At 45.9% G+C, this 58,734-nt stretch overlaps 3 protein-coding genes and 2 pseudogenes across 3 annotated transcripts; 2 read left to right on the plus strand and 3 right to left on the minus strand.

The window, feature by feature from the left end:
- Positions 1-6,046: 6,046 nt before the first annotated feature.
- LOC123087159 (putative UDP-rhamnose:rhamnosyltransferase 1) lies at positions 6,047-7,815 on the plus strand. The gene is made up of 2 exons (XM_044509076.1): positions 6,047-6,511; positions 6,856-7,815. The coding sequence occupies exons 1-2, from the start codon at positions 6,077-6,079 to the stop codon at positions 7,813-7,815; spliced, it is 1,395 nt and encodes a 464-aa protein (XP_044365011.1). The 5' UTR covers positions 6,047-6,076.
- A 5,965-nt stretch (positions 7,816-13,780) lies between these two features.
- Positions 13,781-19,277, plus strand: LOC123087161 (pinin). The gene is made up of 10 exons (XM_044509077.1): positions 13,781-14,005; positions 14,110-14,217; positions 14,303-14,362; positions 14,466-14,606; positions 14,717-14,833; positions 16,364-16,435; positions 17,085-17,168; positions 17,278-17,378; positions 17,696-17,780; positions 18,726-19,277. Exons 1-10 carry the CDS (start codon positions 13,931-13,933, stop codon positions 19,104-19,106), a joined length of 1,224 nt encoding a protein of 407 aa, XP_044365012.1. The 5' UTR covers positions 13,781-13,930; the 3' UTR covers positions 19,107-19,277.
- A 3,470-nt stretch (positions 19,278-22,747) lies between these two features.
- On the minus strand, positions 22,748-23,849 carry LOC123082375 (senescence-specific cysteine protease SAG39-like; annotated as a pseudogene).
- Positions 23,850-29,309: 5,460 nt separating this feature from the next.
- LOC123082376 (senescence-specific cysteine protease SAG39-like) lies at positions 29,310-30,430 on the minus strand (annotated as a pseudogene).
- Positions 30,431-32,627: 2,197 nt separating this feature from the next.
- On the minus strand, positions 32,628-57,051 carry LOC123082377 (senescence-specific cysteine protease SAG39-like). Its single transcript, XM_044504719.1, has 3 exons — positions 56,619-57,051; positions 56,184-56,471; positions 32,628-32,941 (listed from the first exon to the last, which is right to left on the minus strand). Exons 1-3 carry the CDS (start codon positions 57,049-57,051, stop codon positions 32,628-32,630), a joined length of 1,035 nt encoding a protein of 344 aa, XP_044360654.1.
- Positions 57,052-58,734: the final 1,683 nt, after the last annotated feature.

Below are 58,734 nucleotides of genomic sequence, written 5' to 3' on the forward strand. Positions count from 1 at the left end.
TTTGCGAGACATCATCGACCACTTTCTTCTACTAAAACAGTTCTTTCCGACGCTCCTTCTCTCTCCTGCTCCATCTCTCTCTCGATTCCTAATGTGTTTCGTTTTTCTGGTGGATAAATCTGCAATAAATCCCACAATGTTTCTATCTCCCCCCCCCCAAAAGGTTATTTTAACGTTCATGGTACGTCACCTTCTTGAATAAAAAAATTCCTGTTGATTTGTCCTTTATCTATTTTGTAATTGCAGCACCAGAACATAGAGATTGGACTTTGTTGCCATTTAATGGGATGCCCTATTAAAAATTCTAAAGTGTCAATAAAAGATTATTTTGTATTATGCTTTTCTTTCCTTATTTTTTAGAAAAGGTGGATGACCCCCGGCCTCTGCATCTGGAAGATGCATACGGCCACTTTATTGATTATTCTCAAGGACCTTACAAAGTATTACAACAATGTGCCTGAATCCACCATCTTGGCAGCATATGCCACTATTCCTATTCAAAATGATGAAGGGGTGCTAGTTGGGCCACTACCCAAACCACTCACCTAAGCCTAACATCAAAAGCCGGAAGCCGAAACTCATTCGGAAGCCCCAGCCGAGCCACATGCCGGGTCTGGAACACAATCCGGGCAGAGGCACTCGTGTGTCGTCGCCGCCATCTTCCACAGGTCCGTCTTCAGATCATACTGAGGCTTCTACCTTGTCTGGCCACTCTGCCATCGACGTCACCATGACGCCGGACAGCAACCTCCTCCTGCGCGAGTCCATCTCCGTGCATCGGACGCCGAGCCTCCACAGCGCCATGCCGCCGATATCCGCCGCCATCAATGTGTGAGATGAAGCACCGCTCCACCATCCCCCTAGCCAGCACTTACTCCAAAACGATGCCCCCAGGAGGGAAAGCTATAAAACGCCATCATCGTCTGATCCGGAAGACCCAGATCTAGGGTTTCCCTCGGAGCATCCCGAACCTGATGACGCAGACTGCAATGACGATGCCTCGACAAGGGAACGACATAAGATGCCGCCATCGTCCGCCATGACCGTAGTCGGCGCGATTTTTATCGGCAATTGCTCCACCAGACGTGCGCCGCCGACGTCGCTGGTCCCTTCAACCGGAGTAAACTCCAAAACAATGCCCTAAAGAGGGACTACGACGCAAAAGCGCTGCCATCGTTCGATCCCAAAGAGATCTAGAGTTTCCCCCGGAGTTGCCCACGCTGTCAAGGACCAGACAAGGGTAGAATCCCGCGGATCTGCCCAGCTGCCGATGAGTCGCACCCACCACCGTGCCGACGGCAGACCAGCGATCAAGGCCCACGCATGGGCATAGATCCGGCCGCGCCGCCGCGAACCGATCCGGTCACTCCGCCGCCGTCCTTGGTGGCCGCGACGCACCAGATCGCGAGACCTCCTGCCGCGGGGAAGCGAGGTCGCCGATGCGCCGCCATCCACAGCCTACCGCGTGGCCGATCTGCCGCCGCCTCGAACCGCTGGCGTGCGCCGCGCTGTGGTGCCCCGTCGCCGCTGCACCACACCTCGAAGCAGCCACGTCCGCCCGCGAAGAACTGCTGCACGAGGAGGCAAAGGGGGCCCCGCCGCCGCCGCCGCCGGCCGGGCTTCGCCCGGTCGCGCCCTGTGGCGGCGGCGAGGGAAGGGACGGGAGACGGGAAGCCTGCCGGCGGGGATTTGGGGGCGCCTCCCGGTCCACGCTTTTCTTTCCTACGTACAATCGAGAGAAGAGTAATATTTTACCTATCCAATGCAAAATTTATCTCTTTTAGTGAGCATATTCTATGGATAAAGACAAAGCAAAACTTGATTTTGTATATATTCTATGTCTAGACAATTGATCCGATCAATATGGTGCATTGTATATCTTCTTCTAACATAAACTACTTAATTATATTTTGCTTCAAAGTTGACAAGACAATAATCTTATTAGAACAAACTTGGTGAGAAGACTTACCACCTAAATTCTCATTCATTCGATCAGGAGCACCTTATAAGTAAGAATTAAATGTTTATAACAAAAAGGTTTCATACTAAATGAGGTTCATTTTCATGGCTTTGTAAGAGAACGGTGTGTCAAAACATAAGATAGCGAAGTTGATCCATAATATAGATAGGAACAAAGAGTTACTATAATTTTGTCCAAACATTCCATAGAATATAACCAAATATAGATGAAGATATAGCATGTAAGGTGTCATTGCCACTCGACAATCCAAAGTGTGAAGCACCTAAACATTCTCTTCAGGGTCAACTGTTGAATAAGCCCTCTTAATAGTTTACGAAAAAATAAACCATTTCTTGCTTCTTTTGATAGAAATATACTAATAATAGATTAATTGCTGAAAAGGATGTACTACACGTTCAATCAGAAGAAACTACCCAAAGACCTGCACGAAACTATTCGTCGTAGAAAAGGTCACTCAACCAACCTCTTCGCTTCACTTCCTATTCCTTTTCTTTAACCAAACGAACAACAAAAATTCAAACGGGCTCTCTTACGGGCGCAGCGTGACGCTGCGCTTTTTTCGGCGCTAGTATAACCCTATGCACCATAAAATTATAGTAGTATTGTGAGCTTACACACACTATCCCCAAGTCTCTCTCGCGAATCAAGAGAGTGTGTGTGTTTTCTTCCCGCAGATGACAGATGGGCTGCTCTTAGAGTCTACAGAAAATCGACACACAACTCGCACTGACTCAGTTGCATGTCCACCCTTGCCATGCAAATTTTGTTATTTTTATTTTTATCTTCTTTTTCAAATTTTGCAAGCACATTAGTTGTTTGTGTGTATTCCCAGTGAGGGGAAATCAAATTCCGTGGGAGATCAAACCTTTTCTTTTCGTCTTTCGCAACCGCCCGCCGGAATTCTCGCAACTCACTTACGTCTTCATCTACAAACGAGACGCTGCAAGACGTCGTGGCGAGCATGGAGTGCAACGAGAGGTGCATCGACTTGTTTGTTCAGCACTTACGATCTTGTAGGAACTAGGCAGTTGGGTAGGAATTTTTTTGAGCTATCTATATCTATATTGGGACATGGTGGAGAAAAGATTTGTTTGTTTGGCGTAAGTTGAATTTTCCTTTTTGGTAGTACAAGAAGAATGAAGAGAGGCGAATCAACCTGTGGTTGAGTTGGTTAGGTGGACAGTGGTATCCCCAACCCATCAGGGTTCAAATACTGGTGCTCGCATTATTTCTGGATTTATTTCAGAATTTCCGGCGATGCGCTTTTAATGGGAGGAGACGTTCCCGTCGACGACGAGGCGCCTACGGTGACTTCGTAAATCTCAAGATGATATGCCGGCTCAGTCTCTCGGAGGTGCTAAATCTCAAGATGATATGCCGGCTCAGTCTCTCGGAGGTGCTAAATCTCAAGATGATATGCCGGCTCAGTCTCTCGGAGGTGCTCATAGGGGTAGGGTGTGCGTGTGTACGTTCATAGGAATGAGTGTATGCGCGTGTGTATGAGCGCTTGTGTCTATACTAATGCTCAAAAAAAATGAAGAGAGGAGCAGAACTTTGCCGCCGAGCATGTGTGTGCTCTCGCACCCAGAGTGTTCGATGGAATGTTCCTCGTACTATTTTAGCCTTTTAGGGTTCCATCGCCCGGTCCTTGGATCGAGAGGAGACGACGTGCAAGGTGTGCATGCAGTAGCGGAGCTAGGTTCAGCATACGTTCCCAGACAAGCAGTGTAACTACAGTAAGCTACAGTGACATTTTTGCCACAGTATGCTACAGTTATCAAAGAAAAAATCCACCACGCCTCAGGCCAAGGCCAAGGCCATGGCTGCCTGGGGCCTAGAACCCCGCCTCTGTGTGCATGCATGCACCTACGTCTAGGCACGTAGAGGGCATGCATCAAGGCCGTTTCCTCGCTTGTACTCATGCATCAAACCCTAACGCTCATTTCAAATCTCAGTGGCAAGTAAACACGAGAAGCGGTCCAAAGCATGGACGAATTGCGAATAGAGCGCCAAAGATCAGATCCAAGTTTTTTGCCTGGTAGCATACAAAATTACAAATTGATCTTGCTCCTGCATGCCTTGTCTTCTTCACACCTTCTTTTGCCCGCGGAACGTCGACACCACCTGCATCCAGCTTGATGCCTTGCCGCATGCCATAATGCATGCATGGAGGCTCGACGTATTTGATTCCATAAGTGAAATACGATGCAATGTGACATAATGTATGGAGGCTCGACACATTGCATCGACCATGGCAACAACAACAACAACAACCCAAGCTTGGGCTACCATGACAACTAACTACCCATGTCCTGCTCCTAGGTCCGCAACCAGGTGCTCGCGTTACGTGGCCTACGACTCCTTGCCTAATTGGCACGTAACAGCTTTAGGGCACGCCGAGCAGGGCCAAACGGAAGTCACTTTTCTCTGATGGCAGTGCGTTTTCTTGTTTTGGTTTGAAGTGAAAGAAGTAGAGTCACGCAGTGCGCACACGACACGACGAGCGCCTCTCTTCCATGAGCGGAAGACAAGCTCCTCTCTTTCTTCTTCTTGTACCAAAATCAACTTACACGAACAAAGTTTCAACCAACTTACAAAGGTCAGTCAGGGCCAAGATAAACATGTCCCATTATTTATAGATAATCTCAATTCTTCCTCTCCTCCATGATGAGCCGCGCGTTGGGGCCCTGGTCACCGGCGATCGGCAGACTGACCTAGGGGCGTCCGAACTTGAACCCTTCGAGGACCGATCCCCACCCACATTGCGCCAAGAACGCGCCCGCGGCGCCGTGCGCCAGAACGCTCGCCTGAGGAACGCACCGCGCCGCCACGAGCCGGTGCCCGCCCGTGCGCTCCACAAAGCCACGTGATGCTCGCGTCGTCCTCGGCGTTCTTGCTGGCGCTGCGGGCGCGGTCGGGCGGCGGTGGGAACAGGCTGCGCGGGACGGCCGGCTTGCCGTAGAGCCTCGTCAGGAGCGGGAACGCGTCGGGATCCAGCCCGGGGCTGCTCTGCAGAACGATGAGCTTGGATGTCTTCAAGGTCATGAAGAAGCGGCCCATGACGAACGCCCCCGACGCGTCTTCCCTGGCGAACGTTGCCTTGGTCAGCTCAGCCTCGAACCTCGGCGCCGCGTCCATGGACTCCGACGACGAGCCAGCCAAGGCCGCGACGCCAGCCGCGCACGGGAGAAGCATGGTGCACGGCACCTTGCGGTCCTGGGCGGAAGCGGCGATCCGATGGTGCACGAAGTCGGCAACGATCCAGTCGGGCCTCCTGCCGCTGGCGCAGGCGGCGTTGAGGAAGGCCGCGAAAGGCGCGGCAAGGCCGTCGAACGCCGCTCTGTGGAGGTCGGACTTGTCGGGCGGGAGGTCGCCGGTGGACTCGGCGCCGTCCGAGAGGCCGGCGAGGTTGCGCCGGACCGGCGGGAGGCTGGCGAGGTTGCGCGGGGTGAAGATGAAGGACACGCGGTGGCCCCGCGCGGCCAGGCGCTCGGCGAGCTCGAGGCAGGGCAGCAGGTGGCCCATGGCGAGCCACGGGAAGATGACGACGTGCAGAGACGAGGGCTCGAACTCGGAGGCGGCCATGGTGAACAACGGGAGAGGTCTACGGCCACGGCCGGGAGTAACGAGGAATCGGGGGCCGGGAGCAAGGTGCACCTTATATATCGCCCTCAAGGAGCAGAAAACAATGGGAATCCGGGGCGATATGCTCTGATCGATGGAGCGAATTGACAGTTTGACAGTTACCCAATCTTTTCCCTGAAGAATAATGGTAAACGAGATGTCGTCGTCTATGGTATCATCCAGTCTTTCCTTCTCTCAGTTCAGCCCAATTGGCGCCATTTGGCTCCCTAGGACATGTCAAGCTCCAGCTCCATACAAACTGTTGCGAGCCCGCCAGCTTTATGCAGTGATCCCATGGACAATGACAAAGTGTCATCCATGACGTACAATCTCGTACTATTGCGTTGAGGATGGACTCCCGCGATCGATCCAACTAGTGTATGTATATGTATATATACATATAAAGAGCAATACTCCATGGAGTACAAGAAAATCCGATCTGTTCGCGTGGGTTGTGCTTCTACTATCACAATGGACGACGACGGCCACGGCTCCTCCTCCTCCTCGCCGCTGCACGTGGTGATCTGCCCGTGGCTCGCCTTCGGCCACCTGCTGCCGTGCCTCGACATCGCCGAGCGCCTGGCGTCGCGCGGCCACCGCGTGTCCTTCGTCTCCACGCCGCGCAACATCGCGCGCCTCCCGCCGGTCCGGCCCGCCGTGGCGCCGCTCGTCGACTTTGTGGCGCTGCCGCTCCCGCACGTGGACGGCCTCCCCGAGGGCGCCGAGTCGACCAACGACGTCCCGCACGACCAGTTCGAGCTCCTCCGGGAGGCCTTCGACGGCCTCGCCGCGCCCTTCTCAGAGTTCCTGCGCGCCGCGTGCGTCGACGGAGCTGGCAGCAGGCCGGACTGGCTCATCGTTGACACCTTCCACCACTGGGCCGCCGCGTCCGCCGTCCAAAATAAGGTTCTCTTCTTCCCTCTGTTGCTTCAGTTCCATGTACGTACAAGTTCAGCTCGATCGATCCATGCCGCCGATGTCATATATGCCCAAGGTTTTTTATTTATTTCGGAAACAAAATAATTTCAGATCTTACCGTAATATGTAAATTATTTCGGATTTTGAGATTTCAAATTTCACTTAATTTTAACATGACTTAAACTTATTTTAAAATAAGTTTGAATCTGTCTCAAAAATTTGAGGTTAAAAATATTTTGGAACCCACTCAAATATGCGAATTTCAGAAATTTCACTGAAATTACGTTGAAATTTTTAACCCTGGTCATACCAACGTGTACTGTTTGCTATAGGTTCCATGTGTGATGCTTCTCCTGGGAGCCGCAACCGTGATCGCCGCCTGGGCCACAGGGGTGTCCGAGCACACCGCCGACGCCGTCGGAAAAGAGCGATCGGCAGCAGAAGCGCCGAGCTTCGAGACGGAGAGGAGAAAGCTAATGATCACCCAGAACGCGTCGGGGATGACAGTCGCCGAGCGCTACTTCCTGACGCTCACGAGGAGCAATCTCGTGGCCATCCGGAGCTGCGCCGAGTGGGAGCCCGAGAGCGTCGCCGCCCTCACCACGCTCGCGGGCAAGCCGGTTGTCACTCTCGGCCTCCTCCCACCGTCACCTGAGGGAGGGCGCGGTGTCAGCAAGGAGGACGCCGCCGTGCGCTGGCTCGACGCGCAACCGGCCAATAAGTCGGTGGTCTACGTCGCGCTCGGGAGCGAGGTGCCACTGCGCGCGGAGCAGGTGCACGAGCTGGCCCTCGGGCTGGAGCTCTCGGGGGCACGCTTCCTCTGGGCCTTGCGGAAGCCGTCCGGCGTGCCGGACGCCGACATCCTCCCTCCGGGGTTCAAGGAGCGCACGCGCGACCGCGGGCTCGTGTTGACCGGGTGGGTTCCTCAAATCAGCGTGCTGGCGCACGACGCCGTTGCCGCGTTCCTGACCCACTGTGGGTGGAACTCGACCATCGAAGGGCTCCTGTTCGGCCACCCGCTGATCATGCTACCCATCTCTAGCGACCAGGGGCCCAACGCGCGACTCATGGAGGGGAGGAAGGTTGGAATGCAGGTGCCGAGAAACGAGAGTGACGGATCGTTCACCCGGGAAGACGTCGCGGCGATGGTGCGGGCCGTCGCCGTGGAGGAAGACGGCAGGAGGGTCTTCACGGCCAACGCCAAGAAGATGCAGGAGATCGTAGCCGACGGCGCATGCCATGAGAGGTGCATCGACGGGCTTATTCAGCAGCTCAGATCTTACAAGGCCTGAAAGCAATTTTTTAGTTTTTCCCCATGAGACATTTATGAACTTTTCTAGCTCTGTATGGGGCTTTTGCACTAATAGGTTTCATCTGAAATTTGGTCTACCGTTAACTTTTTAGCTGACTAGTTCATGCCAGATAATGGACAACCTGAGGTCATTTTTTTTGGCAAATGATGGACAACCTAAGGTTACTATATCGTACTCCCTCCGTTCCAAAATAGATGACACAACTTTGTACTAACTTTATATAAAGTTGAGTCATCTATTTCAGAACGGAGAGAGTAATAAGCAGCCGTTTTTTCCAAAGCGGATTTTGGAACGTGGGGCTTTGGAGCACCTTTTTTTTACCACCCAAAACAAGTACTCCCTTCATTTCAAAATAAGTGTCTCAACTTTATATTAACTTTAGTACAAAGTTATACTAAGCTTAAGACATTTATTTTGGAATGGAGGGAGTACTTAAAAGCTTTGAATTTTTTTACATAAATACGCATGCATGTGGTCTAAGTACCTTTGGAATTTTGGTCAATTATATGTTGTATTGTACGCTGCACACAAAAAAAAATATTTTGGCCCAAAAGCAATTAAAAACAAGCCCCAATTTGCATCTATTTGTCCTTTTTAATCTCTCACATGCAAGCATGTATATTGGTGAAATTTTGGCCCGTTATACTGCACTTCTATACATGCATGTACACAAAAATTAAAAAAATTCAAGCCATAAAAATCCCTTTTTTGTAGCTTCCAAAACACATGCTCCAGTACACCCGTGCTCATATGTCACTTTTGCCGGTTTTCCCCTCTACTCGTCAGCTACTAACACATATAACCATAGATAGGATCACTTTCCCTAAAAGAAAGATATAGGATAACCTTTTTGAATTTTGAAATTTCACACGAAGTATATAGTACCTAATTCTTGTCTCATACATAATCTGGAATATCATTTTCCATGGATCAATATTCCCCATGAATCTAATATCATGCATATTTTATGTACATTGCATCAACCAAATATCCACATTGTGTACCATGAATAAATGTGTAAGAAAAATCACGGAAGAAATAATAGGTAGCAATAATAATTTACCATGGCTTCTCCAAATGGGAAAGATGCAACAGGAAAGAAAAAAATGATGCTAGACTCCCCACTGCCCATGGTGCCCCTTTCATCACCCTCTAAACATCTTGCTGAGCCTCAAAACCTTCTACAACATATTCTCACCACTTGATCAAAATGACAATCCTATCATGTCCTTCTAGGCTGACCTTCAGGCAAACTTATAGCCTGAATGTGGAGCATATTGCTAGAATTTTTAGATGCTCATCTTTTTCCTCCATACCATTGATTGCTAGATCAAAATTTTATTCTTTTGTTAGATTCAGGTATCATCAACTTGTTTCCTTCTATAAATCCAATCACATCCTTTACCTTTATAGATCGGAAGGCTCAAGACCGGTTTCATCTCCACACCTTAGTGCAAGGGAACCCTAAATTGTCACCAACAACCCCAAGGGAGGGTAGGAATGCTAAGGGCTCCCCTTAATCGCCTCGAATGCCCAACAACTTGCTCGGGAGATGAGAACAACCAAAAAAAGGAAACAAACCTCGAGCTAAACTCTATCTTCAAACTCCTTGCGTGCACCCTGCTCAATCCTACATAATTTGAGATGTCTCCCAAATCAGTGTTGGTCTTGCTCAATGCTATCTGGCTCACATGCCCGATTATTGACAGTTTTAGGTTGATCCAATGTCCGAACTTTTGATTTGAGAGTTGGCCTCAAAGCACAAAGGGGTCTAGATCATTCATTGTACACATGATGTGAATAAGGTCAAGGTGGTCCTTGCTTTTGCCCAGTGTGGGCTCTTACATGTGTGTAACCGATGTTATCTTTATCTAATATATAAGCCAAATAAAAGAAAACTTCTTTCTTACTACACTAGGTTCCGCAGTGTATTGCCACATCTTTCTCATTCATGCAGATGTAACCCTGTTTGAGTCAACTCAATCATCGAGGGGCTGCTGTTCGGGCATCCGCTGATCATGATGCCCATCTCTAGCGACCAGGGGCCCAACACGCGGCTCGTGGAGGGGAGGAAGGTCAGGTGCAGGTGCCGAGAAACGGAGGCGATGGATCATTCACCCGAGAAGACGTCGCGGCGATGGTGCGGGCCGTCGCCGTGGAGGAAGATGGCGGGAGGGCCTTCGTGGCCAACGCCAAGAAGATGCAGGAGATCGTGGTCGACGGCGCATGCCACGAGAGGTGCATCGACGGGTTTATTCAACAGCTCAGATCCTACAAGGCATGGAAGCATTTTTAGTTAGTTTTTTCCCACACGATTCATGTGATTTTATTCGTGTGAAATTTGGCCTAGTGGTAATTTTTCAGCTGACTGGTTCATGCGAGATCATGAATAACCTAAGGTCTTTTTTTTGCAAGCGATGGACAACCAAAGGTTACTGTATCATAATAAGCAGCCGGTTTTTCTAAAGCGAACTTTTGGAACATGGGGGCATTGGAGCACCTTTTTTGACCACCAAACAATTCCTTAAAAGTTTTGATTTTGTTTTGATTTTTTTTACATAAATATGCGTGCATGTGGTCTAAGTACCTTTGAAATTTCGGTCAATAATATGCTGTATTGTACGCTGCACACAAAAGAAAATAGTCGGCCAGATGCAGTTAAAAACAAGCCCCAAACTTGCATGTATTTGTCTTTTTTTAATCTCTCACATGCAAGCATGTATATTTGTCAAATTTTGGCCCATTATACTGCATTTCTATACGTGCATGTACACAAAAATTAGAAATTTCAAGCCATTAAAACCCCCTTTTTTGAGCTTCCCAAAAACGTGCTCCAGTACCCCCGTGCTCATATGACACATTTTGCCGGTTTTTCCCTCTACTAGTCAGCTGCTAACACATACAACCATAGATAGGACCACTTTCCCTGAAAGAAAGATATAGGATAACCTTTTGAAATTTAAATTTCACACGAAGTATATAGTACCTAATTCTTGTCTCATACATAATCTGAAATACGTTCTTCACGAATCAATATCCCCTTGAATCTAATATCACACATGTTTTATGTACAATGCATCAACCAAATATCCACATTATGTACCATGAATAAATAAGTGTAAGAAAAATCACGGAAGAAAGAACAGGGCGCAATAATAATTTACCATACCTTCTCCAAATGGGAAAGATGCAACAGGAAAGAAAAAAATGACGGTAGACTCCCCACTGCCCATGGCATCCCTTTCATCACCCTCTAAACATCTTGCTGGGCCTCAAAACCTTCTACAACATATTCTCACCACTTGATCAAAATGACAATCCTTTCACGTGCTTCTAGGCTGACCTTCACGCAAATTTATAGCCTGAATGTGGAGCATATTGCTAGAATTTTTAGATCCTCACCATTTTCCTCCATATCATCGATTGCTAGATCAAACATTTATTCTTTTGTTAGATTCAAGTATCATCAACTTGTTTCCTTCTATAAATCCTAACACAATCCTTTACCTTTATAGATTGAAGGCCCAAGACCGCTTTCACCTCCACACCTTAGTGCAAGGGAACCCTAAATTGTCACCAACAACACCAAGGGCAAGTAGGAACGCTAAGGGTTCCCCTTAATCACCTCGAATGCCCAGCAACTTGCTCGGGAGATGAAAACAACCAAAAAAAGAAACAAAGCCGGAGCTAAACTCTGTCTTCAAACTCCCCGCGTGCACCTTGCTCAATCCTACATAAATTGAGATGTCTCCTGAATCAGTGTTGGTCTTGCTTAATGCTATCGGGCTCACATGACCCAGTTCTCAATGGTTTTGGGTTGATCCAATGCCCAAACTTTTGATTTGAGAGTTGGCCTCAAAGCATGGAGGGGTCTAGATCATTCATTGTAAAACACGATGTGAATTCGAATAAGGTCAAGGTGGTCCTTGTTTTTGTAGTGTGGGCTCTTACATGTATGTACCTGGTGTTCTTTTTATCTAATATATAAGTCAGATAAAAGTTTTACTACATTAGGTTCTATAGTGTATTGCCACATCTTTCTCATTTATGCAGATGTAACCCTGTTTGAGTCAATAGAGATTTCGGTCATTCGTGAAGAAACTAATAAACAAATTGTACATCTCAGATAATTAGACTCAAAGTTCAAATAGTTGGTTGTATCGTTTAGAGGGGCATCACCCTAACGCTATGCGTGTTTCGCTAGAAATGGATTTTGTCGCTAATGGCGAGCCATAGAGTGATTTAGCACTAATTTAGCTTTGCTTTGTTATGGCCAAGATGCTTCAATGCTATGCCTTTGTTATAGCTGGATGCTTTGCTGCTATGTTTGGCTGGATGCCAGGCTTTGCTTTGTTGTGACTGTATGTCAAGTATCCATATATGATATTGATGCTTGATTGTATCTTTATTTTGTACGATTAGAAAAAGCTAAAAAATCGTTGCTTTGCCATAACTTTTCGTACCGTTTGACTGAGCCGCCGCACAAAAATAATTAAACACATCAGATGCGGACGTTTGGTCCATGGGTGTATGTACACCCTATATGAAAAGTAGTAATTAAATAAAAAGTATATATATATATATATATATATATATATATATATATATATATATAAAAGTAAACTTGACCTTTCATTGTACTTGTAAAAAGATCACGAAAAGAAAACCCCTCGTTGATTTCAGGGCAACAAAAATTTGTAGGCCAACATAGTGTGAAGAGTGTCTTGTGTATAGCAATATTTCTTTTGGCCCGAAGTCAACGATGGGCTATATTCGCGAAAATTTATATACTAGTGCGAAAGAAAATCAAGTTTATTCAAAAAGAATTTCAAAACTTTTTTGACTTTTTAAACTACTATAATATTTTTTCCATATCGGATTACACCCTGGAACCAAAGTACATTTTCCTTGAGTGTGCCTCGGGCTGGCTCCTTGCTGGCCTATGCTCGCGGCGGCAACCTGGATCTGCTGGGCATGGCGGCATGCAACGCGTCGGCACGCTAGGACGTGTGGACTTGGTCCAGCCGATGCGTGCGTCCTCCGGCGTCGCTTGGGCCAGGCCTTGCTAGATGGCGGTTCGATCTCCCGTCGTCTGTGCGCGGTATCTCGGGCGGTAACGGTGATCCAGATCTTGTTCGGCCTAGAGATGGTGGCTGCAAACTGTGATGGTGCAGCGACCTCTTGTGGCTCCACGGCGGCAGTGTACATCGAAAGATCTAGTTCATCTTTTCAGATCCGATAGTTCACTTCGGCGATGAGATGCAAACTATGGATGCCGGCTTGACGCAGAGGAATGGGTGTGCAGCGGCGCAGTAGGTGCTGGGGTGCTACCGGGGTCGTGGAAAAGTGGTGGCGACAACACATTTATGACGTCGATAGTGGTGATTCTTAAGTACCCGGTATCGAGCTCCGGGGTGAAAGCCCTGATTTGAATTCTGGCAATGGCGATGGTTATACATCGTTACCTTGTTGAAGGCATTGCTCGAATATGCTCGGACAATTTCTTCAGGGTGAAAACCTAGATTCCGCGTTGACTGCTGGATCCAGTGACGACAACGTTTCAGCGTTGCTCCCTTTCTGAAGGCGTTGCTGTTGAAGAATCACGATGTTCATATGGTGTCTTGAGACGGTTGCCGCGAATATGGTCTTTCCTATAGTTTTCTGTTCACAGAGCTGATCACTTTTTTTTTCCTCGCCGCCCATGCATAGCTTTGGTCTTATATGACTTTACTATTTGCTGGCGTGTTTTTTATGTGGATTGGTGTTGGCTGGATGTATGCTTATCATGTTTGTATTTTCTTAATGCTGCATTTTGAGCTAATAAAATCCATCATTTTTTGAAAATTTAGAAGTTTGGTCGCACTCGCACCCAGTGTATTGATCTGAGCCGACCGCAACAACCGACCCGGCGAGGCGACCACGGCCCAACCGCGACGGAGACGGCACGCCAAAGATCCAACGGCCGAGACCACTCGCATCCACGCACCGCATCCTAGGGCATCCAAGCCCCCCGAACGACAACGCATCCGCCCGCCCCATCCTCCCTCCCTCGCGCAGCAGCCAAACCCTCCCTCCCTCCCCTTCGCCGCCGCCGATGGCCGCCGCGGCGGAGAAGACGGCCGAGGAGATCCGCCGCGAGCTCCAAGAGCTGCAGCGCCAGCACCGCGAGGTCCCTCCCCCCCGCCCCTCCACCCTCTCACTTCCCCTCCGTGGCCATCGAGGCGTCTCCCCTGACCCGTTTGCTTGTCCCCGTGTTCTCCTCCCCTCCCGCAGATCAGCGAGCGCCTGCGCGACCCCCGAGGCCTCCGACGCGGCGCCCCCGCCACCGGCCCCGGCCCCGGCCCCGGAGGCCCCCGCCCGCTCCGCGGCTTCGCCAGACCCGTGCGCGCCTCTCGCTTCGCGTCTCCTTCTCGTCCCTGTCTCTGTTTCTGTGCGTGATTTTTCTCCCCGCGTGTTTCTGATGCAGGCCCCGGAGCCGGTGGACCAGCCCGAGCCCAAGCGCCGGCTTCTTTCTGCCGTGGTTAAAGTACGAGCCCTCGTTTTTATTTTTGTGTTCGTCAATCCTGTTGTGTTTTGTTGGTTTGTCAAATACCCTAACGTCTTCTCTGTGTTTGGCGTGATGCACGGAGGTGGATGGCCCTGGAACTAATGGGGATGATGCGGCGGCGGAGGGGCGTGAGGATGGACCAAATGCTGCTCAAGGTGGTGAGAGGAGGGGAGCCAGTAATGGTGGGTTCAGGAGGGATGGGAGCCAGTGGGTATCCAGGAGGGTGAGTAAGGGGAATGGGATTTTGGAGGAGATAGTGTGCGTGTGTGCTTGTGGATGGGTTCCACATGCTGTTTTCGGGAGATCGCTTATATTGGTATTATTTGGTTGCAGGAGCTTGATAATCAGCTGCCAGAGCCTCTCCCGAGGCCGGCTCCCAAGGAAGAGGATCAGAGCTTGGTGAGGAGGAACAAGAGAATGCTGGGGAAGCTTCTTGTTGGCACGCTAGAGGTAACAAGTTCATCTGACGTATAATGAGACGATCCACGTGCTTAGAAATTGTGATAATTCCTTCTTGTTTCAGTATTTCTTGATTGCTTTGGATTGGGTATTGTGTAATCGAACATGGTATATTAACCTGCCGTTCGGTAAGAATATACTAATTTAGTTGAAGTACAAACGGCAAGTGAATTTTTGAATCCTCAAGGTTTTATTTTGTCCTGCAACTTTTGGCATCAAGCAGAAAATATTTTGCCAATTTGGCTACAGAGGGGTTCTTGCTTCTTTCATCAACTTAGCAATTCTCTCAATCAGTTTGTGGTCTTCCAACATCAAATCCTCATTTCTATTACCCCATAACCATTGGCAATTTATTAACTGGTCTGGTAAATAGATCATTCCTTGTTTTGTTTACTAGGTTGGACATGGCTCTATTTGACTGCATAGTTTATAACCAATTTCCATACTCCTTTATATTCAAATCTCTTGGAGAACATTAAATTCCTCATTCCTCAGATAGGTGTTGTGTTACGGGTGGTGCAGTTATAACTAATTTCTGTTTGATTCATACAAAGTATTCAAGTTATTAGTACTGAACACCATTAAATCTTCAATACCCTTTTAATTGATTTCCCATACTTGCTTTGTCTGGTACTCTGGTTTATATTTCCAGAATGCTGAACTTCATTGCTCTAAAATATTTTGGAATTTCCAGTACTTACAATAACATTGCCTGCTTACAGCTTTTCCTTAAACATGTGAAATTTGTTCATTGTTTTTCAAAAGGAGTTACTCCAACATTTTTTCTTCATTGCTTTACCAGCACACTCTACAGCTTCAATTTCAATGAAACTGTATCGTAAGCTTGTCATTTTGTGTTTGTTGAAAATCGCCATATGCAATTTGCTCTGCAGGAACTTTTGTATTGCACCCCCAGTTTTCAACTTTACCACCAAGTTCGTTGCACCTACTCTCAGATACACAAAAATCACGAGTGACCTTACTGAATAAAGAAAAGAAATCTGCTGAATAAACTTCTAGATCACTTGTGGGTGAGGTTTCAGGGCAGTCATTGAGGATTTGATGTCTTACCTATAGGTGTAGTAAAGTTTTTTAGAGGCCCGATGTGAAGCTATGTTACCTGATTTCTGCAAACACAGTGTTAATGTCATGTCACTATTGCACTAATAATAGCAAATGCTTTGTTTGCAAGCTATATGGTCAATAAGCACTAGTTTGTCTGCTGGCTAAAGTTAACAAGCATAGCTATCATACATTTAATGGAAACACAATTTCATAATTAACTATTATGAATGAACTCTTCAAGTCAAATCAGACACCAAGAGAGGTCTAGACCGTGAGTAACTTGGTGCCGAGGGAGTTTGACTTGTATTATGCATGCCTCATTGTGTTGAATATGCTTCATTATGTGAATGTGATCAGTCCAATTTAGAGGAACACAACTGTTTTTTCACAATCCATTGTGTTCACCTTTGTGAATATTTCAGTTTATCTGATTCTTCCTCATGCTTGCCAATGCAGAAATTTCAGCAGGAGAACAAAAAACTTTCCAACTCAGAGGCTTTTATGCGTAGATCAGAGGCTCAGCAGAAGGTACTTATCTATATTTATACATTTTGTTAATCATTAGCCACTCAAATAATACACAGGGTGCTATGAGCTAAATAAATTGTTATTCTCTTATTTGGTTCTCATATTGAAAATTGCCTGGTGTGCCTATGGGCCAGGCCCTATATGGAAGCCTCTAGGCTGGTATTACAGTAATGGAAATTAACTCAGGTGGCTTGCAGTTGGTTTTTGAGGTCTTGACATTAACCCTTAGTCACTTCAAAGTTTTTTTTTACTTAAATGTTTATTGTTACTTGTCTTGTGTCCAGATGTTTTTTCCCCTGTGTACTGTTTGCTTATTTGGTTATCTTACATGTGTGGTTGCATCATTTATTTGTCAAACATGGGGAAGGACCTGTGGGTAGAAGATCCGAATAGATATAAAATATGTAGCATGGGTGTCAGTTGCCACTCTAGCAATTCTTGAACTATTCTTAACTGAACTTAAGAGCTGAGGGAGATCAATGATCTTTTCCAACTTTGAGGAGTTCAGTATTTCTTTTCTGAGGGAACATAATTTAGTGTTTTCTCTTGGAAGTTTACATGCCTCGCAGATGATCATATTGCATTTTTTTGTATTCTCAATATTAGCTCTAAGATGTCAAGAAATACTGAAATGATCGGTTGAATGTAGGCTGATCAAAAGGCTCGTGAGGACAGTGAAAGATTGCGGCAGCAAGAACGGGAGCAAGCAGCTGAGAAGCGTAGGCGTGATATGGTAATCTCCCGCTCACTTTTCTGTGACATGCATCTGTTTTTTAATTTCACTCATTTAACTTGGTTGTGTTTGTATGCCAAATGATTTAACCTGAGATGCTCTTATTTAGACGCTCCGTGCTCGAGTAGCTGCTAAGGCAGAAGAAAAGAGGTTGGAGCTATTGTACATTCAGTGGTCTGAGCATCACAAAAAGCTGTCCAGTTTCTTAAGGTAACTTCACTGCTTTATGTCATTTTCCATTTTTCACTTTGACTTTGATAAATGATCACTATCCCTTTTCCTTCCATTGTGCTGCTTGTTTGCATAGTTGGATTCTGCTTGCTTTTTGACGAGTCTGTTCTTATTTTGTGCATGCTGCAGGTTATTTTTATTCCTGGTCCAAAAGTATCCATATTGACAATTAAATTGAGGGAAGATGCGTTTCTGATTGTACGCAAATCTTGATGTTTGATGTCTATAGGGGTTTCCATATCCACTCATTATACTATATATGTTTGTTTCTTGTTTGATTCCATTTGTATTTGCAGGACAAAAGCTGAACCAGCTATTTATTACATGCCGGCTAAACCAATAGTTGATGATCCGGTTATTGTTGAGCAAAACAAGGAAAAGGTATTTTCTTATAAGTTAGTACTAAAAAACTTTATGATCCGAGGAATAAAAAATAAACAAACTGCATGATCTGCACATGTTTGAAGGATGATTTGCCTTTATAGTTGTCCCTTTATATCTATTCAACGTACTTGGAAGTTGAAACACCTCAGCTATGCACGGAATGAAAATGGCAGCAATAGATTCAACATCGTCTTTTGCTGCTGTGCTGTTCGTGTCTTTTAGACTATCTATCAGTCAACCACTAGAGTGCAGCCTCTGTATGCTTTGTGGTGAATACTAAGCAGATCAATGAGTTGCGAAAAATACTCTGTTATGAAATATTTATCAGAGGAGAGAAAAGTACGAACGCCTTTCTGAATTGGTGAGAGTTCCCTGTTCACTCAAGAACCTGGCAACTCGCGGTAACTATGATAACTTGCTTGTGGCTGGTCTTGATAGTACAGACACGATGTTGTGGTATTTACCTTTGTATTATATTTTCTTGATAATGTTAATTACATTGCACAAAAAGATTGAGTATGAAGTCACCCATAACGGCACTGCTGCAAAATTATGCTGTAGTTCATCATCATGCCATGAATTCGAAAATTTACTGGGGAACTTTCTGGCGTGTTTAAGCTTCAGTTCATCATTTGCACATGTGAGAATTCACTTTGTTCAGGAGCAGCTTTGTGATTTCTTTTGATGTCCGAGGTGAAGGAACATGGTGGCTCATGGTGACCTTACCTATTACTTGCAAGTATTTTTTTTTTTGCCAAATGCAAAAAATGGATTGAGAACATCACATAAATCATAACAGTCCTATTTTCCAGCATCTGTTTGCATGTTTTCCTGGGGCCACCTTCAATCTTACACGACAAAATTATTTATATTCTTTGAAATCGCCAGTTGTCTTCTGGATCGGTCAATCCAGACGAACCTAACTCCCATCAATCATTGCAGGTATTTGAAGAATGGAAATCTGTACGCAGAACGGAGCTGACCCAGTTCCAAAAGCAAGTTGAGGAGCAGTATCTGTCTAATGTTGAGAGGCAGCTGGAAAGGATTCAGAATGCCCGGAATGCTCGGAGGGGGAACGTGCCTGCTAACATGCAGGAAATGGACAAGGAGCTTGACACGCACAGGGCGGAGCATGGCCCAAAGGCTCGGCGGATCCCCGACGGTGGCAATGACGAGGATGATGATGTGGACGTGGACGACATGGCCGCGGAAGACGACCTGATGGATGAAGTGCTCGGCGTCAATGAGGCGATCAACGAGGACCCAGGCAAGCCGTCTGAGGAGGCCACTGATGTTGCGCCTGTACCCGAGCAGGCACAATAGGCAAGGTTATTTGCGAGGTAGGCACTCAGGCATTACGATTCTATATCGTTGTAGTTGCCCTCTTCTGCTGTGACTGTATTGTTGTTGGGTTTTTGTCTTTGGGAATGCTGTGAGCTGTGTTTGCTGTTGAGGCCATATACATACTTTTCATTATTGTTATTGTCATTTGTACGTACTCCGCGTAAGGTAAGTGTCAACCCGTGAAAACAGTCATCATGTGATCAACCTGTTCTTCACCTGCGCCATCAGCGTACAGGGGTTGAGCTACTGTTGATGACGTTGATCGCTGTACATTCAAGTTGTATGCTTGGTAAACCTCTTTTATTGTGCCAATGGTTCTATTCCTTTTAGCTCTGTATTCTCCTTGCTAATTCATTCGGAAATTCTAATGAGTGGCAATGACCGCTCGCTGATCTCTTGGATGGCATCCACGAGAAGGCATGGTCGTTGCACTTTCCACTGCCGTGAGTTTGTGACCGAGTGAGCGCACAAGAATGGTGAAGGAGAACTTGAGAGCACAGAAAGCAGGGAGGCAGACGACCTCAAAGAATAAACTTAGTGTAGGTTTTGACGGGGTGTTGACATTCAGAGTGAACATTAACTGAATACAAACACATGAACACATTAACAAGAACCGAGAGAACAATTTGGAAACCTTGCACCGTTTGAGTTAGGATGATACTTAATGACTCTCCCTTTAGGAAAGGTGTGATGAGAGTTAATAGCGGCACCCAAACACAGCACACAACAGTGGCCGATGTCGTGATCATTGCACTGCTAAATGTTAGCTTTAGGTGGACTCAATTAGTGAAATGTTTGCGCATCATCTAAACCAAGAACCCGATGTGTTTAGGTGGAGCCTCCACCCGTTTGGGTCTTCCTCAGTCAATGCATGTATGCCAATATGATGAATACGAACAGTCAATTGGGGTGAAACATATCTAGAAACTCAAAGGTGACATTTAAGATTAAGATCGTTATAGGTACCTATGATGGGGACGATCCTTACAAAAGAAAATCCCGCAAAGTGGCATGAATCCGATTAACCCATTAGAAAATCAGGTTGCAACGAAGAAGAAACAATAAAGAGATCTTGTTTTCTCTCATGCCCTGTTGCCCACCTGCGTGATGAGTAGTTTATGTGCCTTTCAATCTTCCACCACCTTGTAGTATTTCTAATATGTTTGGGAAATAGCTATTAGGGCTATAGACAACTTACGACAATTTGTGCTTTATGTTGGGGTCTATGGATATTGTTTTTAACATTGAGTTCCTAATCTTTTCACCCGGACACATACTTGGTGCGCACTGCAGCACGTGAAAGCAAAGTACTCTTGACTCTAGGTGCAACCGATTGAAGACGACCGCTCAAGCTTTGTTCAACCGATAACGGCAATAATAAAGAAACAAAACCATTCAAACTTTCCTTAGGGCGGTCACCTTACCCGCCGATTGATGTGTAAGAATTCCAACGGGTCATGGTCCATCAAAATTTCAGGAAATAGAAATACTACCCTGTGCGTTGCTGAGGGGATTGGTTCAATTATTTCAAGAATGTTTTGTTGTATGTAACATTAGTATTTGGATCAATAATATAAGTAAAACAAAATTATACATAAATTTACTGTATTTGATTGTTGCATAGTTGTAGGATATTTGCCAAATATAAGTAGCAGGAACTATGCATGTTACGGTGGTCTTTTCTCATGCATTGTGGCTTGTTGAGTTGACATAGCTGACACAGTGATGGTCAACTATTTAGCTATATATATGATATGGAGAGAAGTCAATAATGGAATAGTATGTGGTAGTTTAGTCACATGTTGTCAATGGACAAAGATTTGGACCAATATATAAGGAGACTTCTCATAGTATATTTACATGAGATGGCAATTGGGAGTTATACTGCATGTGCAACACACTCTTACGTGCACATCTAATCGTGCTTATTCTACTCCGTGCTCCGCTGATCCTCTTCCTTCTGTTTGGTTATCCCGAAAACTAGGTTCACTCGGTGTCCTCCCACCATAAGTTGAGGAGGATATCCAGTGCTCCCATGTCTAAAAGTCACTCCAAATGTTTGAATATTTTGATTTTTTTAATGTTCCCAATTCACGAGTCCATGAACTATGAAAAGTTCATATTCAAACTCGAAATGCACACTGAGAACAAAAAAGACAAATTCAGCATGAATAGTGTCACAAAAAGACAACTCCAAAAATGGCAATATTTACATCAATTTTCTCTTTTTTGTTTCTCAGTGTGTATTTCAAGTTTGGGTCTGTTATTTTAGAGGTCACATCCACATGTCTTGTGAACATTCACAGAAAATTCAAATCTTTTGAAACATTTAAAGTTAACTTTTTAGACATGAGAGCTCCATATATTTTCCCCATACGTTGATGCTTTCGGTGCCAACAACTTGCATTTAGGCCATCCATTACTTGCTGTCCAGGCATAAGGGTCAGGGCCAGGGTTCCCAGGCAAGAAGTAAGAGAGGTACCGAGTGAAACCCAGGCGCTTCTCGGTGGCACTACCGACGATGCCTGCGTGATTCACGTTAGTCCGAGGGGTGCTTTCATGGTTCTGCCTCCATCGCCTTGTCCGTGCTCAGGGAAAACCATGTCCATTGCTAGACTTGGTGACAACTCGTTGCGTCATTACCATATTGGGGGCATCAATAGAGAGCTTAGGTCTCATGGTGTGGAGACGTGTTTGGGCAGGATTGGATCCCGAGACCGAGATGAAGCATCCTCGGCTCCAGCGTTTGGCCGTCTCGTTTATCTCCTAACATACACTATTTCATCAGCCACCTTGGTCCAAATAGCTCGCCTACAGGGTTGGCGCTCGGAAGAGGGCCCTCTCCAACAACAATTTTTGTGGAGGCATTGCGACAAAGTCCGATGATTTCATCCTAGAGACATGGGTTTGCTTGTAGACTTTTTGGAGCTTCTAGTTGTGGTCCTGCTACTCTTGCACTTCTGCTCGACGGCAAGCCAACGACGTCCAGTAGTGCATTCCTTGTGTAGTGTTAGCGCTGCCTGTCTTGTTTTAGCCTAGATTTCTTTGATCTGCTTTGTAAGGTTTATCTATAAAGTGGGACAGAAAATTATTTTGTGAACTCTCACATGTCCAAAATGGATGGACATGTACTAAATTAGTGTAATGTTTTCCTAGAGACTAAGTGCATCGGAAAGTCCCAAAAGTATTCTAGGTGTGTCAGCTTGGATGCTCCAACCTAGGTTTGACATGCCCACATGTCGCGTTGACTAATACCACTTTGCCCATAAATTGTTGCCTATTATTGTGTCCTTTTATTTTTAGGGAAATACAGTTAATGCATATCTTTAATATATGCGGGATGTGTGCATTGATCAATGCAAAGATCAGGGATGCTCTCTCATTTTTTAAATAACAAATCTGGGTCCAATCAGTGAATGGATTCTAACAAGAGGGATTTTCGTGTAAACAACACCGTAGAGAATTTAAGCTCATAGTCATTTATCTTTTTTTTATACATATTTACCAAACATTTACGACTTTACAACCGGAAAATAACGCAGTGCAATGGAAGGTACATATATAGATAAAAATCGGTGTGTTTATGTAATATTTGTAGATATATGTGGCAATGTATTTCCCTACTCGGTTGGGTAGGAAGGTTGCATGGCCAAGCCACACATACCACTCTTGTCGTAAATATCCTTCTCCATTCTGAGGTACCCACTCTCGCCCCATGTCGTGCCCCATGAGTTTTTCAGCAGCCAAAATTTAGTTCCGTCACTCGTCATGCCATAACCAATCGCTACTATCCCATGGTCCAAATCAGTTCCACAGGAGCCGGTCATCACCCCGCCAGAGAGGTGTTGAAATATGACATCCCCTCCGTCCATAGCTACTGATACAGGCTGGTTAGCCACGGCTTTCATAAGAGAAGATTCATTGTTGGCGGGCACATCCTCATAGCCCTTGATGGTTGCAACACTGTTGCTTGCAGTGCTAGTCTTGCACTGTCCATCTTGTGCAGTGTATGGGTAGTTGGCCTCAGTGGTGAGGCCACCGTTCTTGATGATGAACTTGAAAGCGTCGTGCATCTCGCCCCCCGCGCACCCCTGATCCACACCATGGACATCACAGTCAACTAGCTCTTGCTCAAGGAGACGAGCTTCCCTGTGCTCAACTTCACAATGCCCTCGGTTGCAGCCACGGCTGAAAAAGCCCAACAACAACCTACAAAAATATTGACGTACTTAGTGTAATTTCAGTTATCATGAGAATACGATATATACATACTACCTAAATTTACTTACCACACTGGCCTTGGTCTTTGATAGGAGTGACAACGCCCTTGGTCCTCCAATCAGCTGCCGCTGGAAGCGCATCATTGCTGACATTGTTGTACTCGAAGCCGGTTGGAGCCCTAGCATCATTCCTTCTGAGGCCCTTGTTGGTCTTGATTGCTCTGAACTCGTCGTTGGTGAGGCCGGTAAACTGGTTGACACCGAGCCAGAACTTGTGATTTTCGGTGTTGAACGACTCGATAAAGGCAACGTTAGCCTTGAACACCTCGAACCGCTGCGCCTTCTCGGTGCTGTCCTTGTAAACATGGTTAAACTTCGCCATCCACTGCTCATGCTTCTCCACCATGGCCGCGTCACCAAGCTCGCGAGCTGATAGAACGGTGCTACTGCATAAGCAGATGCTGCCTAGGATGGCAAGAAGCAATGCCTTTGGGATGGCCATGATCTGCTCGACTAGTGCTTACTGGTACTACAATTAGCTTGTTGGTGCTTTGGTCTGTCAACTATGGGTGGAAGGGATGTGCTTATATAGCTGTAGTCTTGCACATGTACGTACAGCGCACACTGTGCTCTAGGATGATGTGTGAATATCGATGGACAACAGCGTGGCCGTGCAGGTAATTACCAGATAGAATAAATAACCTTGTGGTTGTACATACTCCCTCCGTTCCAAAATATATGACTCAACTTTGTGCTAACTTTAGTACAAAGTTGGGTCATCTATTTTGGAACAGAGGGAGTAGTTTGTTAGCTTAATCCAACTCTGGTCCCTAGAGTCAATGGTTGTGTACAGTAAAAATTCGAGCGGAAGTCTGTTCAACTCTTGTTTAAAAAGAAGTATGTTAAAGCTAGGGACCTAGTTCGTTCTAGGTGAGCAGGTGAATACAAAACAATGAGAGAAGGAACAGCCAGCCGTGCAAGTATTTGCAGCTTCGGAAGTACTTATATTAAAATGGTCCAACAAAAGCAAAGATAAAACTTTTTCTCGAATACGCACGAGTGTGCGTATCATCTTATATAGAAGAAGAAGGGGGGGGGGGGGGGAATCCCAGCCACCGTTGATGTTACAAAGATTTAAACGCTACATAACATCACATCAGCACACAGCGCGGCCGACAGTCCACCTGCGCAACAACTAACCCGACTACTCGCTGCTTGCCCACCCTGCTAGAAGCTGAAGCGTGATGTCTACTTCACCTTTCAACAGGCCCGCGTGCTGCCAAGCTCTACCCTTCGCGACGACGCGCCTAACGACAACCTCTAGTGATGGAGAGGCGCCATCGAAGACAACCGCATTCCTGTGTTTCCAAAGCTCCCAAAGGCCGAGAGTAAGAAGCGCCCTCAACTCCTTCGGCTTGTGCACGCCTGACGTTCTTGCAACACACCACTTCTTGAGGGTGTCTTCTGTAGTTGGTGTCCACTGCGGTTTTTCAAGGGCTGAGCACAGGGAACTGAGTTCAAAGATGCACGACGATGACATACAATAAAGAAACAACAGAGCATCGAAGCCATTCGGATTTTTCTTAGGATGGTCACCCTACACATAGTTTTTTTTGAGCAATCCCTACCCAGATATGTATGTGTGAGAATTATAGTGGGCCTTGGTCCATCAAAATTTCAGGAAATAGAAATGATACCCAGCATGCGTGGTGCGTCACTCGGAGATTGGTTTCAATTATTTCAATGGTATCGGGTTGTATGAAACATTAGTATTTGAATTAATAATATAATAATTGAAACTAAAGTGCATATAAATTTATTGTGCCCAATTATTGTATATTTGTAGTACATTTAAATATAAGTAGCATGAATGGTGGAAGGTTGGTCGTTTTCATGCATAGTGGCATGTTGAGTTGACATAGTTTAGTCGCACATTGTCAATGACGGAAGGTAGCGAGCCAAAGAGACATGGGTGTGCCACGGTTCATATGCAAGGAGTGAGGGAGGTACCGAGCGAAAGCCCAATGCCTCTCGGCGGTGCCGCCGCCATCGCCTCCGGGTGTTGCGTCCCTCCTAGTGGTGATGTCGTGGTTTTACCTCCACCCCTTGTCCATGCTTGGGGGAAAACCATGTCCATTGCTAGACTTGATGATGGTGCCTTGCGTCGTCACCATTTTGGGGCGTCATCATAGGCTTGATACTACGTTTGGCGGTCTCGTTTATGTCCTCTCATGTGACTATCTCTTCAGCTACCTTGATCCAAACTGCTCGCCTACAGGGATAGCACTCGACAGAGGGCCCTCTCTAGCGGCATTTTTGGTGGACGTTTTGTGACAAAGTTCTGTGATTTTATCCAAGAGACATGGGTTTGCTTTTCGTAGGCTTAGAGGCGCTTCTCTGTCCTGCCACTTCCATGCTGCTCAACGGCAAGCCGCCAACGTCCAGTAGAGCATCACTTGTGTAGTGTTAGTTCAATCATCTTGTTTTAGCCTAGTTTTCTTTGATCGGCTTGGTAAGAGGGTTACCACAACATCTTATATCATTCTGTCAATTGAGTTTATCTATAAAGCAAGAGGAAACGCTATTTCGTGAGCTCTCGCTACATGTCCAAAATGGATGGGGTGGACTCAAATTTTTTTTTTTGCGAAAAGGATCAGATCTATTATAAAGATTCACTGGAAGTACAAAACACCTCAAACATAATAAAAATTATATTTTGGTCCATGGACCACCGAACGACCATTGCCGCTGCCAGAACGAGCCGCCGACGCGCCGCTGCCACCGCTCTCATACCAGAGCCGGACTGACCTTGTTGACGATAGCCGGGGAGTCTTTGTTCATGTGCCCCTGAGGACCAGTGCCCTGGAACCACAGTCATCGCCGTTGAATCCTTGAATCGATTTGAAGAACTTGACACCAAATATCGCCGTTCTGTACACACGACGAGAAACCCTAACCTTGCTGCCCCACAGAGTTGGCAGGAATCTATGCCGGAGCTCCGTCTAATCCGTTCCAACGAACGAACTTGAGGAGCATCAAAGCCCGAAACACTGACTCGAAGAAGCGCCGCCATCCACCCAAACGCCGCCCCCACAAGGGCTAAACTCTACCAATCTACTAGCCAGATCTGAGGCAACATAAATCCCCTCCCCGCCACCGGCAGCCGTAGCGGCAAGCGGTGTTGGGCGAATAAGCCGCGGCGACGCACCGGACGCGACCAGCACGTGTATGGGCGCGAGCTGGCCGGGTCGGGCGCGTTGGGACCGCGGGTGTGCGTGCGTGTGTGCATGGGTAGCGTTTGGGCGTGCGTGTGCATGTACATGGGACGCGTCGTAGTAGGCCTGGACTGTTGGCGAGCCGTGCGGGGAGCTCGTGCAAGATCTGTTGGAGGGCCGCCGTGAGCTGTGCGTTGGAGCGCGTCGCTGCCGCGAGCGAGGCGGACGGGTCGTGGGCGCGAGGGAGCTGGAGCGTGGGTGCGTGTGTGCCCGGTCGCTGACCCTGGGTATAAAAATCCGCACGGTGACGTTGTAATGTGTGCGCGGCTTGAGTTGTTGCTCGAGGAAAAAATACGAGGCCGTATGTGCGGCGGTGTATGAGCGCTGGAAACCTCCTGTGTCCACCTTTCTCCTTCTTCCCATGATCGTTTGAGCTAGAGTAAAGAGGAAGAGAGAGAGCTCCGGTGAGCTGTAGGCGAGAGCTAGGGCAAGGTAGACACCAACAATTGGCATCAGAGCCACGTGAAGATCAGGGTGCGCCGGCGATGTTGATCGTCCCGTATGGCGGTGGAGCGGGCGGATCGCTGCCGCAGCCGGTGCCATAGCTCACCGGCGAAAACTACACGACGTGGTCGATCAAGGTGGAGGCAAACCTTGATGCGACCGGGCCGTGGGAGGCGGTGGTGGTGCCAGAGGACGCATCGGCGACCGTCATCGCGAAGAAGGACAAGCCCGCGCGCATACCTGCTCAGTGCGCTCGCCGAGGACCTGCTGCTGCAGGTGGCATCGAAGAAGACTGCGGCGGAGGTGTGGGCGAGCCTCAAGGCGAGGTTCATCGGGGCGGACCGAGTCCGGGCGGCACGGCTGGGCACTCTCCGAGGGGAGTTTGAGATGCTGCGCATGGCGGAGGGCGACATGATGGATGGGTTCGCCGGCAAGCTCGGCGGCATGGCGGCGCGCTATGCGGGACTCGAGTCGATGCTGGACGACGCCGCGATGGTGAAGAAGCTCCTCGATTCTGTGCCGGATCGCTTGTACGCGGCGGTGGCCGGAATCGAGCAGTTTTGCGACGTCTCCACCATGCCATTCGAGGACGCGCTCGGTCGCCTGAAGGCCTTCGATGAGCGGCTGCGACGGCGTGGACAGGCGGGCGGCGAGCGGGCGGACGGCCAACTCATGTACACGGTGGCGCAGTTGCGAGCATGGGAGCGGCAGAGGGACGGTGCTCGAGACGACGACGGCGTGCGCAGCGAGACGTCAGGCTTCGGCAGAAACCGGCGCGGTCGTTGTTACAAATGCGGCGACCGTGGACACTTCAAGCGGGAATGCCCATAGTTGAAGAAGGCGCCGGCGGCGGAGCGTGCGTTGCTTGCTGGTGGACGATGTCGTCGAGGAGCCCGGCCTGCTCTGAGCCACGGCTTAGGGCGCGAGTGTTGGGCGAATAAGCCGAGGCGACGCATCGGACGCGACCAACACGTGTATGGGCGCGAGCTGGCCGGGTCGGCCGAGTCGGGACCGCGGGTGTGCGTGTGTGGGTAGCTTTTGGGCGTGCGTGTGCATGTACACGGACACGTCGTAGTAGGCCTGGACTGTTGGCGAGCCGTGCGGGGAGCTTGTGCACGATCTGTTGGAGGGCCGCCGTGAGCTGCGCGTTGGAGCGCATCGCTGCCGCGAGCGAGGCGGACGGATTGTGGGCGCGAGGGAGCAGGAGCGTGGGTGCGTGTGTGCCCGGTCGCTCACCCTGGGTATAAAAATCCGCACGGTGACGTTGTAACGTGTGCGCGGCTCGAGTTGTTGCTCGAGGAGAAAATACGAGGCCGTACGTACGGCGGTGTATGAGCGCTGGAAACCTCCTGTGTCCACCTTTCTCCTTCTTCCCATGATCGTTTGAGTTAGAGTAAAGAGGAAGAGAGAGCTCCGGCGAGCTGTAGGCGAGAGCTAGGGCAAGGTAGACACCAACAAGCAGAGGGAAGGTGAATCCACAAGCTCACCGGTGGAGATGAAGGGGAGAAAGGCTTTCCCTAGTCGCCTTGCCGGGTGGACTCAACTAGTATAATGGTTTCCTAGAAAGTAAAATGCACAGGAAGTCCCAAAGATATTCTAGTTGTGTCATCTTGGTTCTATAAGTATGGAAATGCATCGGTGCAACCCAGGTATGACCTACCCTCGGGCGTGTTGACTAATGCCACTTTTGGCCATATTTTGAAGAAAAATACGCCCTCAAAATTTGTATCTTCTAATTTCTTTTGGTTATCATATGTGCTTTACTGCAGCGTGTGAAAAGCATAGAATATTCTAGACTTCGGGTGCAACCGCTTGAAGGTGGTACTTCAAGCTTTATTTAGCCAATATGAGTGACGGCCTGGTAATAGTGTCCTGAGTTGTACATTGTTTTTTATTCTTGTGCCTTTTATTCATGTGTAGCGGAATACTATGTAATAAATTTCTTCAATACGATGGATGTGTGCATTGATCGATGCAAAGATCAGGGGCGTCCTCCCATTTTCGAGAAAAAAATATTGTTCGAATCAATTTGTGGATTTAAACAAAATGGATTTCAGCATAAACATCGCCATAGAGCATTTAGCATTTAAGCTCGAATTCATCTATCTTCTTTATATATATTTACGAAACATTTCGTGACTGTCCAAACACGAAACAATGTAGTGTAATGAAAGGTACATACATACAGATAAAAATACATGTATTTATGTAATATTTGTAGATATACGTGCCAATATATTTCCCTACTTGGTGGGGTACGAAGGTTGCATGGCAAGCCACACATACCACTCTTGTCAGAAATGTCCCTCTCCATTCTGAGGTACCCACTCTCGCGCCATGTCGTGCCCCATGAGTTTTTTAACAACCAATACTTAGTTTCGTCACTCGTCATACCATATCAAATAGCTGCTATCCCATGGTCCAAATCAGTTCCGCAAGAGCCGGTCATTACCCCGCCAGAGTAGTGTTGAAATATGACATCACCTCCATCCACAACTACCAATACAGGCTGGTTAGCAACGGCTTTCATAAGAGAAGATTCATCGTTGGCGTGCACATCCTCGTAGCCCTTGATGGTTGCAACACTGTTGCTTGCAATGCTGGTCTTGCACTGTCCGTCTTGTGCCGTGTATGGGTAGTTGGCCTCGGTGGTGAGGCCACCGTTCTTGATGATGAACTTCAAGGCGCCGTCCATCTCACCACCCTCACAACCCTAATCCACACCATGGACATCACAATCAACCAGCTCTTGCTCAGACAACGAGATGAGCTTCCCCGTGCTCAACTTCACAATGCCTTCAGTTGCCACCACAGCTGAAAATGCCCAACAACAACCTGCAATAATAGGGTCATCCTTAGTGTAATTCGAGTTATCATGGGATTATCATGGTAGCGGAACATAATGTAGATATACTACCTAAATCCACTTACCACATTGGCCTTGGTCTTTGATAGGAGTGACAACACCCTTGGTCCTCCAATCAACAGCGGTTGGAAGCGCATCGATGCTGACATTACTGTACTTGAACCCACTTGGAGCCCTACCGCCGCTCATTTTCAATCCCTTGTTGGTCTTGGTTGCCCTGAACTCGTCATTGGTGAGGTCGGTGAACTGGTTGACACCGAGCCAGAACTTACGGTTTCCGGCATTAGACGACTCGATGAAGGCAATGTTGGCTTTGAACACCTCAAACCGCTGCGCCTTCTCGGTGACGTCCTTGTAAACACGGTTGAACTCCGTCATCCACTGCTCATGCCTCTCCACCATGGCCGCGTCGCCAAGCTTGCGAGCTGACAAAACAGCACTGCTGCATAAGCAGATGCAACCTACGATGGCAAGAAGCAAAGCTTTGGGGATGGCCATGATATGTTCGATTAGTGCTACTAGTACTATTGTATGTAGCTTGGTACTTTGGCGTGTCAACAATGGGTGGAACCGGATGTGTTTATATAGCTATGGTTGCACATGCACGTTGTGCTCTCAGAGATAATTACCAGATGGAATAAATAACTTTGTGATTGTAGATAGTACACTAGACTAATTAATTTAGCTATGGCTCCAGATAGTATGACCGCCTTGCCAATTTCCGTGACCGCCTTGAGTATTATTGCCCATATTTCGTGCCAGTTGAATAAAAAACAATGATCAAACAGAAACTGCCGGACGGGCATGGCAGGCAACTATAGGAAAAGTATTTAAAACAGTACAAACAATGCGGAGGAGTTTGGTTAATCTAAAAGTCTGTAAAATTATTCTCTACTTAGTTCAATGATGCACGGCGATGACAGTGTAATAAAGAAACAATAGAGAGCCAAAACCATCCGACCTTTTGTGACAATGCTTGGTCACCTACCCCACGTTTGCAGTGCTCTAATTGCAAATTATCAAGCAATCTAAGAAGGTGTTCGGTTCAGAGTAGGTAATGTAAACGTATAATCAGTGTAGGGAGGATTAGCGAAATGAATAAAGTAGAAACCTGTTTGACTCCACAAATGTACCGATGATCCATAAAAGGTTCTGGTGTTTGTAGTTGATGAATCCATGAGGATGCGTCATGCCATTTAGTGCAAATTATGAAGTTTGTACAACGAAATATTCACTTGGCATTTAGACTGTAGCTTCCTTTAACATTAGTATCTGCAAAATATACTTTCATGTCCCATCTTGTTATGTAATACTTCATCCGATCCAAAATAAGTCTCGCAGTTTTGAACTAAGGTTAAACATTGAAGGGAGTAACTATATTATATATTTATGAAATACCAAGTTAAAGTATCTTGTGTACTACCCTCCGAAAGCATTTATATAAAATACTTCAATTTTTTCTATATGGTCAGAAAAGATAAGTAGCTTAACTTGATATTTGAAAAATACTTTCGGAAGATTTTTTTGGCCATGTCCCATTCATAGTAATCTATGACCACACTTTAGTTAAAATTTGGCGGTCACGGATTTAGGCCAATGCACAATGTTTTCGGAAAGCGTCACCAAGAAAATCGTTGATAGATCAAAAGATGCATCTCTACGTTTCTTAAGTTTGCACAGCTCCGTAAATAGAACATGGCCAACTTTTGATGCGTCGAGGCTTTACGGTCGTTGGTGGGCCCACCTATAAGGGAGTGAATGGTTGGTGTGTGTTGCATTTGGGTCTACCTTCAGGGAACGACATATGTTGATTTATGTGTTACATGTAAGAATTGCACAACCACGCACATACCAACTCAGCCCACCTAGCACAACAAATACTGCCTCTACTGGATAAGAGCGAAAAAAAAGACTTAACACAAGTTCATTTCGAAAAAACCCCTAACACCAACATAATTAAAAATCACCCTAACTCAAGTGAAACACACAATGAAGCAACATCTCGTAATAACCCGCATAAAAAGACTTAACTCTTGACAGAAGAACAGGACGACAAAGCACGTGCCACCCTCTAGTAAGTACACCCTCTAGTAAGTATGAAAATGCACAGGTCCAACCCAGGTTTGACTTACCCACACGGCATGTTTACTAATGCTACCTCGGCCATATTTTGCAAGAAATAGATATCCTCAATAGTGAGATTTTCTAATCTCTTTTGGTTATCATATGTGCTTGTGTGTGAAAAGCACAAGGTATACTAGATTCCGGGTGTAACCGCTTGAAGATGGCCGATCGAGCTTTATTTAGCCGATATGGGTGATGGCCTAGTAGTAGAATCATGAGTGGTACGAATTGTTGCCTATTGTTGTCCCTTTTTAAAGTGTAGTGAAATACTATGTAATAACTTTCTGTAATAGGTTGTCTGCGTTGATCGATCCAAAGATCAGGGACGATCTCTTATTTCTGTTTTTTCTTTTGTTCCAATCAATGATTTGATTCAAACAAGATGGGTATCAGCGTAAACATCACCATAGAGCATTAAGCTTGAAGTCACCTGTCTTCTTCATATATATTGACGGAACAGTCGCGATTATACAAACCAGAAACAATGCAGTGTAATGGAAGGTGCGGACATATCGATAAAAATATGTGTATTTCTGCAGTATTTGTAGATATACGTGGCAATGTATTTCCTCTACTCAGTGGGGTAGGAAGGTTGCATGGCCAAGCCACACATACCACTCTTGTCAGAAATATCCTTCTCCATTCTGAGGTACCCACTCTCGCCCCATGTCGTGCCCCATGAGTTCTTCAGCAGCCAATACCTAGTTCCGTCACTCGTCATCCCATATCCAATCGCTGCTATCCCATGGTCCAAATCAGTGCCACAGGAGCCAGTCATTACTCCGCTGGAGTAATGTTGAAACATGACATCCCCTCCGTCCACAGCTACTGACACAGGCTGGTTAGCCACGGCTTTCATAAGAGAAGATTCATCGTTGGCGGGCACTGTAAGTGCATCTAGTGCCACCCCTAGTTGGTTTTGGAGTATTGACGACAAACCTAGTTGAGGGACTAATGTGTTTGTGAGAATTGCAGGATAACACAGGTAGAAGTCCCTCATTGATTCGGTTTTCCTACCAGAGATGACCCCTAAAAATGTATGAAGACATTGAAGTCAAAGGTGGTATATGAAGATATTCACATTGAAGACTATGACAAGAGAAGACACCACATGAAGCCTATGGAGCTCGAAGACTTAGATCTTTCGTAGTTCTCTTTCTTCTGTGTTGAGTCATAGGAACCACCATACTGTTAAGTGGGGTCCAAGAGAACCAGTCAGAATGACTGAAGTGATGCTTAAACAAAACCTATGTCTTTGAGTGAAGACTTTGAGAGCGAATCTTGTCCAGAGTCGGGCAAGTCAGCTTTGCTTGAAGCCCAAGTAAAGTTGCCGTGTGAGTTTGAAATCTGACCGTTGGAACACGTGTCAGTTCCTTAGTGACTGAGGGTCATTTCGGACAAATCAGGTCGGGTTGCCAAGTGGCTATAAATAGCCCACCCCCTACAACCATAAACGGTTGTCTGCTTAGATTCAGAGTACGGCTTTTGTCGTTTGAGAGCAACCCACCTTGAAGCCTTTGAGAGAGAATTCATTGCGAGGATAAAGCCCTAACCACCCAGAGCCAAAGAGAATTAGGCATCACTTAAGTCTTCTTGTCTGTGTGATCTGAAGACTTATTACACTTGAGGACTGTGCATCCTCCAGCCGGTTAGGCGTCGCGTTCTGAGCATCCAAGAGACATTGTGGATTGCCGGTGAACGAAGTCTGTGAAGGTTTGGGAGTCTACCTTGAAGACTTACCAGAGTGATTGGGCGAGGTCTGTGTGACCTTAGCTCAAGGGGAATACGGTGAGGACTGGGTGTCCTGAGCTGCGTGTTCAGGACTGGGTGTCCTAAGGTTTAAATACCTAGCCGCCCTAACCAGACGTACAGTTGTCACATCAACTGGAACTGGTCCAACAAATCATTGTCTTCAGCGAGTCACTGGTTTCATCTTCCCTTCCCTTTACTTACTGTTACTCCTTGTGAAGTCATTGTATGTTCGCACTATCTTTTGTCTTCACTGAGTGACTGCGTGTTCTGTGTGGCTTCACAATATCTTCCTACCTGATCCTTACTACATTGCTGCTATTAGTCATTGTGCTTTCACTCTATTGAATACTTGACTATGGCTTGTCTAGTGTAGTCTACCTTCCGCTGCAGGGTAATAGGTTTATTTCTATCATTTGTCTTCATAACTTCCATGTTTTGAAGACTTTCATAAAAATCTCCTATTCACCCCCCTCTAGTCGATATAACGCACTTTCAATTGGTATCAGAGCAAGGTGCTCCCTTGTTCTGTGTGATTCGGTTTAACCACCTGGAGTTTTAGCTATGTCGACTGCAGGGATAATTAAAGTCTCCGCTGCGTGTCCCGTCTTCGATGGAACTGAATATCCCTACTGGAAGAACAAGATGCGCATGCATCTTGAAGCCATTGACATCGACCTATGGTATGTCTTCAAGAACGGTGTTCCCAAGGCTGGAGAAGGTGTCACTGCTGCTGATGTCAAGAAGTTCGTTCAACTGGACTCTACTGCCAAGAATATCATCTGTGGTCATTTGACCAAAGGACAGTATGGCCGTGTGAGTGCTTTGGAAACATCTAAGTTGGTCTGGGACTGGCTCTCCAAGGTCAATGAAGGCGTCTCAACCCAGAGAGATCAGAGAATTAGTGTCCTTCGCAACCTCTTCAACCGCTTCAAGCGAAATGACAATGAGAATGTCCAGCTCACATTTGACCGACTCACTAACATCACAAATGAGCTTCAAGCCCTCGGCGCTACTGAAATCACCAAACATGAAGTCGTCAAGACACTATTGAGATCACTTGATAGTTCGTTTGACACCCTAGCCCTGATAATTCAAGAACGTCCTGATTTCAAGACACTCGATCCGTCTGACATACTTGAGAGGCTCAATACACATGAGTTTCAGCTTTATGAGAAAAGAGATATCTACGGTCCAAACTATGGGCGAACTCGTGCCTTGAAGGCAAAAGCTGTCTCCTCATCTGAAGAAGAATCTGACAGCAGTTCGGATGATCCTGAAGACATTGGAAGGGAACTTGCTATGCTTGTGAAGAAGTTCCAAAAATTCACCAAGAAGAAAGGTTTCAGAAAGTCTTCCTGATCAAGCTCAAGGAATGATGAAGCTTCTGCTCACGACTACAAGAAGAAAACATGTCACAAGTGCAAGAAACCTGGCCACTTCATCTCTGAGTGTCCACAATGGGACAATGAGAACAAAAAGAAGAAGAAGAGCAAGGAATATGACTCTGACGACAAGAAGAAGAAGAAATACTCAAAGTCTTCTTCCAAGTCTTCCTCAAAGTCTTCATCACACAAGAAGAGCTCATTTGGCAAGGCACGTGCGTTTGTTGGCAAGGAAATGGATTCAGAGGAGGAGTCCACTTCCGAGGAGGCGGAGGTGGAGTCTGAGGAGGAGTCCGATTCAGGCGTCGCAAGTCTGGCTACATCATACGTTGCCAAGTCCATCTTCAACACTGAAGACAATGACTTCATCACCGACACCGATGCAAATGACAAGGACTACTCCGCTTCTACCTACTGCTTCATGGCACGCGGTGCCAAGGTAAACACACGCACTACTCACTATCAAACATCTAGTGACGATGACACTGATTGTGGTTCAAAACCCAGCTACAAAACACTTGCTAAAATTGCAACTGAACAACAGAAAGCTATGGAACATATTCAAAAACTGTTAGACAGAAGCGATGATCTGTTAGGTGCTGAAATGACTCGATCTGAATCCTTAATTGAAGACATAAAAAATCTTCACGTTAAGTATGAGGAACTTGAAAGTCGTCATGAAACTCTCTCAACAACTCATGAAAAGCTTTCCTATGATTATCTTCAAAGGAAGCAAGATCTTGAGAAATTGAGAGCGGCTCATGAAGATCTTCAAAAGGAAAACGAGTCACTTCGCGCCAAACAGATCAGTTCCGTTCAGGAAGGATTTGAACCACCATGTCTTAAATGCATTGAGTGTGATAATGCTACTTCTGTTGCTGAATGTTCTACTGCTACTACTGTTGCAATATCTTCAACTGTTGATGTGGTAACTAACCCCTCTACTGAGGATACCACTGCTATTGCTGATGAGAATGCTAGGTTGAAGACATTGCTTGAAACAGGGATGTACAAAAGTCTTAAAGGGCATCAGACACTATGTGATGTCCTCAAAAAGCAGATTCTGAACCGAAACCTGAGGAAAGAGGGTGTTGGGTTCATAAGGAAAATGAATGCTGATGGCTCTTACTGGAAACCTGAGCAGTACCCCAAAACCACGTGGGTTGCTGCAAAGGAACCTTCAGCAGATCCATCCAATCTATCTGGCTTCACTTGTGCTAACCCCATTATCATTGATGAATCCCTTGATGCAAACTATAAACTGTTTAAGAATCATAATGGTGAAGTGTTTGCCAGGTACATTGGTACTAACTACAGGAATGGACCACCTATGAAGAAGATCTGGGTTCCGAAAAGGTGTCTGGAGAATCTTCCTGTGAATGTCATCATGACACCTCACGTGAAGAAGACAAACCTCAGACCAAAGGCTTCATACGGTCCAAAGGCTTCATACAGACAGAGGACTCACCTGAGTCGCACTAACGCAAATGTTTTGCAGGGAAACCATACTCAGGCATATGAATATGAGAGCAGTTCATCAAACCGCCATGTTCATAAGACCAAGAACTAGTCTGCTTATTCTTATGAGCACTATTGTCCGCCTGCAAGACTGTTTGCTAGGGCTCCAAAGCCAAAGTTCTCAGATGCTGCACTTAGACTTATTGCTTCTAAGCCACCCTTGATGATGTGGGTGGCTAAGAAAGCTTAACTCTCTTTTGCAGGGAAAGGTCCCCAGCAGAAAACCAAAATCGTCTGACGCTATTGCTGGGGACCTTAAACATCTTGTAGGGCGCAAGATCAAATGCCGAATGGTCTTACTATGTACTTCGTTCCTGAATCGCTTGCTACTCTCCCTATTAGTCCTAATCTGGATCTAAGCTTTCATAACCCACTGGTTCGTCAAATGTTTTTGCTTCACAATGCTCTTCGTGAAGCCTATCCCCCTAACTGCACTATAGGGTACGACACCAGTGTCTTCAGAATGGATTATTGATAGTGGGTGTACAAATCACATGACTAGCAAAAGAAGCCTTCTTATGGACTCAACCTTATGTCCATCTGACAAGAGCCACATCACATTTGCTGACACTGGTAAAAGTAAGGTATTGGGTCTAGGTAGAGTTGCAATCTCAAGGGATCAACACATGGATAAAGTCATGCTTGTTGAATCCCTTGGCTTCAACTTAATGTCTGTCTCAATGCTTTGCGATTTAAACATGATTGTAATATTTGGAAAATATCGTTGCCTTGTTCTAATGGAATCTGACAAGTCTCTAGTATTTGAAGGGTATCGAAAAGATGATTTGTACGTGGTAGATTTCTCAGTAGGACCACAACTTGCCGTATGTCTTCTAGCAAAAGCTTCAGAATGCTGGCTCTGGCATCGGAGGCTTGGGCATGCTGGCATGAGGAACCTCCACACCCTGGCAAAGAAGAAGCATGTCATAGGCATCGAGGGCGTCAAGTTCAAGAAAGATCACTTATGCGGTGCCTGTGAGGCAGGAAAGATGACGAGGGCCAAACATCCCTCGAAGACAATCATGACCACTACTCGACCCTTCGAACTGCTTCACATGGATCTTTTCGGTCCCACTCATTACTCAACTCTTACTACTACTGCTTGTCTCTATGGCTTTGTCATTGTTGATGATTATTCTAGATATACTTGGGTGCACATAATCCTTTGCAAGACTGAAGTGCAGGATGTCTTCAGACGCTTCGCCAATCAAGCAATGAACAACTATGGCGCCAAGATAAAGCATATCAGAAGTGACAATGGCACTGAATTCAAGAACACTAGCCTTGATACATATCTTGATACCTTGGGCATCACACATGAATTCTCAGCCCCATACACGCCACAGCAGAATGGGGTCGTCGAACGCAAGAACAGAACACTCATTGAGATGGCCAGAACGATGCTAGATGAATACAAGACTCCAAGAAAATTCTGGCCTGAAGCCATTGATACTGCATGCCATACAATCAATCGTGTTTATCTTCACAAGCTTCTGAACAAGACATCTTATGAGCTCCTTACTGGCAAGAAGCCAAATGTCAGTTACTTCAGAGTATTTGGCGCCAGGTGCTGGATCAAGGACCCACATCACACCTCAAAGTTTGCACCAAAAGCACATGAGGGTTTTATGCTCGGATATGGAAAGGATTCGCACTCCTACAGAGTCTTCAATCTCTTTCATTACAAAGTGGTTGAAACAGTGGATGTGCGGTTCGATGAGACCAACGGTTCACAAAGAGAGCAACTGCCAAATGTGCTAGATGAAGTTCCATCCAGTGAATCAATCAAGCTAATGGGAACTGGAGAAATTATACCTTCTGAAGCTCATCCTGAAGAAGAACTTATCATCTCAGCACCTGATCAACATGAAGACAATGCTCAGCCTGAAGACATTCCTTCTAACAACGACAATGATCAGCAAGAGCAAAATCTTCGCCCTGTACATCCTCACGTTGCCAATGAAGTGCAGATTAAAAGAATAATTGATAGCATCAATGCACCCGGTCCACTCACTCGTTCAAGGGCAACTCAGCTAGCAAATTTCTATGGGCACTTCGCATTCGTCTCAATAACAGAACCCAAGAAAGTTGAAGAAGCCTTCATGGAACCTGAATGGATTCAAGCTATGCAAGACGAGCTTCAACAGTTTGAGCTGAATAATGTATGGGAACTGGTCAAGCGTCCCGATCCTCGGAAGCACAACATAATAGGAACCAAATGGATATACCGCAACAAGCAAGATGAGCATGGTCAAGTTGTCAGAAACAAAGCTCGTCTCGTTGCTCAAGGATATACTCAAGTGGAAGGCATTGACTTCGATGAAACATTTGCTCTTGTGGCTAGACTTGAAGCCATACGCATACTGCTGGCCTATGCAAATCATCACAACATACTTCTTTATCAAATGGATGTGAAGAGCGCCTTCCTCAATGGCAAGATTGAAGAAGAAGTGTATGTTGCACAACCTCCTGGCTTTGAAGATCCAAAACATCCTGACATGGTATACAAGCTCAACAAGGCACTGTATGGCCTCAAACAAGCCCCTCGGGCCTGGTATGACACACTCAAATACTTCCTGAAGAGCAAAGGCTTCATACCTGGTTCTCTCGACCCCACTCTCTTCACGAAGACATATGATGGTGAACTGTTTGTGTGCCAAATATATGTGGATGACATTATCTTTGGCTGCACCAATCAGAAGTACAATGAAGAGTTTGGATATATGATGCAAGAGCAATATCAAATGTCTATGATGGGAGAGCTGAAGTTCTTTCTCGGTCTTCAAATACGACAGCAACACAACGGCATCTTCATATCTCAAGAGAAGTATCTCAAAGATTGCCTGAAGAAGTTCGGTATGCAAGACTGCAAAGGCTTCACGACGCCAATGCCAGCCAAGCATCATCTGGGTCCTGACGACAATGGTAAAGAGTTTGATCAAAAGGTATACCGCTCCATGATTGGTTCTTTACTTTATCTATGTGCATCTAGGCCAGATATTATGCTTAGTGTTTGCATGTGTGCTCGATTTCAAGCGGCACCAAAGGAGTCGCATCACTTAGCTGTGAAGCGAATTCTTCGATATTTGGCTCACACCCCAACTCTGGGATTATGGTATCCAAAGGGCTCAGAGTTTGATCTGGTTGGATTCTCGGATGCTGATTATGCTGGTGACAAAGTTGATCGCAAGTCTACATCAGGCACATGTCACTTTCTGGGACGATCACTTGTATGTTGGTCTTCAAAGAAGCAGAACTGTGTATCTCTCTCCACTGCTGAATCTGAATACATTGCTGCTGGATCTTGCTGCGCTCAGCTTCTGTGGATGAAGCAAACGCTCAAAGACTATGGCATTCATCTGAAGCAAGTGCCACTCTACTGCGACAACGAAAGCGCCATCAAGATTGCCAACAACCCAGTTCAGCACTCGAAGACAAAGCACATTGAAATTCGTCATCACTTTCTCAGAGATCATGTTGTGAAGGAAGATATTGATATCATACCCTTCAACACTGAAGAGCAATTGGCAGATATCTTCACCAAGCCCTTGGATGAGAAGAGATTTTGCAAGTTACGGTGTGAGCTAAATATCCTGGAATCCTCAAATGTCCTGTGATCAGGCACACATCCTAACCCTTATGCATATTGATGACTTAGATGTGCAACACACAAAGTAAAGTATATCTTCAATCAATGAAGACATACATTCTAAGTGTGAATACATTAATGTGGAATTTGACTTCGGAGCGCCACGATAATTGTGCGCCGTGTCTGGGTCTAATACTTCCTATACGCTGGGTAACGCCACCATCAAATGTTCTATTTTGAAGTGTTTCACTCATGGCGTTACCTTGCTATGTCTTCACATTTGGTTTGGCTTCAATCTCAACATGTCTTCATGATTATCTTCACTATGTTGATTATATATATATACTAGTGTTCTGTCCTCTACAGCATTCACTTATAGCTATGTCTTCTTGTTGAATCTTTTGAACTAAGTGAATGTGATCGGACCCTAATCTCTCTATGCTATCTATCTCAAACTCTATCTCTCCAAATCATATGCATTCTATTGAAACTGTCGAATGTCTTCTCTGCGTCCTTGTCAGCAGAAGATACAAAGACAAACCTTAAGTCCACCTTCAATGCTCATTCCTCCACATGAAACCCAGAGAAGTAGGAACGACCACCCGACAATCCAGGCGTGCGTGGGACGTGGAACAAACCCCAAAATTCTACATGATGGCCACGTGTTCCTCAGATACGAATCGCCAGGGGCACCTGTGTAATAACGCAGTGCCGCCCCTGTACCTATAAATACACACTTCACGGTGGTCATTATCTCTTCTTCCACTCTCACACGAACCCTAGTGCCACCGCTAGCCCTCGACGACGCCGGCGACGAAGCGCTTCGCTGCCGCAACCTCTCCGACACCGTCTTCACGCCAACCGCGGACATCGTCCTCTCCGCCGTCGCTGTAGGTGTCCTTCATCGCCAAGTTAGGGCACGGAAGATCGAACTGCTCGGCCTCATCTTCCACTCCGTCTAGCAGTTCTTAGTGTGGTAAATAAAACTTCCTTTTTACGGCACCGTTGATCCTATGGCTTTGTCACTTTCTACCACAAGCAGTTTCTATTCACACAAGTTAGATCTCTCTCATACTGCATCTCATAACATGCCTAGTATATTCACTTATGCTTCACAAAGTAGTTAGATTCCTCACTTGTACTGATCTCTGGATTCGTATAAATCTGGAACCAACTCCTTATCTATGAGTGAATGTCTTCGCATGATGAGGTCAATTTCTTCTAAACTGATTTATATTCAAAATCTTCTGAGAATGCATATGACCTCTCCCCTTCCCTCGCACCTTAATGCTGTCACACGTACATGTCCGTGGGAGAATCCCTTGGTTCTCATAGTCTGCATTCATTTGTAGAATTCTTACAACATCATATAAATTCTCCCGAAGCAAGTTCCTGTTTGTCTAGCAAGCGAAAATCTTTGAAGCCTTTGAACGTGTTGAAGCCTTTCAGTTTAAAGTTCATGGCTTCAGAGAAATCAACAAGGAAGGGTGGCAGAAAGCGTCGTGGAGAAACATCTAGAGATCTGCCAGATGACCTCTCAGAACTGTACAAGACAGATCCTGAAGAGGATTACAATCAGCGCAAGACCCGAATCCAATGGATTTGAAGATATTGGGCAGAACAATGGTTCAAATACCGATTTGTAACCCAGGAATATGCTGAGAAAAATGCCATCAAGAGACCATGGGGAGACATCCTATACAAGAATCTTCAACCCAGGTCCAGAGATGAAGCCATTGAACAAGGCTTCTATCCCTGCATGGTCCATGGGCCATAGCCTGTTGATGCACACCCATTGTCACTACTATGGTGTCGTGACGACATTCTGTTCAAGTGCAACTTCCAGTTTTCCCAGAACTCAGCGAAGCAAAACAAGAAGACATTGGGACTAGATTTCAACCCTGGTCCCTCAGCTCCAAGGGCTGATGGCACACGAGATGCAGAACCCAATGTCATTGGTCCTTTCTACAACCTTGAAGGCCTCATCACCCATATCTTGGTTCAAGGGACTGAAGTGAATGAGCCTGTAGCTGACGCTGAATCAAATGAAGCGCCTACAACACCGAAGCCAAAGAAGTTAAAGAAGCATAAAGCTTCAAAGCCTGCCCCTTCACCAAAAATCTCACGGGCGAAGCCACTGGCAACTGCACCTCCTGAAGACAGTGTGCAGTCCGAAGATTTTCACGCATCTCCAAGCCCCAGAAGGTCAAGATGCCTCTGCCACACACCGGCCAAGAGCTAACAGCTGCTGCCATTCTGCGTAATGATGCCATTGATCTATCAAGTGATGAAGATCTTGCAGATGACGCTCTTGAGAAACTCATCAAGAGCAAAGAAGAAGCAAAAATCTTCAATGATCTGCCTCTCTTTGATGTAACAATCATCCACAACTTCATTGATGAATGGTTTGACACGCCAAATATCAGCTTCGATGATCTCCAACTACCCATTGGCCTCAGTGTCGCCTTCCATAGCGCCATTGCTTCAGAGTTAGCTATCGCCCAGAGCATTGTTGAACTGAAGCAGAAGATTGACTTTGAGAAATCTCAGTTCAAGAAGCATATGGCCAAGCTCAGCGTGCAAGAGGTGAAGAACTTCAAGATTATGCTGCACGAGCTCAAGGAAGCCTTTCTCAAGAAACGTGCAAAAGCTCAAGGTTCTCATGAGCGCATGAAGGTTCTGACTGACAAATGTGTGCAGACCTACAATGAGGCTGAGAAGCGCAAGGCCCTTGGGCATCCTGGCATCGACCCCAGGATGGCAGCAAAGAAGATGAAGAAGCCTGCTACGGCTGAACCTGACGCACCAAGGTAGGAAGCAGATCCCATTGTCTTCCCAACTAGAATGACTGGCTCGAAGCCAAAAAGCCGGTCAACCGCTTCAGAGCTCAAGAAGACGAGGACTGCTGAGGCTGAAGCCAGGAAGAGGAAACATCCTGAAGCCTCTCCTATTGCCCCCTCCAAGAAGAAGAGGAAGACCAAGAAAGATCGGGCTGCTCCCACAGAGCCTTTGATAGTTGAACCCATTTCCATGGTTCGTCCTAACGCTGAACGCCAACTGGCAATCCATGAGCCTGCTTTCACAGAGGCTCATGAAGCTGAAGACTTTCCAGTAGCTGATTCCATCGCTGCTGAAGACATTGGTCAACATGACCATGTAGAAGATGGTGCGGTCCTTCCTCAGCTCGAGAACAGCGAACTCATCAGCATTGGTCGTCCTCTGACGCCAATCGCTCAGGATGCTTCATGGGCTGATCGCCCACAAGAGGAAGAAGACTTTGAGGCCCAGCCAACTCCAACTACACAGGCGCCGCCTGCGTTGCGCAGGCTTCGCAAAGGACCTAGGCCTCCAGTCTCTGCGTCTGAAGCTGAAACTGCTGAAGACATTCCGACTGCATTAGCCGATGAAGAAGAAGTCCCGCAAGCTGCTACTCCCCTGTCCCACCAAGAAGGGTTCTCGAGGAGAACGTGATTGTGACCGACCCTCCAGCTCGTCAAGTGGAGGTTGAAAATCTTGAGGCTGCCACCACCACCACCAATGAAGCCACTGACGCTGTCATGGCTGAAGCTAATGTGGATCCCTTCCCAATGGAAGAAGAAGTCAGCGAAGCCACTGATCCCGCCACTTCTGTTCCTGAGTCTGCTGCCGGTCCCCAGTTCGACTATCATGTTGAGCACAGGCCTCAGGTACAGAAGCCAATCCCAAGATTGCCAAGGTTCCCAGGTCCTGCATCAGCACCTGGCTCCTTCAATATCAATGACTTCAGAGCAGACACCACATTCTTCAACAGCTCCAGGAACCCCTACTCCAGGGAAAGAATATCATCTGATCGGTTCTGGAGTTATCCACAGTGAAGCTATTACTCATGCGTTCTTTACAACCAAGGTCACATCTTCCCACACAAGCGCCTTGACATTGAAGCAATAGCTGGTCTACCCTGTCTGGAAGAAGCTCTGGATTGCTTCAAAGAAGTTGGATTGCTGCCGTTCATTACTGACCAAGAGCATTGGAATGAAGAGTTGCTGCTCCAATTCTATGCCACACTTCACATCCGTGGGTATAGCAGAGATCCGAAGACTTGGGTCCTGGAGTGGATGACAGGAAACGTTCATCACGAAGCCAAAGCCTTTGACATCATTGAGCTCACTGATTTGCCCACTCCTGGCGATCTCTACGAGCATGGCTGTCAGCTTCGTAGTGAAGCTATTGAGAGCATCTTTCAGAAGACTGAACCTAATATGAGTCAGATGCTCAGTATGATGAAGCCATTGCCCCAAGATGCTGCTTATCCCACGGAGTTCTTCGTTGAAGACCTTGAGTATCTGCCAAGAACCATTTATCACATCATAAGGCGAACTCTCTGGCCAATCAAAGGACATTCTCCCCATGCCAAGATGGAAGGTGCAATGAAGACTTTGGTCTTCTACATTCTTCATGGAAAATGCTTCAATACACAGGATTTCTTCATTCGCCAACTTGCTGCATCTGGCTCTGATCTGTTTGGTTTGAAGTTCTATGCCCCTTGGGTGATGCGGCTGATCAAATTTCACTCTGCTATCTCATATCAGCCCTCGGCCCGCAACCATCGGATCTTTTTGCCTGATGTGGATATGTCTATTGAAGCCATCTATCCTGAGCCTGCCAAGGAACCTCTCAGTCTTTAGAATGTAGAGCATCGAAGTTTCACTCAGAACGTTGAAGGCATGGAAGCCGTAACTCGTGTGTATCCTTTGGCTGGCACTACACGTGCACCGCATCCTGCTCTCACTGAAGCCACTGACAGTACAACTGCTCCACGACCCAAGAAGCGCACTCGTGTTCTCAACGACCGAGAGCTTCTTGTGGCTCTTCATCAGAAACAGGATAGGCATCATGACTGGCTGAAGCGTCAGATGCAAAGCCTCTTGGTGGATGTTAATCGCATTCGCAATCTTGCCACCAAGAATGCTTTTGTTGCCCATGAAACCTCTCGCCGCACATGGAAAGGGCTAACATTGATGTGTTCTGAAGATGATCTTCAAGAGGATGGCTTCACTGAGCGATTCAAGTTTGACTCCACACCTCCTCGAAGGGCAGTGCTGCAACGAACTCCATCCCTTGAAGACTCTGAGTTCTCTTCCTCTGCTGCAACTGTGAATGCCAGAGTGATCGACGATGAAGATGATGCTACTTCACCGCCACCTCCCTCAGCACGCTTCGACTCTGCTCCAAGCTCTTCAGCACCGCCAAACACCACCAACGACCCTGCTGCTTCACCTACTCCTCATGGGAACGAGTAGATGCTCTATGTCTTCAAACCTTTTTGGTCCTTAATGACAAAAGGGGGAGAAGCATATGAGGTTGATAGTCTTCAAGCGGGTCCATATGGGCGGGTGCTTTATATTTTGCTTCGTGCTTACAACTCTCGTTTTGCTACATTTGGTTCTTTGAGTTGTAACACTTAAACTCGATGGTCGTCTGCTACTTATCTGCCACCTTGTGTTGCGATGATAAACTCTGCACTTAGATCATTCTGCAGACGTCCATTTTCCATTATGCATGTCATTATCTTCATATACTTTCACATGCATAGTGGATTGTCATCATAAGTTGAAGTGGATCTCCACAAGTACAACCTGCCATGTGCATTTGCATTCCAAAAGCAAATTACTTATATGCACATCTTCAGGGGGAGCCCTTGCAACTTATGAAGACAATTCCTTATCCTTTACAATTTCACAGATTATATTCCCCGTTGAAAACTTCAACTAGTTTGTCATCAATCACCAAAAAGGGGGAGATTGTAATGATGGGTTTCGTAGTAATTTCAAAAAATTTCCTACGCACACGCAAGATCATGTGATGCATAGCAACGAGAGGGGAGAGTGCTGTCTATGTACCCACGCAGACCGACTGCGGAAGCGTTGACACAACATAGAGGAAGTAGTCGTACGTCTTCACGATCCAACCGATCAAGCACCGAAACTACGGCACCTCCGAGTTCGAGCACATGTTCAGCTCGATGACGATCCCCGGACTCTGATCTAGCAAAGTGTCGGGGAAGAGTTCCGTCAGCACGATGGCGTGGTGACGATCTTGATGCACTACAGCAGCAGGGCTTCGCCTAAACTCCGCTACAGTATTATCGAGGAATATGGTGGCAGGGGGCACCTCACACGGCTAAGGAATAGATCACGTGGATCGACTTGTGTGTTCTGGGGTGCCTCTACCTCAGTATATAAAGGACCAAAGGGGGGAGGCTGGCCGACCACAAGGGGCGCGCCAGGAGAGTCCTACTCCCTCCGGGAGTAGGATTCCCCCCCCCCCAATCCTAGTTGGAATAGGATTCCTCGGGGAGGGGGGGGGGGAAGAGAGAGAGGGGGCCGGCCACCTCTCCTAGTCCTAATAGGACTAGGGGAGGGGGGAGGCACGCAGCCCACCTTGGGCTGCCCCTTTCTCCTTTCCACTAAAGCCCACTAAGGCCCATATGGTTCCCGGGGGGTTCCGGTAACCTCCCGGTACTCCGGTAAAATCCCGATTTCACCCGGAACACTTCCGATATCCAAACATAGGCTTCCAATATATCAATCTTTATGTCTCGACCATTTCGAGACTCCTCGTCATGTCCGTGATCACATCCGGGACTCCGAACTAACTTCGGTACATCAAAATGCATAAACTCATAATATAACTGTCATCGTAACCTTAAGCGTGCGGACCCTACGGGTTCGAGAACAATGTAGACATGACCGAGACATGTCTCCGGTCAATAACCAATAGCGGGACCTGGATGCCCATATTGGCTCCTACATATTCTACGAAGATCTTTATCGGTCAGACCGCATAACAACATACGTTGTTCCCTTTGTCATCGGTATGTTACTTGCCCGAGATTCGATCGTCGGTATCCAATACCTAGTTCAATCTCGTTACCGGCAAGTCTCTTTACTCGTTCTGTAATACATCATCCCGCAACTAACTCATTAGTTGCAATGCTTGCAAGGCTTATGTGATGTGCATTACCGAGAGGGCCCAGAGATACCTCTCCGACAATCGGAGTGACAAAACCTAATCTCGAAATACGCCAACCCAACATGTACCTTTGGAGACACCTGTAGTACTCCTTTATAATCACCCAGTTACGTTGTGACGTTTGGTAGTACCCAAAGTGTTCCTCCGGTAAACGGGAGTTGCATAATCTCATAGTTATAGGAACATGTATAAGTCATGAAGAAAGCAATAGCAACATACTAAACGATCGGGTGCTAAGCTAATGGAATGGGTCATGTCAATCAGATCATTCAACTAATGATGTGACCTCGTTAATCAAATAACAACTCATTGTTCATGGTTAGGAAACATAACCATCTTTGATTAACGAGCTAGTCAAGTAGAGGCATACTAGTGACACTTTGTTTGTCTATGTATTCACACATGTATTATGTTTCCGATTAATACAATTCTAGCATGAATAATAAACATTTATCATGATTATAAGGAAATAAATAATAACTTTATTATTGCCTCTAGGGCATATTTCCTTCAGTCTCCCACTTGCACTAGAGTCAATAATCTAGATTACACTGTAATGATTCTAACACCCATGGAGCCTTGGTGCTGATCATGTTTTGCTCGTGGAAGAGGCTTAGTCAATGGGTCTGCAACATTCAGATCCGTATGTATCTTGCAAATCTCTATGTCTCCCACCTGGACTAGATCCCGGATGGAATTGAAGCGTCTCTTGATGTGCTTGGTTCTCTTGTGAAATCTGGATTCCTTTGCCAAGGCAATTGCACCAGTATTGTCACAAAAGATTTTCATTGGACCCGATGCACTAGGTATGACACCTAGATCGGATATGAACTCCTTCATCCAGACTCCTTCGTTCGCTGCTTCCGAAGCAGCTATGTACTCCGCTTCACATGTAGATCCCGCTACGACGCTTTGTTTAGAACTGCACCAACTGACAGCTCCACCGTTTAATGTAAACACGTATCCGGTCTGCGATTTAGAATCGTCCGGATCAGTGTCAAAGCTTGCATCAACGTAACCTTTTACGATGAGCTCTTTGTCACCTCCATATATGAGAAACATATCCTTAGTCCTTTTCAGGTATTTCAGGATGTTCTTGACCGCTGTCCAGTGATCCACTCCTGGATTACTTTGGTACCTCCCTGCTAAACTTATAGCAAGGCACACATCAGGTCTGGTACACAGCATTGCATACATGATAGAGCCTATGGCTGAAGCATAGGGAACATCTTTCATTTTCTCTCTATCTTCTGCAGTGGTCGGGCATTGAGTCTGACTCAACTTTACACCTTGTAACACAGGCAAGAACCCTTTCTTTGCTTGATCCATTTTGAACTTCTTCAAAATCTTGTCAAGGTATGTGCTTTGTGAAAGTCCAATTAAGCGTCTTGATCTATCTCTATAGATTTTTATGCCTAATATGTAAGCAGCTTCACCGAGGTCTTTCATTGAAAAACTCTTATTCAAGTATCCCTTTATGCTATCCAGAAATTCTATATCATTTCCAATTAGTAATATGTCATCCACATATAATATCAGAAATGCTACAGAGCTCCCACTCACTTTCTTGTAAATACAGGCTTCTCCGAAAGTCTGTATAAAACCAAATGCTTTGATCACACTATCAAAGCGTTTATTCCAACTCCGCGAGGCTTGCACCAGTCCATAAATGGATCGCTGGAGTTTGCACACTTTGTTAGCTCCCTTTGGATCGACAAAACCTTCTGGTTGCATCATATACAACTCTTCTTCCAGAAATCCATTCAGGAATGCAGTTTTGACATCCATCTGCCAAATTTCATAATCATAAAATGCGGCTATTGCTAACATGATTCGGACAGACTTAAGCATCGCTACGGGTGAGAAGGTCTCATCGTAGTCAACCCCTTGAACTTGTCGAAAACCTTTTGCGACAAGTCGAGCTTTGTAGACAGTAATATTACCATCAGCGTTAGTCTTCTTCTTGAAGATCCATTTATTCTCAATTGCTTGCCGATCATCGGGCAAGTCAACCAAAGTCCATACTTTGTTCTCATACATGGATCCCATCTCAGATTTCATGGCTTCAAGCCACTTTGCGGAATCTGGGCTCACCATCGCTTCTTCATAGTTCATAGGTTCATCATGATCTAGTAGCATGACTTCCAGAACAGGATTACCGTACCACTCTGGCGCGGATCTCGCTTTGGTCGATCTACGAGGTTCAGTAGAATCTTGACCTGAAGTTTCATGATCAACATCATTAGCTTCCTCACTAATTGGTATAGATGTCGCAGAAACAGTTTTCTGTGATGTACTATTTTCCAATAAGGGAGCAGGTACAGTTACCTCGTCAAGTTCTACTTTCCTCCCACTCACTTCTTTCGAGAGAAACTCCTTCTCTAGAAAGGATCTATTCTTAGCAACGAAAGTCTTGCCTTCGGATCTGTGATAGAAGGTGTATCCAATAGTTTCCTTTGGATATCCTATGAAGACACATTTCTCCGATTTGGGTTCGAGCTTATCAGGTTGAAGCTTTTTCACATAAGCATCGCAGCCCCAAACTTTTAGAAACGACAACTTTGGTTTCTTGCCAAACCACAGTTCATAAGGCGTTGTCTCAACAGATTTTGATGGTGCCCTATTTAACATGAATGCGGCCGTCTCTAGAGCGTATCCCCAAAATGATAGCGGTAAATCAGTAAGAGACATCATAGATCGCACCATATCTAGTAAAGTACGATTACGACGTTCGGACACACCATTACGCTGTGGTGTTCCGGGTGGCGTGAGTTGCGAAACTATTCCACAATTTTTCAAATGTATACCAAACTCGTAACTCAAATATTCTCCTCCACGATCAGATCGTAGAAACTTTATTTTCTTGTTACGATGATTTTCAACTTCACTCTGAAATTCCTTGAACTTTTCAAATGTTTCAGACTTGTGTTTCATTAAGTAGATATATCCATATCTGCTTAAGTCATCTGTGAAGGTGAGAAAATAACAATATCCGCCACGAGCCTCAATATTCATCGGTCCACATACATCGGTATGTATGATTTCCAACAAATCTGTTGCTCTCTCCATTGTACCGGAGAACGGTGTTTTGGTCATCTTGCCCATGAGGCACGGTTCGCAAGTACCAAGTGATTCATAATCAAGTGGTTCCAAAAGTCCATCAGAATGGAGTTTCTTCATGCGCTTTACACCGATATGACCTAAACGACAGTGCCACAAATAAGTTGCACTTTCATTATCAACTCTGCATCTTTTGGTTTCAACATTATGAATATGTGTATCACTACTGTCGAGATTCATCAAAAATAGACCACTCTTCAAAGGTGCATGACCATAAAAGATATTATTCATATAAATAGAACAACCATTATTCTCTGATTTAAATGAATAACCGTCTCGCATCAAACAAGATCCAGATATAATGTTCATGCTCAACGTTGGCACCAAATAACAATTATTTAGGTCTAATATTAATCCCGAAGGTAGATGTAGAGGTAGCGTGCCGACCGCGATCACATCGACTTTGGAACCGTTTCCCACGCGCATCGTCACCTCGTCCTTTGCTAGTGTCCGCTTATTCCGTAGTCCCTGTTTCGAGTTGCAAATATTAGCAACAGAACCAGTATCAAATACTCAGGTGCTACTACGAGCTCTAGTAAGGTACACATCAATAACATGTATATCACATATACCTTTGTTCACCTTGCCATCCTTCTTATCCGCCAAATACTTGGGGCAGTTCCGCTTCTAGTGACCAGTCTGCTTGCAGTAGAAACACTCAGTTTCAGGCTTAGGTCCAGACTTGGGTTTCTTCTCCTGAGCAGCAACTTGCTTGCCGTTCTTCTTAAAGTTCCCCTTCTTCTTCCCTTTGCCCTTTTTCTTAAAACTAGTGGTCTTGTTAACCATCAACACTTGATGCTCCTTCTTGATTTCTACCTCCGCAGCTTTCAGCATCGCGAAGAGCTCGGGAATAGTCTTGTTCATCCCTTGCATATTATAGTTCATCACGAGGCTCTTGTAGCTTGGTGGCAGTGATTGGAGAATTCTGTCAATGACGCAATCATCTGGAAGATTAACTCCCATCTGAATCAAGTGATTATTATACCCAGACATTTTGAGTATATGCTCACTGACAGAACTGTTCTCCTCCATCTTGCAGCTATAGAACTTATTGGAGACTTCATATCTCTCAATCCGGGCATTTGCTTGAAATATTAACTTCAACTCCTGGAACATCTCATATGCTCCATGACGTTCAAAACGTCGTTGAAGTCCCGATTCTAAGCCGTAAAGCATGGCACACTGAACTATCGAGTAGTCATCAACTTTGCTCTGCCAGACGTTCATAACATCTGGTGTTGCTCCAGCAGCAGGCCTGGCACCCAGCGGTGCTTCCAGGACGTAATTCTTCTGAGCAGCAATGAGGATAATCCTCAAATTACGGACCCAGTCCGTGTAATTGCTACCATCATCTTTCAACTTTGCTTTCTCAAGGAACACATTAAAATTTAACGGAACAACAGCACGAGCCATCTATCTACAATCAACATAAACAAGCAAGATACTATCAGGTACTAAGTTCATGATAAGTTTAAGTTCAATTAATCAAATTACTTAAGAACTCCCACTTAGATAGACATCCCTCTAATCCTCTAAGTGATCACGTGATCCAAATCAACTAAACCATAACCGATCATCACGTGAGATGGAGTAGTTTTCAATGGTGAACATCTTTATGTTGATCATATCTACTATATGATTCACGTTCGACCTTTCGGTCTCCGTGTTCCGAGGCCATATCTGCATATGCTAGGCTCGTTAAGTTTAACCTGAGTATTCTGCGTGTGCAAAACTGGCTTGCACCCGTTTTAGATGGACGTAGAGCTTATCACACCCGATCATCACGTGGTGTCTGGGCACGACGAACTTTGGCAACGGTGCATACTCAGGGAGAACACTTCTTGATAGTTTTAGTGAGAGATCATCTTATAATGCTACCGTCAATCAAAGCAAGATAAGATGCATAAAAAGGATAAACATCACATGCAATCAATATAAGTGATATGATATGGCCATCATCATCTTGTGCTTGTGATCTCCATCTTCGAAGCACCGTCATGATCACCATCGTCACCGGCGCGACACCTTGATCTCCATCGCAGCATCGTTGTCGTCTCGCCAATCTTATGCTTCCACGACTATCACTACCGCTTAGTAATAAAGTAAAGCATTACATCACGATTTCATTGCATACAATAAAGCGACAACCATATGGCTCCTGCCAGTTGCCGATAACTCGGTTACAAAACATGATCATCTCATACAATAAAATTCAGCATCATGTCTTGACCATATCACATCACAACATGCCCTGCAAAAACAAGTTAGACGTCCTCTACTTTGTTCTTGCAAGTTTTACGTGGCTGCTACGGGCTTAAGTAAGAACCAATCTCACCTACGCATCAAAACCACAACGATAGTTTGTCAAATAGACTCCGTTTTAACCTTCACAAGGACCGGTCGTAGCCATACTTGGTTCAACTAAAGTTGGAGAGACAGTCGCCCGCAAGCCACCTATGTGCAAAGCACGTCGGGGGAACCGGTCTCGCGTAAGCGTACGCGTAATGTTGGTCCCGGTCGTCTCGTCCAACAATACCGCCGAACCAAAGTATGACATGCTGGTAGGCAGTATGACTTATATCGCCCACAACTCACTTGTGTTCTACTCGTGCATATAACATCAACATAAATAACCTAGGCTCGGATGCCACTGATGGGTTTCGTAGTAATTTCAAAAAATTTCCTACGCACACGCAAGATCATGTGATGCATAGCAACGAGAGGGGAGAGTGCTGTCTACGTACCCACGCAGACCGACTGCGGAAGCGTTGACACAACGTAGAGGAAGTAGTCGTACGTCTTCACGATCCAACCGATCAAGCACCGAAACTACGACACCTCCGAGTTTGAGCACACGTTCAGCTCGATGACGATCCCCGGACTCTGATCTAGCAAAGTGTCGGGGAAGAGTTCCGTCAGCACGACGGCGTGGTGACGATCTTGATGCACTACAGCAGCAGGGCTTCGCCTAAACTCCGCTACAGTATTATCGAGGAATATGGTGGCAGGGGGCACCGCACACTGCTAAGGAATAGATCACGTGGATCAACTTGTGTGTTCTAGGGTGCCTCTACCTCAGTATATAAAGGACCAAAGGGGGGAGGCTGGCCGGCCACAAGGGGCGCACCATGAGAGTCCTACTCCCTCCGGGAGTAGGATTCCCCCCCCCCCAATCCTAGTTGGAATAGGATTCCTCGGGGGGGGGGGGGGAGAGAGAGGGGGCCGGCCACCTCTCCTAGTCCTAATAGGACTAGGGGAGGGGGGAGGCGCGCAGCCCACCTTGGGCTGCCCCTTTCTCCTTTCCACTAAAGCCCACTAAGGCCCATATGGTTCCCAGGGGGTTCCGGTAACCTCCCGGTACTCCGGTAAAATCCCGATTTCACCCGGAACACTTCCGATATCTAAAGATAGGCTTCCAATATATCAATCTTTATGTCTCGACCATTTCGAGACTCCTCGTCATGTCCATGATCACATCCGGGACTCCGAACTAACTTCGGTACATCAAAATGCATAAACTCATAATATAACTGTCATCGTAACCTTAAGCGTGCGGAGCCTACGGGTTCGAGAACAATGTAGACATGACCGAGACACGTCTCCGGTCAATAACCAATAGCAGGACCTGGATGCCCATATTGGCTCCTACATATTCTACGAAGATCTTTATCGGTCAGACCGCATAACAACATACGTTGTTCCCTTTGTCATCGGTATGTTACTTGCCCGAGATTCGATCGTCGGTATCCAATACCTAGTTCAATCTCGTTACCGGCAAGTCTCTTTACTCGTTCTGTAATACATCATCCCGCAACTAACTCATTAGTTGCAATGCTTGCAAGGCTTATGTGATGTGCATTACCGAGAGGGCCCAGAGATACCTCTCCGACAATCGGAGTGACAAAACCTAATCTCGAAATATGCCAACCCAACATGTACCTTTGGAGACACCTGTAGTACTCCTTTATAATTACCCAGTTACGTTGTGACGTTTGGTAGTACCCAAAGTGTTCCTCCGGTAAACGGGAGTTGCATAATCTCATAGTTATAGGAACATGTATAAGTCATGAAGAACGCAATAGCAACATACTAAACGATCGGGTGCTAAGCTAATGGAATGGGTCATGTCAATCAGATCATTCAACTAATGATGTGACCTTGTTAATCAAATAACAACTCATTGTTCATGGTTAGGAAACATAACCATCTTTGGTTAACGAGTTAGTCAAGTAGAGGCATACTAGTGACACTTTGTTTGTCTATGTATTCACACATGTATTATGTTTCCGATTAATACAATTCTAGCATGAATAATAAACATTTATCATGATTATAAGGAAATAAATAATAACTTTATTATTGCCTCTAGGGCATATTTCCTTCATGTAAGTGCATCTAGTGCCACCCCTAGTTGGTTTTGGAGTATTGACGACAAACCTAGTTGAGAGACTAATGTGTTTGTGAGAATTGCAGGATAACACAGGTAGAAGTCCCTCATTGATTCGGTTTTCCTACCAGAGATGACCCCTAAAAATGTATGAAGACATTGAAGTCAAAGGTGGTATATGAAGATATTCACATTGAAGACTATGACAAGAGAAGACACCACATGAAGCCTATGGAGCTCGAAGACTTAGATCTTTCGTATTTCTCTTTCTTCTGTGTTGAGTCATAGGAACCACCGTACTGTTAAGTGGGGTCCAAGAGAACCAGTCAGAATGACTGAAGTGATGCTTAAACAAAACCTATGTCTTGGAGTGAAGACTTTGAGAGCGAATCTTGTCCAGAGTTGGGCAAGTCAGCTTTGCTTGAAGCCCAAGTAAAGTTGACGTGTAAGTTTGAAATCTGACCGTTAGAACATGTGTCAGTTCCTTAGTAACCCAGGGTCATTTCGGACAAATCAGGTCGGGTTGCCAAGTGGCTATAAATAGCCCACCCCCTACAACCATAAATGGTTGGCTGCTCAGATTCAGAGTAAGACTTTTGTCGTTTGAGAGCAACCCACCTCGAAGCCTTTGAGAGAGAATTCCTTGCGAGGATAAAGCCCTAACCACCCAGAGCCAAAGAGAATTAGGCATCACTTAAGTCTTCTTGTCTGTGTGATCTGAAGACTTATTACACTTGAGGACTGTGCATCCTCCAGCCGGTTAGGCGTCGCGTTCTGAGCATCCAAGAGACATTGTGGATTGCCGGTGAACGAAGTCTGTGAAGGTTTGGGAGTCTACCTTGAAGACTTACCAGAGTGATTGGGCGAGGTCTGTGTGACCTTAGCTCAAGGGGAATACGGTGAGGACTGGGTGTCCTGAGCTGCGTGTTCAGGACTGGGTGTCCGGGACTGTGTGTCCTAAGGTTTAAATACCTAGCCGCCCTAACCAGACGTACAGTTGTCACAACAACTGGAACTGGTCCAACAAATCATTGTCTTCAGCGAGTCACTGGTTTCATCTTCCCTTCCCTTTACTTACTGTTACTCCTTGTCAAGTCATTGTATGTTTGCACTATCTTTTGTCTTCACTGAGTGACTGCGTGTTCTGTGTGGCTTCACAATATCTTCCTACCTGATCCTTACTACATTGCTGCTATTAGTCATTGTGCTTTCACTCTATTGAATACTTGACTATGGCTTGCCTAGTGTAGTCTATCTTCCGCTGCAGGGTAATAGGTTTATTTCTATCGTTTGTCTTCATAACTTCCACGTTTTGAAGACTTTCATAAAAATCGCCTATTCACCCCCCCTCTAGTCGATATAACACACTTTCAGGCACATCCTCGTAGCCCTTGATGGTTGCAACATTGTTGCTTGCAATGCTAGTCTTGCATTGTCCATCTTGTGCCGTGTAGGGGTAGTTGGCCTCAGTGGTGAGGCCGCCATTCTTGATGATGAACTTGAAGGCGTCATCCATTTCACCACCATCACAACCCTGATCAACACCATGAACATCACAATCAACTAGCTCTTGTTCTGACAGAGAGACAAGCTTCCCGGTGCTCAACTTCACAATGCCTTCGGTTGCGGCTATAGCTGAAAAGGCCCAACAACAGCCTGCAATGATAGTGTTATCCTTAGTGTGATTTCAGTTATCATGATAGAATGATATATATACTTTGGTCAAACTTTGAAAAGTTTGATTTAGTACAAACCTAATATGCGAACCAAAAATAAACGAGGATACTACCGAAATTTAATTACCACATTGGCCCTGGTCTTTGATAGGTGTGACGGCACCCTTGGTTCTCCAATCAACTGTGGTTGGAAGTGCATCGGTGCTGACATTGTTGTACTTGAACCTGGTTGGAGCCCGGCTACCGCTCCTCTTGAGGCCCTTGTTGGTCTTGGTTGCCTTGAACTCATCATTGGTGAGGTCAGTAAACTGGTTGACACCGAGCCAGAACTTGTGGTTTCCGGCGTTGAACGACTCGATGAAGGCAACGTTGGCCTTGAACACCTCATACCGATGTGCCTTCTCGGTGCCGTCCTTGTAAACGTGGTTGAACTTCGCCATCCACTGCTCATGCCTCTCCATCATGGTCGCGTCGTTGAGCTCGCGAGCTGACATAACAGCACTGCTGCATAAGCAGATGCAGCCTAGAATGGCAAGAAGAAAACCCTTGGGGATGGCCATGATGTGCTCGATTAGTGCTTAGTTGCTGGTGGTTTGGTCTGTCGAGAATGTGTGGAATGCAATGTGTTTATATAGCTGCAGTCCTGCACATGTACGTAGAAGGCACGGTGTGCTCTCGAATGATAGTGTGAAGATGAATAACAATGTAGCGGTGAAGTTAATTAGCAGATGGAATAAATAATCTTGTGATTGTGGATACGAGTAGTACTTTTAACTTAATTCAGCTCTGGCCCCTGGAGTCAACGGTGGCGTCGAGTATTATAGTACTACCCCTAGTTCCTGCCTGGTGAAAAATTAAAAACGAGAAAAATAAATTGCCGGGCGGGGCAGGGCAATATTGCAGCTACGAAAGTATATATTTTAGAACAGTCCAGACAGAGCGGAGGAGTTTGGCTGATCTGAAAGTCAATAAATTATTCTCTAGTACTCCCGTCAATCTATATGATTTAGTAAAATGTTATACTAAATCGGGGAGTACTTAACTTAGTTTGACCTAAAGTCCATAAAATTATTCTCTAGTACTTGGTTAGTTCAAAGATGCATGACGATAACAACAATAAAGAAACAATGAAGCAAAGAAACCATTCGACCTTCTTGGACCGTTATATATTGCATGTAAGAATTGCACAGCTAGACACAGAACAACTCAGCCCACCTCGTACAACAGATACTGCCTCTACTGTATAAGAGCGTAGACAACAAAAAAATAACAACAACATAATTAAAAACCGGTCTAACTCAGGTTAAACACACAATGAAGCAACCGCTCGTAATAACCTCCATAAAAAACCTAAACTCTTGACCGAAGAACAGGATGACAAAGCGCGCGTCAGCCTGTAGTAAGTATTAAAATGCACAGGTCCAACCCAGGTTTGACCTACCTAGCGTGTTGATTAATGCTACCTCGGCCATATTTTGTAAAAAAATAGACACCCTGGAACCAAAAAGACAATTGACCATTTGATCATCGCGTGTCCGTTTGGTGTGGCTTGTTGGCTGAAAGTTGGAATTTCATGGAGTCCGAATCAAACGCGGATTGAGGCCATCCAAGCTGTTAAACAGAGCTTCTTCGGAGACTTACTTTTTGAGATTGTGGGTATTGTTGCCTGGAATATTTGGAAAGAGCGAAACAACTTCATTTTCAGGCACATCAATCCTACTTTGGCCGCTTGGAGAGAGAGGACCAAGTCAGATCTTCTCTGGCTGAAATATAGAGTGGACAAAGCTTTTTGGGACTACATTACTCTGTTAGCTCGTTCTTTGTAATTTTATAATCCCTCCTTGATCTCCTTACAAATCTTAAACACTTAGGTTTTTCTTTCTGCTAGTACTTCTTTAGTTTCTTCCTTCCTTGAGGACTCCCATCAATACCTTGTACTATCATGTAAAGTCACCCTATATTTAATATAGCACAGTAGGAGCCTCTCCTATGGTTTCAAGATCAAAAATAAAGAAAGAAAAAGAAATAGACACCCTCAAAAGTGATATTTTCGAATTTCTTTTGGTTATTATATGTGCTTTACTGCAGCGTGTGAAAAGCACAAGGTATTCAGATTTTGGATGGAGCCACTTGAAGATGGTAGTTCGAGCTTTATTTAGCAGATATGAGTGATGGCCTAGTAGTGGAATCATGAGTGGTACGAATTGTTGTGTATTGTTGTACCTTTTTAGTGTAGTGAAATA

The sequence above is a fragment of the Triticum aestivum genome, chromosome 4A (assembly GCF_018294505.1).
Source record: "Triticum aestivum cultivar Chinese Spring chromosome 4A, IWGSC CS RefSeq v2.1, whole genome shotgun sequence".
NCBI classification, from domain to species: Eukaryota; Viridiplantae; Streptophyta; class Magnoliopsida; order Poales; family Poaceae; genus Triticum; species Triticum aestivum.

Bases quoted from the DNA above. Each gene is read 5' to 3' on its own strand.
- LOC123082377 (XM_044504719.1), bottom strand. From the start codon at position 57,051: ATGGCCATCCCCAAGGGTTTTCTTCTTGCCATTCTAGGCTGCATCTGC. The intron at 56,472-56,618 runs GTAATTAAATTT...CTATCATTGCAG, and splicing joins CAAAGACCAGGGCCAATGTG to GCTGTTGTTGGGCCTTTTCA. The intron at 32,942-56,183 runs GTGTGTTATATC...ATGCACTTACAG, and splicing joins CTACGAGGATGTGCCTGAAA to TGCCCGCCAACGATGAATCT.
- LOC123087159 (XM_044509076.1), top strand. From the start codon at position 6,077: ATGGACGACGACGGCCACGGCTCCTCCTCCTCCTCGCCGCTGCACGTG. The intron at 6,512-6,855 runs GTTCTCTTCTTC...TGTTTGCTATAG, and splicing joins CGTCCGCCGTCCAAAATAAG to GTTCCATGTGTGATGCTTCT.
- LOC123087161 (XM_044509077.1), top strand. From the start codon at position 13,931: ATGGCCGCCGCGGCGGAGAAGACGGCCGAGGAGATCCGCCGCGAGCTC. The intron at 14,363-14,465 runs GTACGAGCCCTC...TGATGCACGGAG, and splicing joins TTCTTTCTGCCGTGGTTAAA to GTGGATGGCCCTGGAACTAA. The intron at 14,607-14,716 runs GTGAGTAAGGGG...ATTTGGTTGCAG, and splicing joins GCCAGTGGGTATCCAGGAGG to GAGCTTGATAATCAGCTGCC.